Consider the following 72,089-nt stretch of genomic DNA (forward strand, 5'->3'; position numbering starts at 1 on the left):
CCTGCCTCTCTGTCTGCTTGTGATCTCTGTCTGCCAAGTAAATAAATAAGGTCTTAAAAAAAAAAAGTATGTGCTTTTACCTGCAAAGGAAAAAAGATTGACAATAAAGGGACCAGGAAGAAACTTTTGGAGGTGATTGGTTCCTGGCATTGATAGTGATGATGGCTTCAAGGATGTATTTTTATCTCAAAACACATCAACTTGTATACATTATATATTTATAGCTTTTTATATATTAATCACATGCCAACAAAGTGTCTTAAAAATATGATTGGATGTATCTTCAGTATAGAATTAGCTTAGGGATTTGTCTCAATAAAACATTTTATAGCATCGGAATCTAGTGCATTAACCTCCACATGAAAATTTGTCTTTACTTGATACTATCTTTGGCTGGTAATGACCAGCCTGTATTTGTAGACTCAGTTTTGGATTTCTGGCCTTCAATGTTGTGTTTGTCAAGCTCACTCTTCAATCAGAGCCGAATTCAAGATAATATAAAGTGTATTTAATTAGTTTACGTCTACTAAATAATTATCTAATCCTGGCTAAAACCTTGGGGAAATTCACTCTTTTCAGAAATTTGACCACAATTCCATCATTTATTCCTACCTTATGAAACCTCAGCCACTTCCATACACTTTTCAGTTATTCAAATCTCAGGGTGGAACATTATTTCCATGTTCCTGCAGCATCTCACTGCTACGTCCATGTGTATTTTCATGTGGACCCTAGAGATTATTGGCTCAATCTCAATATTTCATGGAGACTGTGACTTACCTGTTTTTGGAAGTTGACCAGTTAGTTGAAGGCAGCACCAGCCTTGTCCAATACAAATGTTTCAGTGTCTACTCTGGTCCCTTTGTATTCCATTCCCACTGCCACTTCCCTTAGCCATCATTCTTTTTCTTCTAATTCTACAACATTGTCTGTACCCACTTTCCCACTCTGATCTTTTCCAAACTCCTTTTAATGCAGTGTGTATAGTGAATCATCTGTGATTTTTTAGAACATGTTTGATACTTCTTTATGTCAATCAGATGAAATCTGAACTTTGTAATAGGACCATCAAGGCCAAATAGGATCTAATCATGGTGTAGAACGTGTTTCATAAAATATATTAAAGATTATCTAACCTCAGGGTTTGGGTTAAAGACAAACAACATTAAAAACTATCTTAATCTTTTTTAGAGATGTTTCTTCTGAATAATAAGTAAATACACTCCCATTGGAAAGGTGTGAAAAGTACTCAAATTTTAAGGATTGGGATAAAGGAAATGTTGGTTTTAAAATAGGTTATCAATCAGAAGACAATCTTAACTGTTGACAACACCGTTGTCAACACAAACCGTTACTACTCAACCAGGAAATGTGTTCAATTTGTTTATAATTCATTAGCAATATGAAGCAGATAAGTAAATAACTTAGATTTTAAGAACTTGAATTTTGGAAAATATTACAGAAATATGAAATAAGGGCTTCCTTCCATTGACATAAATACACATTCTATGGCAACAGTTTTAGGAAATGAAACAATTGTAAGTATGCATTATGCATCTGAGGAGATGAAGCTAGAATAAATAACTTAAGAATTAGGAGTATTGGTCTGCTGTGGGATGCTGTGGTTATTACCACTATTTATAGTTTGGTTCTCTAAGGCTGAGAACAATGCTGTTTCTCTCTAGCATGGGACTGATGCATACAGATATAGCTAAGCTAAGGGCCAAGAATAGAATTGAAGAGCACACCTGATACAAACCAAATATATTCCAGGTTGAAGGGTACTATGACCATTGTTTCCTTTGTCTAGGCATGGAGGGAATGTGGAGCCAAGCATTTGTACTATTTCCACTCCTTCCTTCCTAAACACATTGCAATATATAACCTCCTATTACTTTAATTATCTAAATGCCTTTCTTAAAGCATTATTAATTCTGTTGTGCCATGTTTGCAGCTAAAGAGAAGTAAAATAAAAATGCATATATTACTAAAATTTAGAAACTTCAAGCACAGGATTTTTATCAGATGTAAGAATAAAAATTCAGTAAAGGGTATTACAATTAATCAATTGTCTTCAATATGTGGAAAGATTGTTAGGCACATCAATGTAAAATGTGTCTTGTAAAACAGATTTTCATTTTGCTAGTGATGTGTAGATCGGCTCCGGTTGCCCAAGACACTGCTGTACAACTCTGTGAACTGCTAAATTGGCAGAATGAAGATAGATGGTTCTCTGAAGCCTTCCACTCCAAAGGCATGTGAATTTTTTATCTTGTTATTTTCATTCTGCACATTGTCTCCCTCAGAGCCTGGTGGACCTGCTTGTTCCGCACAGTGTAGATGACAGGGTTCAGCAGTGGGGTCACCACCGTGTTCACAAGGGCAGCCTCCCTGTTGGACTCCAGCCTGTTCGTTTGCTTTGGTTTCACATATATGAACACACAGCTGCCGTACATCAGTGAGAGAACTATGAGGTGAGAGGAGCAGGTGGAGAAAGCTTTCTGTTTCTCCTTGGCTGATGGGAGTCCCACAATTGTGACTACTATGTTGCTGTATGCAATGATGGTTATAATAAGGGATGTCAAAAGGATAAACAAAGCGAGGACAAAAGCCAACATTTCAATAGACCTGGTGTCAGAACAGGAGAGATGAATCAGGGGGCCAAGGTCACAGAAAAAGTGGGGGATAACATCGGGGCCACAGAAGGATAACTGGGAAACTGTTACTACCAGCCCAGTGATGAGAGGGAAGGCCAAAGCCAAGCAGGCAGTGACCAGGAGGAAGCAAGTCTTCAGGTTCATGATGGTCGGGTAATGCAAAGGCTTGCAAATGGCCACATACCGATCCAGAGACATCACTGCTATGAGGAGGAAACCGGTTGCTCCCACAAATACAAAGACAAATGCTTGTATGAAACAGGCCAGAAAGGAAATGGTTTGTTTGCCTACGAGAAAGATGAGCAACAACTTAGGAATAACAGCACTTATGAAACAACACTCCAAGAAGGAAAAGATGCTGAGGAAAAAGTACATAGGTGTGTGGAGCCTGGAGTCAGCACAGGTGATGGTGACTATGACCACATTACCTGCAATGGATGCCAAGTACGCCAGCAGGTGTACAAAAAAGAGGACTTTTCCCAGGTGCTGGATGGCAGGAAACCCCTCCAAGGTGAATTCTTGGACAGTTGTCCAATTCCTCATTTCCATGGGCATTTCTTTCCACAACATCACTGCTGATTTAACCTACATCAGGGAACACAAAGGTTTTAGAGGAGCATGATTAAGTTATTTGCCTATCAAAGAACGTGGAGAGGCAGATAACAATGTGGTTTAGCACCCTGGTTCTTGAATCAGAAGGACCTGAGTTCAGTACTAGTTCAATACTGAGTTCTAACTCCTGAGGGACGGGTTTCCTTTAGGGTCCTCCGTGAACTTCACTTTCACCCTTTGTAGAGTGAAGATGATAGGATCTACCTATTCATGTTTATTGAGGATTAATTACGATAAACCATGGAAATCACTTGATAGATGATGCCAATGTTTCCTAAGTGTTCTTCAAAGTCTAAGTGTAATATTATGATCAATAATATAATGCTTAATAGAGCATCATTGGTGGGCAGAGTTATTGACATTTTCATACTTACAAATATTTTATTTTTAGTAATATTAATTTGTAAGTAAACATAACAATAATGTTAATAATACCTCCCTTGAATATCCTCTGTAAAATCTGCAATACATTCTATTGTCTAAGTTGTTTCATTATGATCTGTTGAGGACTTATGCTTGTTCTATGCTGGTCACTGAAATTTAGTATTTCTATTAGTCTTCACAATAACCATGAGCCCCTTCTACAGAAGCAGAAATTGAAGCCTGGAGAGTTCCAGAGAGCTCTCTGGGACCCATAGCTGGGACTTTAGCTGGGACTTTAGGCAGAATGCCAGAATCTGGAGGATCTGCTATTTCCAAATGCAGTGACAAAATATTTTAAAATGGGATAATATCTATTGTTGATGATCTCTCAATCTTAAGTGAAAGATTAGCTTTATTTATCATAATTGTTTCTACCCTTGGTTAGATTCACTGGTGGGTTACAGACCTGTGGAAAGAGACAGGGCTGAGAGAGCAACTACTTTAGCACAAACATTTTATAGAAGAGACTGGAGACTAGAGACATTAGGGGCTGCTCAATTTAAGATAAATTGTAAATCCAGGATTTGCCTCCCCTCATCCTCACTGCAGGGTTCAAGCTGGTCATGCTGGTCTGTGATGTAGGTAGGAGTGATAGTAGTTTACAAGATCAACCCACTATTATGAAGGTTGTGCAGGGCACATGGCATTCATAAATTACTCTTGCATCAAAGCTCCATGAACATTCTTCTCTCTTCAGTCCTTTCAATCAGTAAACTTCTCTCGCGATGGTGTTTGGCTCTAGCATCTCAATGCCAGGCTAAAAGTCTGGTGTGTGGGATGTGTCTCTCTCAGTAATGCACCCTGGGCCAGGTCCTCTGAAGGGCAGCTCATGAAACCAAACTGTTCCCCCTGAGTGGCACAACAAGAAGAAGCCTCTGCTTCTGTTCCTCTTGACCCCATTAAGTCCACCGGGTCACCAGGGTCCATGAAGCCAGGCACACACATGAATCACCTCATTGGGGAGTCAGGTTTCCTCTTCTTGCAGTTACTGTCTTGGAAGACATCAAGAGGTTGCTCTAGGCTGCAAGGAAAGGAGAAGGAAATGCATATTTCACAGCCTGTTGTCCCACAGTGGGGTGAATATGCATCCCATGATGCCAGTGCTCTGAAGGCCGAAGCCCTGTTTCCATAGCTCAGAATGTTTCATAGCACAAGGCTACATTCAGCTTTGACCACTGAAACCACCGAGGGGAGAAAATCGACTAAAACAACTACATTTCACTGGCCCCAATTCTGGGCTAGAGCTGGACTCCCAGACTGCTTAGGATTCTAAGGAAAAGTCTATTTCTGCCTCCCTCAGAGGGTAGAAGCCCACCTAACATGCAACATTGCTGTCACCTCCTATATTGTCATCTTCTACCCCAGTTAGTGGGAGAAGGCATTTTCTTATAGGTTTAGCCCTAGGTGCTGCTGAGACACAGGACCTTCTGCAGCAGTGCTTTATGTCATGGGCTGCTCCAAGTTATCTTCTATTGCATTATGGTCCTCCATCGTATGCTCACCTTTCAATGTGGAGAAGCATCCTTATTTTACTGCATCAACAGTTAGAAGGTGCTGATATGAAAATTTGAGGCCTCCATAATGTTTTTGCCACAATACTGTTTGGTGATCCAGCAGAAAGGACCTAGTCAGTGAGCAGAGAATGTAGGCCTCCAAATCTTACTAGATGTTGAAGAGACAGGGGCAGTAAGTAAAGGCATGGCTGGTGCCTGGGAACTGCGAATTAGTCAATGTCGAGAACAAGAATTACTGACCTAGGGGCGCCTGGGTGGCTCAGAGGTTTGAGCCTCTGCCTTTGGCTCGGGTCATGATCTCAGGGTCTTGGGATCGGCTCTCTGCTCAGCGAGGAGCCTGCTTCCTCCTATTTCTCTGCCTGCCTCTCTGCCTACTTGTGATCTCTGACTGTCAAATAAATAAATAAAACCTTTAAAAAAAAAAAAGAATTACTGACCTCGCCCTTCCTTATATCTATCTTCCCATTGTCTCTGGTGATAGCGACTCCCAGATGTCCCCGCTGATTTTTCACAAGATTTGGAGGAAGTTATATGACAATTTCCCAAGGGTTTTTAAATCCCAAGTTCAATATTGCTACTGATTAGAGGTTAACAGTCCAGACTACAATTTTATACAGTGATATTTGCACTGAGACCAGGGCACAGTTGTTAAAAGAACAGACCTTATGGTGAAAAACAGCTGGATTACACCATGGAATTCATGAGGCTTTTGGGGGAACTCCGCCTTTCTTGGTCAATCATTCCTCATTCTTCCACCAATATTATGATTCTTTTCATTGCATATTTTAATCTGAAAAATATTTGCATTGTACTCTCCAATATCCTTGAAAAAAGAAAGTGCACATTGTCCTTTTCAGGGAAGAAAAAAATTCTAGGTGGTTTCTGTACTATCTCTAACCTGGCAGGCCCCACTCTTTTTAAATGTATCTGGAATTGGAACCCAAGATTCTTTCTAAACTTAGAAGAGTATAGATGTGAGCTAGAGGGGGGGAGAAGCTGTATCCATAGCAACCATTGTGTTGGAAAAACTGCTGCTTCTGGGTATCTCAGCTGGACTGCCATGGCAGAAGTGACCCAATTTTTTGTGACCTCTGGTTTCCCATCCAGAGTCCAATAAGGGGACAAAAGTCCCAAAGTATTTGCTGGCAGCCCTGGAGCACATGGTACCTGGAAACTTGTCCTGCATGAATCTGCCCTCACCATAATTGGTCTCACAAGGTCAAGGCAATTACTACAGAAACTTTCATGAGTATTCATGTGGGCCCCATCTACCCCAATATACAAAATCATTTTTTAAAAATTTTTTATTTCTTTTCAGCATAACAGTATCATTGTTTTTGCACCACACCCAGTGCTCCATGCAATCCGTGCCATCTCTAATACCCACCACCCCCCGGCCCTTTCAAAACCCTCAGATTGTTTTTCAGAGTCCATAGTCTCTCATGATTCACCTCCCCTTCCAATTTCCCCCAACTCCCTTCTCCTCTCCATCTCCCCTTGTCCTCCATGCTATTTGTTATGCTCCACAAATAAGTGAAACCATATGATAATTGACTCTCTCTGCTTGACTTATTTCACTCAGCAGAATCTCTTCCAGTCCCGTCCATGTTGCTACAAAAGTTGGGTATTCATCCTTTCTGATGGAGGCATAATACTCCATAGTGTATATGGACCACATCTTCCTTATCCATTTGTCCATTGAAGGGTATCTGGGTTCTTTCCACAGTTTGGTGACCGTGGCCATTGGGTACAGATGGCCCTTCTTTTCACTACATCTATATCTTTGGGGTAAATACCCAGTAGTGCAATTGCAGGGTCATAGGGAAGCTCTATTTTTAATTTCTTGAGGAATCTCCACACTGTTCTCCAAAGTGGCTGTACCAACTTGCATTCCCACCAACAGTGTAAGAGGATTCCCCTTTCTCCACATCCTCTCCAACACATGTTGTTTCCTGTCTTGCTAATTTTGGCCATTCTAACTGGTGTCTCAATGTGGTTTTAATTTGCATCTCCCTGATGGCTAGTGATGATGAATATTTTTTCCTGTGTCTGATAGCCATTTGTATGTCTTCATTGGAGAAGTGTCTGTTCATATCTTCTGCCCATTTTTTGATATGATTATCTGTTTTGTGTGTGTTGAGTTTGAGGAGTTCTTTATAGATCTTGGTTATCAACCTTTTGTCTGTACTGTCATTTGCAAATATCTTCTCCCATTCTGTGGGTTGCTTCCTTGTTTTGTTGACTGTTACCTTTGCTGTGCAGAAGCTTTTGATCTTGATGAAGTCCCAAAATCATTTTTACAATATCTGTCCATCCACACACTTCTACTTTCCAACCAGGCCAAACTTGGACCCCATAGTTATTTTCTCAGTTGGAAGTGAGGGAAAATAAAGAGTAATGGGAGAAGAGTTACAGAAGCTAGAGCAATATGAGACTATATATTTTAATCCTAAAATAAAGGCACATTTGCATGAGGTTTTCATTTTATTCAGTGCTAATTCTTGGTGCAGAAATACCTATCATACCCGAATGAGTCCCTACGGCAACATGATGGTGGGAATGTGGGAGGAAGAGGTCTGTGTTTGATGTTAAGTTTTACAAAGTGGACAAAATGGACAAAGAAATGGGCTGAACTTACTCTACATTGTATCTAGCGTAAGGGGTGGTGAGCTGATACTAAGAAATATTTCTAATTGTCCTTGGTTTATTTTCTCTTTTCTGGACAGTGCCTTCTTGGCTAATTATTTACCTACTATTTCTTTGTGTTTCTAAGTGATACCTTGATCTCATTTGTTGTGGCTATTTTACAGCATTGCTTGTATTTTGAGTGTTTAATTATCCCATCAGAGTAAGGAAAGGGACAATTCTTCAAGTTGTATTTGTGATTATCAAATTTAGAAAGATAAAGCACACTTAAATTTATGGATTCTTGTGTTTTCCATTCCGTCCTTCAGCTACTCTTGAAAAATTAGGTTACCCCTATATTCAGGATTTAGATAATAAGAGTATTTTGGTTTGTAGTGTATTTGGTTAACATTATATATTCCTAGAATGGTTCTAATTTCTAGTATTATATCCATAAGGAAGAAGGCTAAGTTAAGGCCTGAGGAAAGGTAAATCCCATCATCTACAATATTGTGGGAGAGGGCATAGGGAATGCTCATTTGAACAGAAGGTAGGGATCAGGATGGAGAGAAGCACTCATTAGGCTGAACCCAAGGCTGAGGTTGGAGTGTTGGATTATTAATAATACTTTGGCAACCACCGTCCCTTATGGATTTTCCATAAAAATAAGGCAACAATAGCATTGGGGACCCAGAACACATCAATTCTCATCTAGAATTCTCATTAATATCATACCCAATATCTATCCCTCCACATAAGCAAAAGTATAGTAGTGTTTGTTAGTAGCTTCCAACTTGGGACCGTGAGGTGAAACTGAAGGTATAGGGTAATTTATTCCATCTGGGTATCTTTGTTTTCTTTTTAAAGCATGCATGGAAAAAAGAATTTTTTTCCTTTTTAATGAACCTGCCTTTGCATGTAGAATGATTAATTAAATTGAATTATGTGTGTGGGATAGAAAGAAGTAGAAAAAGCCATCTATAAATCTCAGAAGTGCAACTCTTTTGTAAAGCTCTGTCTCTTCCACTTCTGTTACTTTCTTAGTAGGATTTCTTGTGCTTGTCTCACTTCTGAAGGATGGATGCTCCAGGTGTTCACACATGTGGTTCTAAGTGGTGTTTTTAGCACAAGATTCCTAAGTATCTTTATTTCAGGACCTTTCCAGAATGTAATGGAGAATGTTACATTTTGCAAGGTCAGTATTTTACACAAAGTATGGAAGAGCCATCAATCCCCACCCCCCGCCAAAAAAAACTCCTTTGAGGTGGCAAAGTTCATTCACATTTTTAAGTTCAGACCTCTTCTAATAACACTTTTACAGCTTATTACATGAACTAGTTTTACTTTTTTTTTTTCCAATTTATTTATTTTCAGAAAAACAGTATTCATTATTTTTTCACCACACCCAGTGCTCCATGCAAGCTGTGCCCTCTATAATACCCACCACCTGGTACCCCAACCTCCCACCCCCCCGCCACTTCAAACCCCTCAGACTGTTTTTCAGAGTCCATAGTCTCTCATGGTTCATCTCCCCTTCCAATTTACCCAAAAGCACATACCCTCCCCAATGTCCATAACCTTCCCCCCTTCTCCCAACCCCCCTCCCCCCAGCAACCCACAGTTTGTTTCGTGAGATTAAGAGTCACTTATGGTTTGTCTCCCTCCCTATCCCATCTTGTTTCATGGATTCTTCTCCTACCCACTTAAGCCCCCATGTTGCATCACCACTCCCTCATATCAGGGAGATCATATGATAGTTGTCTTTCTCCGCTTGACTTATTTCGCTAAGCATGATACGCTCTAGTTCCATCCATGTTGTCGCAAATGGCAAGATTTCGTTTCTTTTGATGGCTGCATAGTATTCCATTGTGTATATATACCACATCTTCTTGATCCATTCATCTGTTGATGGACATCTAGGTTCTTTCCATAGTTTGGCTATTGTGGACATTGCTGCTATAAACATTCGGGTGCACGTGCCCCTTTGGATCACTACGTTTGTATCTTTAGGGTAAATTCCCAGTAGTGCAATTGCTGGGTCATAGGGCAGTTCTATTTTCAACATTTTGAGGAACCTCCATGCTGTTTTCCAGAGTGGTTGCACCAGCTTGCATTCCCACCAACAGTGTAGGAGGGTTCCCCTTTCTCCGCATCCTCGCCAGCATCTGTCATTTCCTGACTTGTTGATTTTAGCCATTCTGACTGGTGTGAGGTGATATCTCATTGTGGTTTTGATTTGTATTTCCCTGATGCCGAGTGATATGGAGCACTTTTTCATGTGTCTGTTGGCCATCTGGATGTCTTCTTGGCAGAAACGTCTGTTCATGTCCTCTGCCCATTTCTTGATTGGATTATTTGTTCTTTGGGTGTTGAGTTTGTTAAGTTCTTTATAGATTTTGGACACTAGTCCTTTATCTGATATGTCGTTTGCAAATATCTTCTCCCATTCTGTCAGTTGTCTTTTGGTTTTGTTAACTGTTTCCTTTGCTGTGCAAAAGCTTTTGATTTTGATGAAATCCCAAAAGTTCATTTTTGCCCTTGTTTCCCTTGCCTTTGGCGATGTTCCTAGGAAGATGTTGCTGCGGCTGAGGTCGAAGAGGTTGCTGCCTGTGTTCTCCTCAAGGATTTTGATGGATTCCTTTCTCACATTGAGGTCCTTAATCCATTTTGAATCTATTTTTGTGTGTGGTGTAAGGAAATGGTCCAATTTCATTTTTCTGCACGTGGCTGTCCAATTTCCCCAACACCATTTATTGAAGAGGCTGTCTTTTTTCCATTGGACATTCTTTCCTGCTTTGTCGAAGATTAGTTGACCATAGAGTTGAGGGTCTATTTCTGGGCTCTCTATTCTGTTCCATTGGTCTATGTGTCTGTTTTTGTGCCAGTACCATGCTGTCTTGATGATGACAGCTTTGTAATAAAGCTTGAAGTCCGGAATTGTGATGCCACCAACTTTGGCTTTGTTTTTCAATATCCCTTTGGCTATTCGAGGTCTTTTCTGGTTCCATATAAATTTTAAAATTATTTGTTCCATTTCTTTGAAAAAGATGGATGGTACTTTGATAGGAATTGCATTAAATGTGTAGATTGCTTTAGGTAGCATAGACATTTTCACAATATTTATTCTTCCAATCCAGGAGCATGGAACATTTTTCCCTTTCTTTGTGTCTTCCTCAATTTCTTTCATGAGTACTTTATAGTTTTCTGAGTATAGATTCTTAGCCTCTTTGGTTAGGTTTATTCCTAGGTATCTTATGGTTTGGGGTGCAATTGTAAATGGGATTGACTCCTTAATTTCTCTTTCTTCTGTCTTGTTGGTGTAGAGAAGTGCAACTGATTTCTGTGCATTGATCTTATATCCTGTCACTTTACTGAATTCCTGTATAAGTTCTAGCAGTTTTGGAGTGGAGTCTTTTGGGTTTTCCACATAGAGTATCATATCATCTGCAAAGAGTGATAATAGATGCTGAAAAAGCATTTGACAAAGTACAGCATCCCTTCCTGATCAAAACCCTTCAAAGTGTAGGGATAGAGGGCACATACCTCAATATCATCAAAGCCATCTATGAAAAACCCACTGCAAATATCATTCTCAATGGAGAAAAACTGAAAGCTTTTCCACTAAGGTCAGGAACACGGCAGGGATGTCCATTATCACCACTGCTATTCAACATAGTACTAGAAGTCCTAGCCTCAGCAATCAGACAACAAAAGGAAATTAAAGGCATCCAAATCGGCAAAGTTTTACTCTTTTTTTAAAAAAGATTTTATTTATTTATTTGATAAACAGAGATCACAAGGAGACAGAGAAACAGGCAGAGAGAGAGAGATGGGGGAAATCAGGCTTACTGCTGAGCTAGAGCTTGATCCCAGGGATCATGACCTGAGCCAAAGGCAGAGGCTTTGACCCACTGATCCACCCAGGTGCCCCGAACTAGTTTTACTCTTAATGGAGGGGAACTACTTAGAGGACAAGGTGAAGGGCATGCCATGGAGAGAAATCTAATTTGTATGATCCCCTTTTAGTAAATGGGATCCTTTTGGCTGGGCTTGAAACCTCACCTCACCAATAATTGGTATTATATTGGTGGGTGTCATGAAGTCAGTGTCCAAGATTCTTAAGATTCAGTAAATCAGACTGATCTCTTTCCACACGTGTGACTCTGGGGATCTTAGGTTTTTGTAAGATATGGGTAGAGGAAGATGTTCTCTGGACTGACAACACAATCAAATTCTGTTTTCCTATCCAGCACTTATCACTGCTTGGAGACAAAGCTCCTGAGAAGAAGCCTTAGGAACCAAAGGAGATGAATTGGAGTTCTTCAGCCTCCAATATGACTGGGCTGCTCAATGTGGGGCTGAGTTATCTATCAGACTCTTCTTCCTTAGCTGGGAGGTCAGGCCACCTACAAGGCAGGGAGGGAAGGTGGCCAGTGCAGGCATAGAGGGGGAGCCCATGCTCAGACTGATCAAGAAGCATACTGCAATTGATGAGGGAACAGAAGGCTGGCTGAGGCCAAAGCAAAAGCTGCCATACAGCAACCTTCTCCCACCCCCACTCCTGGGAGGCACATATTGTGACATTCTTTAGGAATTTCCCAACTATCTTAATGTTAATACCTTGCTAAAGGCCAAAATGCCCTTGGCAGAGGCAAGGCCTCTGGTATCTGGTATCTGGTAGGTCCTCTTTAGCATATGAAAGCTCTACCAAAACCTCCCTTTTCCTTCCCCAATGCCCTGGTACATAACCTGTCATCCATACAACCCCTGGGCACTTTCTGCCCACAGGTCCTGTCCCTGTGCTTTAATAAACCATCATTTTGCACCAAAGATGTCTCGAGAATTCTTTCTTGGTCATTGGCTCTGGACCTCATCCCAGTGAAACTCACTTATATTCTAAAACTTCATCATTTGGTGTCCAACATGGGGCTGTGAGTCTCTACATTTGGACTCTGAGCTTTGGTGCAAAATTAGCGAGTACTTTCTCTCCTCTTCCTGTAGTCTTATATTAGGGGCTATTCAAGGAGTATGGTCTTATTGGAACACTTGTATGTCAATTGCTCAGGCTGTAATCCTCTAGCTTGAGGCTACTCTATGGGGAGGAAAATGTCTGTTACTATACCCTGACCAGAATAGTAATAAGATCCAGAAACTTAATGCCCTCTCTTCATTCCTGTTCTTATACATAGTTGTCTGTCTTGGACATGGGATAGCCGCCTAAGTCGGCAGGACAGCTGCCAGTTTGAAGACTCCCGTGTGAGGCTTCCTCCTGATTGGTCTGATATGATCCCCTCCATATCCCTGGTCTAGCCACTTTTGGTCACAGGACCTCCACTGGGAGCCAGCTGAAACCAGTACCCAATTGAATTAAAACACAATTGGGGACTGTTTCCTAGGGAAGTTGGCTGAAAAGACCACATGTGTTGGAATGTTGCAGAGATCATGATGGATTTCCATCTTTACTGTTTTTTGTCAGTGTTTTCTACTAACTACTTAAAGCTAGAAATTCAGTAATTTACCCTTGTAAAACTTGTCTAGTATTTTCCATGGGTTAAAATGGCAAAACAGTATGCAATCTTAAAGACAGATGATGGCATGGCTCGGCACAGCATTTTGTTCCATTCACCAGGCACCCATCAGCAGCCTAGGATGTGATGGGTTAAAGGAGGGGAGCTTGCACACCTCCAGGGCCTTTTATAGCAGGAATGCCTTCACAGGAAGGCAAGATCATGATCAATAGTGATGTCTTGTTGAGGGACACCTCTGGTCGCTTTTGACACAGGGGAACCTCTGACATATCCTGCATGGGACACCACCCAGGAGCCAGGGGGGATTTTGTAATGGACTTTCTTCACTTTTCTGGGGGCATGGCCTCAGTAGGCTTCTTCTGTTCCCAACGACTCTACCTTGGAGTGTCTTTTAACCCACTGGAAATAATTTGGATTGCAAAACTTAGGAAAGAACTGAGCTCCTGTAACTCTGCATGGCCTCAGTGGGATCCATCAGTCAGAGCTCCTCTGCAGGAAACAGACACATGGACGTAGGAAACCTTCATTGCTCATACCTAGGCCTTCATTGCTGTACACCAAGACCCTGACCTAAGGTTCTTTTGCAGAATGTGTTTGCTCAAATGGGTTAGCTATTAAACTCCCTCCTGTCATATTGGATGATAATTATGTAAATAAGTCTTCTCCTAGTAAACCCAGGTTGCTGGAGGATACACAGGTCATCCCTAGCAAGGAAGACTCTGACTTTATCTCTCTCTGTTCCTCCTAATAGATGTGGGGGCTTCTCCCTTACTCATTTCCTGTGTTAATGGCTATAACTGGAGACAACTTGGGTTAGTCTACCTCAAAACGGAGACTTTAAGGAATATTCCCAAACAGCTGCCAAAACTCCCTTTCTTTTGGGGAAATTCCCTGTCTTCTCTGGCCCAATGTGGACTGCCTGACCCCTCCCCCGCCCTTGTTGGTGGGAAAGCATGGTATCTGCTCCTCTGTTGGAGCTGATGAGCTCTAAAACCAGGAATCCTTTCTCCGCCTTCTGGCAGCACTTTTTTTCTTCTGTCTCCCCTTTCTCCTGTTTCTGCACCATTGTGGGTGCTGCCTGAATAACTGGCCTCTAGACCATGCACCAAGGCTCTTTCTCTTCACTATCAAGGAGCAAGAAGATCACCCCCTGGGCCTAACACCCCCCACTCCAGATTTCCCCATCCATGTCTCAGGTAAATACTGAAAATGGGATGGGGCCCAGGTGGAACATAACTCAGTATTTAAACTAGTTAAGTTTGTTGGTTTAATTAAGATAGACATGTTTTTGAAGTTATAGCAGTAAGTGTGAAACTTATTCTTTTTTTTTTTGTTTTGTTTTAGTTTTTAGTTTAATGCGGGTTAACATACACCGTTCTATCAGTTCTAGGTGCACAATATAGTGATTTAACACATCCATACATCACCTGGCCCTCATCATGACAGGTGCCCTCCTTTTTTTTTTTTTTTTTTTTTGTGAAACTTATTCTATCAACGTTTACTGAAGGTCAAATAACCTCGTGTTACCTGTGTTGGGTTGTTAGCTAAAGGATGACTAAACTGATGGTTAATTGTCTGTCTCAAAGTTTTTATAGGTAATTGCTGACATAGATTTCAAACTCTTTGGTAACCTGAAAGTTCATAATTTTGCTTGGATGACAAATGGAATTAAATTTGTTGGGCATCTAGGTCTTTTCCAAATAGGATAAAGTACTAAAGCATTGATTACTGGACATAGGTTTGTGCTTTTGACTTACTGCAAAGACACTAAGAATATTTAAATCTGTTGTTTAACATGTTTTTTGCTTAACTTATTAATAAATTTGTCTTTTAAAGAATTCTGCCCTAACAGTTTGCAATTGGTTAGTACTTAACTGACTAGAGATTAAGGTGTTTCTAAGACTACAAAATTCTGCTAACTATAATTAAGACTAATGGAAATAAGGGAAAGAATGCTGAATGTGGGAAAGTAGATATGTAAGAAAGATAAGGAATGGGAATTCATTTTGTTAAAGATAAAAGGTAATTTTGTTCTAAATGAACTGGTTGTTTGGAAAGAAATGGCTTGGGACAAAATCTAAATGTAAAAGAAAGTTAGTAGAAGGGTTGTTCAGGGAAGCCTTCAGAAAAAGAGGTTTAGGTGTGGTCAGGACAGACTAAGATTGAAATGAACAGGTTTTAAAGGTACATTGGTATAAGATTAAAATTGCCATCATTCAAAATGACAGTTTTCTTAAATCTGCTGTTAGGAAGAAAATGTAAATAGTTGCTTCCTCTTTGCCTGTGCACAAAAACCATTTTTCACATTTTGCCTATCAGGTTTTTACCATCTCTAATTATATGTAAGCATGTGCTTTAAAACTTTGTAAGATTTAACAAATGTTGACAAGATTTAAATTGCAAATGAAATCTCTTTAACTCATTATGCTTTTCCTTGGTTTGCTCAGTTACTCAGGAAGTACTGCTAAACAAATGATAAACCTTGGGTTACATCTGGGTAAATGCTATAACTATTCTAGAGATTCAGTGCATTTCCTAAAGTTTAAATGTTTTGATAGATCATCACTTGATATTGGAATTATTGAAGTGTTAGGTGTCAGTGGGTTGCAGGATAACTTGAGTTTCCTTGTCTACAGTATCATAGTGAACTCCCAGATCATTAACAATGTCCATTTCTGAGGTTTTTTTGTTCTAATTCTCTTGTAAAATGAGTTTTATCTTAAAGGAGATTCATAAAAAGGACTTTTCGGACAACACATGTATTCAATATCTTTAAGATCCAAACTGAAATGAGTAAGAATTTCCAGAACTAACTAAAGCTGCATTCAAACTAAACCAAAATTAGTAACATGGGACTAAATAAACTAAAAGATTATAGTGTTGTGTTTCATTTTAAACATTGCTGGTTCTCTAATGTTTACTCTTCGAGACTAAGGAATCTTTTTTCCTTAAGATAGCTGTTACTTACAGAAATGTGAAAGTAATTCATTTGTAAAGAAATCAAAGCATTCAACTTTTCTCTCTATCTGAACACTCTGAAACTCAAAAGGTCTTCACAATTATTCTTTCTTCCTTGGCAATCAATCATTTGCATAAGTTTAATAAGAATCTGTTGTCCTACGGGGGCTTAAGTGGGTAGGAGAAGAATCCATGAAACAAGATGGGATAGGGAGGGAGACAAACCATAAGTGACTCTTAATCTCACGAAACAAACTGTGGGTTGCTGGGGGGAGGGGGGTTGGGAGAAGGGGGGTAGGGTTATGGACATTGGGGAGGATATGTGCTTTTGGGTAAATTGGAAGGGGAGATGAACCATGAGAGACTATGGACTCTGAAAAACAATCTGAGGGGTTTGAAGTGGCGGGGGGGGTGGGAGATTGGGGTACCAGGTGGTGGGTATTGTGGAGGGCACAGCTTGCATGGAGCACAGGGTGTGGTGAAAAAATAATGAATACTGTTTTTCTGAAAATAAATAAATTGGGAAAAAAAAAAAGAATCTGTAACAGGACAGTTGGAAACATTGGTTATTTTTCCAAGGCTTTGACTGGAATGTCATATTTGAGAAAGACATGTATAGACTCAGATATAACCAGACAGCTAAAAGGAACTAAGGTTGATTTTATGAAACCGGGGACCGTAAAGCCCTTGGAACTGTTGGCCTGATACCTTGCTTACAGGGTTCCCAGCAGTTTCACCAGGTGAGTAAAGAATGTCACTTTCTGGCAGGTGCAGGAACCTCAGGATACTTTGGGGACCTCTTCACCCAAATTGACAGGTATTACAGGCATGTCTGATGGCAAGTATGTGACTTGGCTTCTGGCCTGAAGATGCTACAAAATGTTCAACTTAGAGATTCCTTATAAGAAGGTCCAGCAAAGCAGATTTTAAAAGATCTATATGATTACTCACTGTTCTTGCTAAGCTTATGTAAATAATTAGGCCAAGTTTTTTAAAACTGGAATTATTTTTCAAATAAATTAGCCCTTTCTGTGAATGAGGATTATTTTAGAGAGGAAAATTATGTTTCAATAACATAAATTTGTGGATGTTAAGTTCTAGATTTGATTGTCTTTAAATGTTTGTTGTTTACCTAACAACTAGATAACTTGAAGTAAACTTCAGAGGAGTTGCACAATAGCTCATTTAGATGATCTTCTTGCTTTTTATTCTGTGGGGATAATAACAGGACCCCATGGCACATGATTAAATAACTGGAAAATGGAACTGATGCCCCCAAATTGGATAACTTAACTCTCACCTTGACCAGTTCTATGTGGTTGGAATGACCTTATTCCTAAAATTCAGAGCATCCCCCACCCCACAGGGATAACCACAAACTTGTAGAGATAATGGATGACCCCACTTTCTTTAGGATTGGATTAGATAATGCATGTGGGACTCACCTTATCTCTTGATAAGTTTTCTCCCACTTGCCAGTGATCCTTTGTAATTAGGATGTTGTTAAGGCTGGGCCACTCAAAAAAGGTTTCTTAATGGTTTCATCCCTTAGTCATATTTATCCTAGAAACCACCTCTACTGAGGTACAATTGCAAACAAAGGCTTTAGACAAGCATAGAACAACCCTCCTCATAAAAGGAGCCTCAAAGCTCACTATGGGACAGTCCTTGACTATAATGACTTCACATCAGGATGAGATTTGTCTTAGAAACCAAAGGCCACCAATGGATGATAGAGGCTGACTTACTAAATATTGGACTACACTTACAGATATGCCAGAAATAATACTTAAAAGTTATCAAATTTTAAACCTAGTTAACCTGTATGTCTGAACATGACCATTGTACTTTCTCTATAGAGCAAAAACTGTTCAGAGGTTATTGATCTTGCTTACTCTAGTTGGTCAGATTTAAGATGCCCCTGTTGAAAATACAAATGACAGTTGGTTTACTGATGACAACGGTTTTCATAAAAAGAACAAGAAAAGCTGGGTATGCCATAGTGCTCACTAGCACTTTGCAATTGGCAAAGTCTTAAAAATAAATATTAATACTGACTGCAAATATGCTTTCCTAGTCCTACATGTCCATGGAGCAATTTGGAAAAAAGGAGATTATTATCAAGCCATAACTCCATAATCAAATACAGGCCTATAAATATTACTCTTAAGGCTATACACCTACCTAAGGAAATAGCTGTAATTCACTTCAAAGGACATTAAAAGGTATGACCTTAGGAACCAATAAAATCAATATAGGTTTTACACCAGGCTGCTGATTTGGGCAAAATGGCCATGGAGGTGACAAACTTCATAAAGGAAAATTGTCCCTAGGTTTGGACTCTCTTGGTCTCTACAAAGTAACAATGGACTGCTTTTTATTACACATTAAAAGATGGCCCTCCAAAACTGAATAGCCCTTGATATCTTGACTGCAGTTACAGAAACCAAAATTGGAGGACTGTCTCCTAACCCAATAGTTATATGGCTCTAACTTGTGCTCATGGCTTCTGCCAGGTGGGACAGGCCACTGTACTCTGGGTTTTGCCTGGAATCATGGATGCTTTATTAAAACCATTACCAACCTGGCCAACCTTCCAAAACCTAAAACGGTGGTGAAATCATTCTGTCTCATTGATATGACCAATTAACATCCACTTTTGTTCCCCCTTTGGAACTGGAGGATGTTTGGCACATGAAAGCTCTTAATAAGTACATGGTCAACCCTAAATGACCCTCAAAGTAGCATTTCTCTATTAAAATGCTATAGTAATACAAATGTGAAGCAGTTTTACAAAATAGAATGGCATTGAATGTTTTAACTGTCACACAAGGTAGAAGTTGCACTATCACAAAAACAAAATACTATGTTTATAGTCCAGTTTATCACAAAATATTTCTTGGGTTCTGACATACTCAAGTTAACACTTTAAACAGTTCCTCTCTCCTTTAATGATTTATTAAACTCCTAGACTGGAAAAGGATTTTTTTCTCAACTAGCAAAAAACTTACTTGAGCTTCATTTTCTTTTTGCTACACTAATCATGTCTTGCTATTTTCTCCCATGTCTTCTCACCTGGCATCGACTCCTTTGCTGCCATAACTTCCACAGATGGTCCTTTCCACTTTGGAACATCACCTGAGCAGTATCCCCTGGACTCAGATGCTGCTGCCTTTCACAACTCCAGTATACGTTTCCCAACTGGCCAATGTCGACCCACAGTAGGGACATCTCTATGCCCCTGTCAGCAGGAAGAAGTTACAGCAGCTGGGAACTTCCACCTTCAACAACCTTAAAGATTTAATTGTCAAATTGTTCAGGGGGAAATGATGAGGGAACAGAAGGCTGGCTGAGGACAAAACAAAAGCTGACACACAGCAACCTTCTCCCACCCCCACTCCTGGGTGGCACATATTGTGACATTCTTTAGGAATTTCCCAACTATCTTAATGTTAATACCCGCTAAAGACCAAAAGGAATTTGGCAATGGCAAGGCCTCTGGTATCTGGTATCTTGTAGGTCCTCTTTAGCATATGAAAGTTCTACTGAAACCTCCCTTTTCCTTTCCCAACTCCCTGGTACAAAACCTGCCACCCCTCACAACCCCTGGGCAGCAGCTCTTTCTGCCCACTGGTCCTGTCCCCATGCTTAAATAAAGCACCATTTTGCACTAAAGACGTCTCAAGAATTCTTTCTTGGTCATTGGTTCTGGACCTCATCCCACTGAACTTCACTTATATTCTAAAACTTCATCAGTATGAAAAGTTTCCAACATTTCCAAGGAGCTTCATGCAGCAGATATTCTCATTTTCCCCACCTTATTGGGACATAATTGACATATAACATGGTATAAGCTTAAGGTGTACAGAGAGATAATTTATATACCCATGTATTATGAAATGTTTATCACAGTAAGATTAACTAATACATCCTTCACTTCACATAGTTACCATTTTGTTATTTATGGTAAGAATGTTAAAAACTCTACTCTCAGCAATTTTCAAATGTGCAATACAATATTGTTAGCTATAGTCACTTTCCTACACTTTAGGTCCTCCAAACTTACTCATTTCATAACTGAAAGTTCATACCCTTGACCAATAATCTCCCCATTTTCCCCAGCTCTCAACCCTGACAACTACCATTTCACTATCTGTTCTTATGAGTTAGATGCTTTTAGATTTCACACACAAATGAGATAATACAGTATTTGTCTTTCTCTAACTTATTTGACTTAGCCATAAAATATACACCAGCAGATTTATGACAAAGATGACGGTCTAATGCAGTAGGGAGGGGACTTCCTTCAGTAAATGTAGATGGTGCTGTGTCAGTGAGTATTCAAATGGAGAAAATACAACTTCACCCTTTCTCTATGTCATACAAAAAAAAAAAGTTAAAAGAGAAGAGAAAAGAAATGCAGAAGATGCACTGTAGATCTAAATGTAAATGGCATAACAATCATCTAAAAGACAACATGGCAGAATATCTTAACGTGGTTGGGGGAAAACAAATAAATATCTTGACCAAGACTAAAGAATTTGCCATAAAAACAATGGTGTTAAGTACCTCTATTTATTAAAGACAGCATTAAGGAAATGAAAAGGCAAGTCACAGTGTTGGAGAAGCTATTTTTAATCTGACAAGTCTACAAATCAGTAAGGAGAAGGCAATGGAAAAAAACAAAACTGGTCAAAATATTTGCAGAGTTCCTACACAAAAAGATTTTACAAAAGGCTGGGACTATATTAAAATATTGAGGGTATTTAACGATGAGGGAAATATGAATTAAAGCCACACTGCACTTATATTTCACATAAATCAGCAAGGTTAAAATGTAAAATTCAGACGGTCCATGTGTCACTGAAGTGATTCAGCTTTCAGATTATTTATAAAACTAAAATAACTATACATCAACAAAATCATTTTTTTGGTTGAATCTAAATTTATATGGTAAGAATAGAAAAACCCAGCCAAGAAGTGTAAGTACATTATTGAAGTTATATATGGAGAGCATAATAATGTCATGTTTGTGAGGCCTAGTCATTAAAATTGTGTTTGCCAATTACACCCAGGATCAGTGAAGGAGAAAAATGCTGGAATAATAATGAGTGAATTTTTATTTGAAAATCTCACTGGGAATAATTGCCAAAGTGTTATCAGTAGGTGAAGAGATTAATCTCTAGGCTAACATATGGAGCAGGTAGGCAGAGAGGGAATGAAGGCTTTAGGCTTTGTCAGCCCATCTGACTCGACATTTGTACTTTGCCTCCCCTCCCGCACCCCACTGAACCACTCAGGGTGCTAGCAATAAGTCTTCTTCTAAGCACAGTGGAAACTCGTTCAAAAGGTACTTCCAATTTGACAAGCAATCCACATCTGAAACACTCTTCTTCCTCATTATGCCACTGCCAGGTGATTAACTCCCTAGTCACAGTGGTTCCCAAACACTGGCATGCATCAGTGTCAGCTGGAGAGTTTGTAAAAATACACATTACTGGGCCCTATCCCAAGAGTTTCTGACAGTGTGGGTGGTACCTATGGATTTGCATTTATAACAAGTTACCAGGTGATGTATCGCTACTGGTGTAGGGACCACACTTTGAGACCCAATGAAATATTTCACTCCTTTGACATCATTCCAATTCGCTTCCAGTAAGTGCGAATTCATCTTCATGAAGATTATCAGCGAGGGAAGGTGAAGCTAAGGAAATAAAGCTGTTTTACATCCAGGAACAAAGTGGAGTATAAGCAAATCAATGCCATGGGAAATTGTAGTTTCAGGTTAGGGGCTTATTAGAATGGAACAGTTTGTAGGAAGGAGTAGAAAGAATAAAGAGGCAGGGTGACAGGCGAGAGGGAGTTTATTTATTTATTTTTGCTTAACTTGGTGTGTCAACTGGCTCTAAAAGCCATAAGCAGAAGTGGCATCAGAGTTAGTTAGTGGTAATTGTGGTAGAATATTATCAGGGAATTCTCCAGAGCTGCATGAGACCCTTGTCATCCCTGAACACCATGAGTGAGGAACTACCACACAGAAATTCTCTCTGCACTTGGGCTTATAATAAGAAGTAACAAATTCATTTCCTAGCCTACTAGTGACTCCAGTGGGGATAAATTAGCAGATAATTAATTCTTTAGGGAGTATTTTTTCATTGTTTAGTTCAACTTGAAAATATTTTTCTGTGAAACTTACAAGCTTGTGGGAAATCATAAAATATTGCTATCATTATCTTGTTAATACTCTTAAGTAATTAATGCAGGAAAATAGCCATCAGGCATTTCCTCTCCCAAAACCTCAGTGACTCTGACCTTTGAACTCAGAATGGGACTAGCTACAATACAAAAGATACACAAGTCTTTAGCAATACAGCAACTGAGTATTGGGCTTTGACCGGTGAAGAAAGAAAGGGAGTCAGGACCAGAAGGTGTTCAAAAACTAGAGGTCCAAGATTGGATGAAGGTGAAATACAAAAATAAAGAAGGAATTAAATAACTGTAGGAACTGTAGGCTGGGGCAGCTGTGAGAGGATTCTACCCTGTGGAACACAGCAGGAGGATTGGAAAGAAGACCAGAATTTGACGTACCACCAAATCAGTGATGAGTTTACCATGTTTATTTATTCTCTGGTTCTCTAGCTTCTTGTTCCAGTCACAAAAGTGAGCAACAGAGAAGAGTAACTAAGGCCCTATGCTTCTGGCCACAAAACCCAAAAGAGGCACTTCAGGGACATGAGATGTATTGGGGAGATTATGATGAGGGGTAACCAGAGGAAAGAGATCCCATTAATTTGTTCAGTAACTCAAAGATGTACTCCCAAACTGTGCATGACAGGATCTGATCTTAATCAGCATAATCAAGACTTTGAAAACGGAATTACCAGAAAGATATCTGGCCCATCCCAGACTGCCACTGGTGGTGCACCTGTGGGACAGATCTGAATAGCTTTGCAAAGGTTTTGAAAACTGCACTGACATTGAAACTGCCTATAGAAGATGGGAGGGCATGTGCGCCCTGAGATGAATCAGGTCCATTTCTTGCCAAAATAAAGACAGCACCATTTTCAAAAGCATGTTTAAAAAGACTCAGAATCTGAAAACATGATATCCCAGTTCAAAATTACTCAGCACATGAAGAACCAGGAAAATCTTGGTTCTCTTAGGAAAAGATAGTCAAGACACTTCAACTCTCACATGAAAAGATGTTGAAATTATCTGACAAAGACTTTAAATCAATTATTTAAAAATATTATAACAAGCAATTATAAGCACTTGTAAAGTGAATAGAAACATAGGACTCCACAATGATGTTTAAAGAAGAAGCCAATGGAAATATTTGAACTGAAAAATGCAATGATTAAAGTGACACTTACTGACTAAGCTCAAAAGTGCAAGTGGAGATGATGTAAAATTGTCCATGAAAGTGAAAATAGATCAGGAAAAATTATTCCACCTGGAAAAAAAAAGAGAAAAAAAAAAGGACTTAAAACAAATGGGTAGGCCTCAGGGACCTATAGAAGAATAGAAGGTAAAACTTCTTTTTATCAGAAGTACATGCACAGAATTCAGTGATGAAAAATGTATTTCAAGAGACAATGGCTGAAAACTTCCTAAATTTAGCAAACCACACAAACCCAAAGATACAAGAAGCTGAAAAAACCTTAAACAAGATAAATCCAAAGACATTCTATCCTCAGGCCAAACATAAGTAAACAGTTGAAAACCAATGACAAAAGAAATATTCAATTCAACTAAAAAAATAAATGTGTATTACTTGTAGGAGAAGAACAATTTGAATGACTGTGGATTTCTAAGCAGAAACTACAGAAGGAAGTTGCATGATAGTTTTCTTTTCTTTTTTTTTTTAAAGATTTTATTTATTTATTTGACAGATAGAGATCACAAGTATGCAGAGAGGCAGGCAGAGAGAGAGAGAGAGGAGGAATCAGGCTCCCTGTTGAGCAGAGAGCCTGATGTGGGACTCAATCCCAGCACCCTGAGAACATGACCTGAGCTGAAGGCAGAGTCTTAACCCACTGAGCCACCGAGAAGCCCCAATAGTTTTCAATTGTAGAAAGAAAATACCTACTGTCAACTTGTAATTTTATTTTTAGCAAAACCACCTTTAGGAATGAAGGTAAATTGAAGGTGTTTTGAGATGAAGGAAAGCTAAGAGAGTTTGTTCTCACCAGAGCTGCTATAAAAGAATTGCTAAATGAAGTTCTTTATTACTGTTGGTATTGTTGTTCTTATTTTATTTTGTAACTTATTTTTATTTTTAAAATTAATTATTTTTTTTAATTTTTTATTTTATTGTTTTAGCTAAAGGAAGTACTTACAGAGAGAAGTCAATGATACCAGAAGAAAACATTACATTGGGGATAACAAGCAAGAGAAATGGTAAATATCTTAGCATGGATTCTGTTTTCGAGCTCTTGAAAAATATATTTGATGGTTGAAAGAAAAAACAGTGACATTATCTGCAGAGATTTTTTTCAATGTATCCCAGTATAATATATAAGATGATTGTAACATAAAGAGATGGAGGGTACTGGGATCCACGTGATTGAAAGATTTCCAAATTCCACTTAAATGGTAATGTGTTGATTCTATTTGTACTATGGAAAGTTAAATATGTAAACTGTAATTTTCCTAGTAACCAGCTAAAGAAATCTATACCAATAGGTATTATTTTTAAAAACCTGATGAATTAAAATAGAATAATAGCAATATTCTAAGACCTCAAATGAAGGCAGGATTTGTGGACATGAAGGAAGAATAAACAGGAAAAAACACTTAAAAACAAATTTAAAAATGATACAACTAAATCTAAAGATACCAATATTTGCATTAAGTGGAAATGACCTAATCTCACCCACCTAAAAGAGACTGGCATAAGAAATACTGCAAGGTTCCTTGTATATGTAGTATCTAAAGTACTCAAACTCTTAGAAATAGGAAGTAGGATAGTAGTTGACAGGGATAGGAGGACGGGGAAAGGGAGATCTTTGGTGGATACAGAGTTTGAGTTTTGCAAGGTGAAAAAGCTCAAGAGATCTTGAGCTTTTTAAATATATCTACACAACAATGGAGATATATTTAATACTGATGTACCATACACTAAAAAATGGTTCAGATGGTAAACTTTATATTATGTACTTATTACAACAATAAAAAGACAGAAGCTGTCAGGTTGAAAACATAGAAATGAACAAATAAAACATGACTAAACTAAATGTGGTTTGTAAGAAACTAAAGAGATACAATGATATAAGTTATAAGTAAAAGGATGGAAAATGACATAGCATGCAAATGCTAATCAAAATAATGTTAGACTAGCTATGTTAATATGAGACAAATACACTTCAGAGCAAAGATAATTATGAAGACTTAAAGAGAAGGATAACATAATGATAAAATTGTCAGTTCACAAAGGGAATTAAGATGGTAGAGGAGTAAGAGGACCCTGGGCTTGTCTTGTCCCTAAAATACAGCTAGATAGTTGTCAAATCATTTTGAACACCAAGAAGTCAATCAGAGGTCTGAGAGAACAAAAACTGGAAGTCTATATGTAGAAAGCTACCACTTTTTGGAAGGTAGAAGGTGTGGAGTTTCACTTGGGAAATAGTGATGAGGAAAGATCCTGCTTAGAGGCTACCGCAAAGTATTGAAGTGGTGGAGCAAAAAATCTGAACTTTAAAAATTTACTATATTGAGAAGAATTGTGCCTGGATTAAAGGTCCTCAGGTGGCAAAGAAGGGCAGAATCCCAGGAATGAAAGGGTGGTCTGAAGCTGTGGAGTCACAAGAAGAATTGGTGGCACCAAAGTGTGACACTATTCCCAGGCATAGTGTCTGGGAAGCTAGTAGAGTGCAGAGGATCTTGGTGTCAGCTTTCTGCTATAAACTGCAGACCTAGCAGGCATTGTAAGACCTTCCCTTGGAGGAACACTGGGGGTCTGTGCTGTAAGCATCCCTGAATGTGGAGTTTTGAAACTTGTTACACACCTGAGATAAAAAGGTTGGGGGCACTGACAGGGTGAAGGCAGGGTTCAGGTGGAAACTGGGGAAACAAATAGGGTGACTGATTACTCTCCTGTGAGGGCTCACTGGAATAGGGACATGAATCTTTCAGGTCTGAGGCTAGAGAGTAGGAAGCAGCCATTTTCATCCAGCCCATCACTGCTGAAAGACTTAGGGAGAAAACAGCACCATCTAGTGGAGGCTGGAGCTGTGTATACCACAAGGGTTCCCATCGCTCCCACCCAGTATCAGTCCTTGAGAAGCATTTCCACTGAAACAAGCCACCCACAAGTCATCCTAAGAATCAGTGCCATTGGCCCCTCCTCTAGCAGACCAGCACAAACAACTCAAACAAGTAGCTCACACCAAGTTTATTGATCAGAGTGCTGCAAAGCTTCAGCTCTAGAGGATACAGGTTTGAACTTCCTTTTCACTTTTTAAAATTTCCTTTATTTTTATTATTTTTTCATTTATTATATTTTCCATTCCTTTTTAAAATCTTATTATAAATTAAAAAATATGTGTGTGTATGTATATATACATATATATACTTTTCATATGTATTTTAAAATTTTTTGGTCTACTTTCATATTTTCTTTTTTTTAAAAAAAATTTATTTGACAGAAAGGGACACAGTGAGAGAGGAAACACAAGCAAGGAATCCAATATGGGGCTCAGTCCCAGGGCCCTGGGATCATGACCTGAGCTGAAGGCAGGCACTCAACAACTGACCAAGAGGGAATATCTTAAATTAAGTGCTTTTGCCTACCATGTAATGACAAAAAAATCAACAAAAGTAGCTAGGAAGAAATTTTTGGAGGTGGCAGATAGGTATGGTAATGGTAGCGATGATGGTTTCAAGAGGATTTACATATCTCTGAACACATCAGGTTCTATACTTTAAATATCTACAGCTTTTTGTATGACCCTCATTAATCAATTAAGTGGTTTAATTTTTATGATTGGATGTATCTTCAACACAGAATTAGTTCAGGGGATTTGTCTCAATAAAATATTTTATAGGACCACGATTTAGTGCATTAATCTCCATGTTAGGATTTGGGTTTGTCCTTCACTGATTATGTGGCTGGTAATGACGATCCTGGACTTATAGACTAAATTTTAGAATTCTGGCATTCGTTTTTGTGTTTGTCAAGTTCACTCTTCAATCATAGTCTATCTCAAAGTAATGTAAAGTGCATTTGTCTAGTTTATGTGTAATAATTTATTATCAAATGCTGGCTAACACCTTGGGAAGGCTCACATTCTTTTCATTACTTTGACCACGATTCTTTGATTTATTCTCTACGTTCCTGAACTTCGACCACTTCACAACATTCCTCCATAATTCAACTCTCAGGGCGGACAATTATTTCCATGTTCATGCAGCATCTTTTTGCTATGCATATGAGTATTGTCAAGTGGATTCTAGAGATTATATGGCTCAGTCTCCATATTTTATGGAGGTGACTTACGTGTTTTTGGAAGTTGACCAGTTAGTTGACGGCAGCACCAGGCTTGTTCAATACAAGCACCAGGCTTGTTCAGTGCAAATGATTCAGAGTCTACTCTGGTCCATTTACATTTCATTCCCACTGCCACTTCCCTAAACCATCACTCTCTTTCTTCCAATTCCTGTAACACTATCTATACGCTTTCCTACTCTGATCTTGGCTTTTCCAAACCCTTTTTCATACAATGGATAACAGCCAATCATCTGAGATTTTTTTAAGGACATGTTTGATATTTCCTTACTATCAATCAGATAAATTCTCATCTTGGTAATAGGACCATGCAGGCCAAATAGTATCTAATCATGGTGTACAATGTGTTTCATAAAATATATATGAGATTATCTAACCTCAGGGTTTGGTTAAAGAGAAACAAAATAAAAAATGGTCTTAATCATTTTAGAGAGGTTTCTTTTGAAGAATAAATAGATACATTCTAGCTGTCAAATAGTTGAAAAAAGCACAAGCTATAAGGATTGAGATAATGGAAATGTTAATTTTTTAAAATAGATGATCAAACAGAAGATAACCTTATAGTTGACAACACACTTCAGTGAAGGAAAATTTTTAATTCATTTATTTTCATTAGTAACATGAAGTAGATAAAGCATTTGAATCTTTGTAAGAAATTATAGAAGTATGAAAGAAGTGCTCCCTTCCACCGATATATACAAACATCTGTAGTAACAGCTTTAGGATAGGAACCAATCATAAACATGCATAATGCATCTGAGAGGCTGGAACTAGAGTAAATGATTTAGGAAATAGGAGCTGGTCAGCTATGGCATGGTGCAGTCATTCTCTCTCTTTAGAGAATGGTCTAAGCCTGAGAAAAATTCTGTTTCCCTCCAGCATGGGACTGACACATGCATATGTAGCTAAGCTGAGGGCCAAAAACAGCATTTCAGAGCACTCCTGAGGCAAACCATATATATTCCAAGGTGAATTGTACTATGACCATTGTTTCCCTAGGCTACGCATGAAGGGAATATGGACCAAAGTATTGGTAGTAATCCCATCATTTCCTTCATAACCAGAAAATAATAAACAACCTTCTATCATTTAATCATCTAATTGCCATTTGGTTAATCATCAATCCATTATAGCTAGAGAGAAGTGAGATAAAAAGTACTTAAGGGGCGCCTAAGTGGCTCAGTGGGTTAAAGCCTCTGCCTTGGGCTCAAGGGGTCCCAGGGTCCTGGGACTGAGTCCTGCATCGGGCTCTCTGCTCAGTGGGGAGCCTGCTTCCTCCTCTCTCTGCCTGCCTCTCTGCCTACTTGTAATCTCTGTCTGTCAAATAAATAAAATCTAAAAAAAAAAAGTGCATAAGTTATAAAATTTTGGAAATTTCAAACACATCTTTATATCTGAGGGAAGAAAAAATTCAGCAAAAGATATTTCGGTTAATCAATTGTCATGAAAATGTGGAATATTTAGAGAGAAGATAGTATGTGCATCAAGGTAAAATGTGACCTTGCAAAAGCAGATTTCCATTTTGTAAAAGGATGTGCTAGGTCACGTGAGATCTGCTAGAGACCCTGTACTACAACTGTGTGGGCTGCTATATTGGCCAGAATGAGGACACTGGGTTCTCTAAGTTCTTCTAGTCAAAGGTAATTTTTTTCATGTGATTCTTTTCATCTTGATATTTTCATTCTGTACATTGTCTCCCTCAGGGCCTGGTGGACTTGCTTGTTCCGCAGAGTATAGATGACAGGGTTGAGCAATGGGGTCACTACCGTGTTCACAAGGGCAGCCTCCCTGTTGGACTCCAGCCTGTTCGTTTGCTTTGGTTTCACATATATGAACACACAGCTGCCATACATCAGAGAGAGAACTATGAGGTGAGAGGAGCAGGTGGAAAAAGCTTTCTTTTTCTCTTTGGCTGATGGGAGTCGTATGATTGTGACTACTATGTTGCTGTATGCAATGATGGTTATGATAAGAGATGTCAAAAGGATAACCAAAGCGAGGACAAAGGCCAACATTTCAGTGGAGCTGGTATCAGAGCAGGAGAGATGAATCAGGGGGGCAAGGTCACAGAAAAAGTGAGGAATGATACAGGGACCACAGAAGGACAACTGGAAAACCTTCACTACCAGCCCAGTGATAAAGGGAAAGGCCAATGTGAAGCAGGCAGTGACCAGGAGGAAGCAAGTCTTCAGGTTCATGATGGTCGGGTAATGCAGAGGCTTGCAAATGGCCACATACCGATCCAGAGACATCACTGCTATGAGGAGGAATCCTGCTGCTCCCAGAAATACAAATACAAATGCTTGTATGAAACAGGCAGGAAAGGAAATGGTTTGCCTGCCTGAAAGAAAGATGGCCAGCAACTTAGGAATAACAGTACTTGTAAAACAACACTCAAAGAAGGAGAAAATGCTGAGGAAAAAGTACATAGGTGTGTGGAGCCGGGAGTCAGCACAGGTGATGGTGACTATGACAGCATTGCCTGCAATGGATGCCAGGTAGGCCAAAAGGTGTACCAGGAAGAGGATCTTTCCCAGGTGTTGGATGGCAGGAAACCCCTCCAAGGTGAATTCTTGGACAGTTGTCCCATTCCCCATTTCCATGGGCATCTGTTTCCACATCATCATCACTGCTGGTCTAACCTGTAATAAAGACATCAGAGAACCCAAAGATTTTAGGAGACCATGATTAAGTTATTTCAGTAGCCAAGAAGCTGGCTAGACATTAGGCAATGAATATAATAGAATTTATCTGTTCATGTTCTTGTGAGACTTAATTAAGATAAATCATGTAACTCACGTGACATATGGTGCCAAAGTTTCTTAATGTGTTTCTTAAATTCTAAGTGTAGTATTATGATCACTAGTATTATTCCTGGAGTTTAAGTAGGCAGAGTTATTAACATTTTTGTGTCATATGTTTTATTCTTTTTGTAATATTATTTGTAAGTATCATTATAGTAATGTTAGTAATATTTCCTTTGACTATCCCTTTTAAAATCTGCAATACATTCTATGGTCCATCATCGTATGTTGAGAACTTACATTTTTTTCTCTGCTTATCACCGAAATTCAGTATTTCTGTTACTCACCATAACAATCATGATCCCCTTCTAAAAGGAGAAACTAAAGCTTAGAAAGTTCTAGGGATCTTAAGTCACATAACTGGGACTTTAGCCAGAATGCCCAAATTTGAAGTAACTGCTGTTTCCAAATACAGTGACAAAATATTTTCTTTTCTTTTCTTTTCTTTTTCTTTTTACAGAAATCACAAGTAGGCAGGCGGAGAGATAGAGAGTGAGGCATAGCAGGCTCCTTGCTAAGCAGACAGCCCAATGCGGGGCTTGATCCCAGAACGCTGGGATCATGACCTGAGCCGAAAGCAGAGGCTTTAACCCACTGAGCCTCCCAGACGTCCCCCAAATATTTTAAAACAGGAACAAATGTATTTTTGATGCCCTCTCAACCTTAAGTGAAAGATTAGCTTTATTTATCTTAATTGTTTCTCTCCTTAGACAATAGCACTGATGTGTTACAGACCTGTGGAATGACATGGGGCTTAGAGAGGATCTACTTTAGTACAAGCATTTTATAGAAGGAGTTGGAGACCAGAGGCATTAGGGGCTGCTCAATAGTATGAGCTAAGTTGTAAATCTAGGATTTACCACCCACCTTCACATGGTTCACTCTGGCCTGTCACAGAAGAGTGTATGATGGTAGTTCATAGTTAATTCATAGAATTAACCCACTTATGAGGATGTGCTGGGCACCTGGCGCTCATGCACTCACTCTCACATCCAAGCTCAGTGAACATTCTTTTAGTCCTCTCCATCAGTACCTTCTCTCAGGATGGTGTTCGGCTCCTTCATATCAACTCTAGGCTGAAGGTCAGCAGTGAGGTATGTGCCCTTCTCAGTAAAGCACTGTGGGACTGGTGTTCTGGGGGCAACTCATGGAACTGAGCAGCTCACCCCTGAGTGCACAGCCTGAAGGAGCCTCTCCTTCTGTTCCTGTTGACCCCAGTAAATCCACCAAGTTAGCAGGATGACTGAGGACAGGCACTCAGCCAAGATCACCATATAGGTGTAGGGCTTCCCTCCTTTGCAGTTATTGTCTTCTAAGAAATCAAAAGCTTGCTCTGGGCTGAGGAGAAAGGGAAGAGAAGGAAACTCATTTGCACACTCTGGGGCCCCTGGCTGGGTCAGGGAAGGGGAGGGGATGCGGTGAATATGCATCACATGCTGCCAGTATTCTGGCTGCCAGTCCCTGTTTCCAAAGTGAAAAAAGGCTACATGGCACCCTGGACCACTGAAACCCCAGAAAGGAACAGAAGGACTAAAACAAGCACATTTCACTGCTCCGAATTCTGGCCTAGAGCTGGACTCCTAGACTACTTAGGGTTCTCATGAAATGTCTGGCTCTGCCTCCCCCAGTGATAGAAGCCCACCTAATATGCAATACTGCTGTCACCTCCTATAGCAGTTAATGGGAGCACACAGCTTCTTACTGGTTTAGCCCTGGGTGCTGTTGAGACAAGGATCCTTCTGTCTCAGTGCTCCATGTCATGGGCACACCTGCTCCAAACACCTTCTCTTGCATATGCCCTTTCATTATATGCTCACCTTTCCACGTGGAGAAGCATCCTTGTTTTACTGCATCAACAGTGAAGAGATGCTGACATGCAGTTCTGAGGCTCTGTGATAGTTTTACCACAAGACTGTTTGGTCACCAAGCAGGATGGACCCAGCCAGTGAGCAGAAAAAGTGAGCTTGGACCCCCAAGCCTTATCAGATGTTGAAGAGACAGGGGCAGAAAGTAAAGCCACAGCTGGTATCTTAGGGGCAGCTAATTGGTTACTGTTGAGAATGAGAATTACTGATGCAAGCTTTGTATTTATCTTCCCTTGTGTGTGGTCGCGCTGACTCCCAGATGTCCACACTGTTCTCTGCCAAGATTTTTCAAGGAAATTATATGACAAATTCTCAAGGGTTTTTAAAGTCCCAAGTTGAATATTCATCCTGATTGTAGGTAAAAGTCCAGACTACAATTTTCTACAGGTGATGTATACACTGAGACCAGAGCATAGTTGTTAAAATAACATATTTTATGGTAAAAAAAAAAAAAAACAGTGGGATCACACTCTGGCTTTCATGAGGCTTTTAGAAAGATACTGGAGAAGGCCTCCTTTTTATTAACAAATTCTTCATGCTTTCACTGACATTATAATTCTTTTCATTGCATATTTTCTTCTGAAGAATGTGTTCATTGTGCTCCCTAGTCTTTTTTTTTTCAATTTATTTATTTTCAGAAAAACATTATTCATTATTTTTTCACGACACCCAGTGCTCCATGCAAGCCGTGCCCTCTATAATACCCACCACCTGGTACCCCAACCTCCCACCCCCCCGCCACTTCAAACCCCTCAGATTGTTTTTCAGAGTCCATAGCCCCTAGTCTTTTTGAAAAAGGAAAGCATGCAGTTTTTCCTCTTCAGGGAAGAAGGGGGCATGGCATGGTAGGTGGTTTCTGTAACATCTGTAACAAGTCAGACCCCTTGCTCTTGATAAGTTTCTGGGATATGGCTCCCCAGATCTTTCTAGATGCAGAAAAGGAAGAGATGTGAGCCTGAGGGTGGAGAAGCTGTACCCATAGCAACCACTGGGTTCGGGGGTGCTTCTCCTCCTGGGTATGTCAGCTGAGCATTGGTGGCAGGAGTGCCCCATTTTTCTATGGCCTCTAGATTCCCATCAGAGCCTGAGAAGGGGACTAAACTCTTGTATTTGGTGGAGATCACGGGATATATGGTAGCTGGAAATTTGTTCTGCCTGAATCTGCCCTCAACATCACTGATCTTACAAGGTCAAGGCAAATATTATAGAAACTTTCATGAGTATTCATATGGGTTCCACCTTCCTACAAGTATACAAAATCACTTTTAGAACATGTGTCCATCTATACACCCTGTTCTCAGTTCATGGCAAACTTGGACCTCAGTTGGAGGTAAGGGAAAATAAAGAATAATGGGAGAAGAGTTATAAAAGCTAGAGCCATGTGAGACTATACATTTTCATGCTCAGATCAGGGCTCATTTTCAGGGGGTTTTAATATTATTCAGTGCCAGCTTCATGGTGCAGAAATACCTATCATATCTGAGCGAGCCCCAGCAACAGTGTGATGGTGGGAACGTGGGAGGAGAGGATCTGGTTTTGATGGGAAGTTTTACAAAGTGGACAATCAAAGAAATGGGTTGAACTAACTCTACATTGTATCTAGCATAGGGTATGGTGAGCTGATACCCAGAAATATTTCTTTTCTTTCTTTTTTTTTTTTTAAAGAGAGAGATCATAAGTAGGCAGAGAAGCAGACAGAGAGAGTGGGGGTAGCAGGCTTCCTGCTGTGAAGAGAGCCTGATTTGGGGTTCCATCCCAGGACCCTGAGATCACGACCTGAGTGGAAGGCAGAGGTTCAACCCACTGAGCCACCCAGGCGCCCTCCAAGTAATATTTCTAATTGTCTTTGGTCTACTTTCTGTTTTTTGGATAGTGCCTTTTGGCTCTCCAATACACACTATATCTTTTTGAATGGACACCTTGAGATCTCTTTTATCAAGGACATTTCAAGCATTCCTTGTGCTTTGAATGTGTAAGTATACAGTTTTAGTTAGGGAAGGAATAGTTCTAAAGGTTTTATTTATAATTATCAAAATATTCAGAGATTAAGCAAATATAAACTGTGGATTCTCCTCTTCAGAATACTATTATGTTAGCTCTTCTGGCTCCTGGCCACTCTTAAAAATAGGCTACACATATATTCAGGATTTAGATAGTAAGACTATTTTGGTTTATGGTGTGTCTGGTTAATATGATCTATTCCTAGAATGGTTCCAATTTCTAGTATTATATTCCTAAGGAAGAAGGCTAAATTGAGGCCTAAGGAAAGGTGGATCCCATCATCTATGATATTGTGGGAGAGGGCATAGGGGATGCTAATTTGAACAGAAAGTGGGGATCAGAACCCACTGAAATTCTCATGAGGCAGAATACGAGGGTGAGGGTGGAACTGTAGGAATAACAATAATACTCTGAGAGCCATGGTCCCTTTTGGAATTTCTATAAAACTAAGGCAACAACAGCAATAAGGACTCAGAATACATCAATTCTAAAATAGGGAGTTCATTAATACCATGCCCATTACTCATCCAACCATGTGAAGAGAAGCATGGTAGTGTTAGTAGCTTCCAATCTGAGTCCAAGAGGAGAAGTGAAGGCAAAGAAAGTTAACCTGTCCAGATTTCTTTGTTGCCTTTTTAAAAGAAAATTTTAATTAAGGCTATTTTGCATTTCTATGACTTTGAAATTATTAAAAAGCACTTTACAAAAATTAATTGTGCTTCACAATATTCCTATAAGCTACATATTATTATTTGTTTTACAAATGGGAAAAGATAGGCATGAAGAGACTAAACTAATTGCCCACAATCAAGCAACTAATGAATGTTACAGCTGAGAAAATAATATTCTAGTTTTTTAAATTAAATTTATTTATTTTCAGCATAACAGTATTCATTATTTTTTCACCACACCCAGTGCTCCATGCAATCTGTGCCCTCTATAATACCCATCACCTGGTACCCCAACCTCCCACCCACCCCCCGCCACTTTAAACCCCTCAGATTGTTTTTCAGAGTCCATAGTCTCTCATTGTTCAACATCCCTTCCAATTTACCCCAACTCCCTTCTCTCTAACTCCCCGTGTCCTCCATGCTTTCTGTTATGCTCCACAAATAAGTGAAACCATATGATAATTGACTCTCTCTGCTTGACTTATTTCACTCAGCATAATCTCTTCCAGTCCCGTCCATGTTGCTACAAAAGTTGGGTATTCGTCCTTTCTGATGGAGGCATAATACTCCATAGTGTATATGGACCACATCTTCCTTATCCATTCATCCGTTGAAGGGCATCTTGGTTCTTTCCACAGTTTGGCGACCGTGGCCATTGCTGCTATAAACATTGAAAATACAGAAAGGGAAATTAGAGAATCGATTCCATTTACTATAGCACCAAGAACCATAAGATACCTGGGAATAAACCTAACCAAAGAGGTAAAGGATCTGTACTCGAGGAATTACAGAACACTCATGAAAGAAATTGAAGAAGACACAAAAAGATGGAAGACCATTCCATGCTCTTGGATCAGAAGAATAAACATTGTTAAAATGTCTATACTGCCTAGAGCAATCTATACTTTTAACGCCATTCCGATCAAAACCACCGGTATTCTTCAAAGAGCTGGAGCAAATAATCCAAAAATTTGTATGGAATCAGAAGAGACCCTGAATCGCTAAGGAAATGTTGAAAAACAAAAATAAAGCTGGCGGCATCACCTTACCTGATTTCAAGATTTATTACAAAGCTGTGATCACCAAGATAGCATGGTACTGGCATAAAAACAGACACATAGACCAGTGGAACAGAGTAGAGAGCCCAGATATGGACGCTCAACTCTATGGTCAATTAATCTTCGACAAAACAGGGTATTCATCCTTTCTGATGGAGGCACAATACTCCATAGTGTATATGGACCACATTTTCCTTATCCATTCTTCCATTGAAGGGCATCTTGGTTCTTTCCACAGTTTGGCGACCGTGGCCATTGCTGCTATAAACATTGGGGTACAGATGGCCCTTGTTTTCACTACATCTGTATCTTTGGGGTAATTACCCAGGAGTGCAATGGCAGGGTCATGGGGAAGTTCTATTTTTAATTCCTTGAGAAATCTCCACACTGTTCTCCAAAGAGGCTGCACCAACCTGCATTCCCACCAACAGTGTAAGAGGGTTCCCCTTTCTCCACATCCCCTCCAACACAGGTTGTTTCCTGTTTTGTTAATTTTGGCCATTCTAACTGGTGTAAGGTGATATCTCAATGTGGTTTTAATTTGAATATCCCTGATGGCTAGTGATGATGAACATTTTTTCATGTGTCTGATAGCCATTTGTATGTCTTCATTGGAGAAGTCTCTGTTCATATCTTCCGCCCATTTTTTGATATGATTGTCTGTTTTGTGTGTGTTGAGTTTGAGAAGTTCATTATAGATCCTGGATATCAACCTTTTGTCTGTACTATCATTTGCAAATATCTTCTCCCATTCCGTGGGTTGCCTCTTTGTTTTTTTGTTTGTTTGTTTGTTTGTTTGTTTTGTTTTGTTTTTCAATTTATTTATTTTCAGAAAAACAGTATTCATTATTTTTTCACCACAGCCAGTGCTCCATGCAATCCGTGCCCTCTATAATACCCACCACCTGGTACCCCAACCTCTCACCCCCCACCACTTCAAACCCCTCAGATTGTTTTTCAGAGTCCATAGTCTCTCATGGTTCACCTCCCCTTCCAATTTACCCAAATTCCCTACTCCTCTCTAATGCCCCTTGTCCTCCATGCTATTTGTTATGCTCCACAAATAAGTGAAACCATATGATAATTGACTCTCTCTGCTTGACTGATTTCACTCAGCATAATCTCTTCCAGTCCCGGCCATGTTGCTACAAAAGTTGGGTATTCATCCTTTCTGATGGAGGCATAATACTCCATAGTGTATATGGACCACATCTTCCTTATCCATTCCTCCGTTGAAGGGCATCTTGGTTCTTTCCATAGTTTGGCGACCGTGACCATTGCTGCTATAAACATTGGGGTACAGATGACCCTTCTTTTCACGACATCTGTGTCTTTGGGATAAATACCCAGGAGTGCAATTGCAGGGTCATAGGGAAGCTCTATTTTTAATTTCTTGAGGAATCTCCACACTGTTCTCCAAAGAGGCTGCACCAACTTGCATTCCCACCAACAGTGTAAGAGGGTTCCCCTTTCTCCACATCCTCTCCAACACATGTTGTTTCCTGTTTTGTTAATTTTGGCCATTCTAACTGGTGTAAGGTGATATCTCAGTGTGGTTTTAACTTGAATCTCCCTGAGGGCTAATGATGATGAGCATTTTTTCATGTGTCTGAGAGCCATTTGTATGTCTTGATTGGAGAAGTGTCTGTTCATATCTTCTGCCCATTTTTTTGATGTGTTTGCCTGTTTCGTGTGTGTTGAGTTTGAGGAGTTCATTATAGATCCTGGATATCAACCTTTTGTCTGTACTGTCATTTGCAAATATCTTCTCCCATTCCGTGGTTGCCTCTTTGTTTTTTTGACTGTTTCCTTTGCTGTGCAGAAGCTTTTGATTTTGAAGTCCCAGAAGTTTATTTTCACTTTCGTTTCCTTTGCCTTTGGAGATGTATCTTGAAAGAAGTTGCTGTGGCTGATATCGAAGAGATTACTGCCTATGTTCTCCTCTAGGATTCTGATGGATTCCTGTCTCACATTGAGGTCTTTTATCCATTTTGAGTTTATCTTTTCTAGTTCTTTAAAAATTTTTTTTAATTACCATACAATTAAATTATTAGCCCCAGTGGTACAGGTCTGTCAATTGCCAGGTTTACACACTTCACAGCACTCACCATAGCGCATATCTTCTCCAATGTCCATAACCCAACCACCCTCTTCCTAACCCCCTCCCCGCAGCAACCCTCTGTTTTGTGAGATTAAGATTCTCTTTTGGTTTGTCTCCCTCCCAATCCCATCTTGTTTCACCTTTTTCTTCTCTACCCCACAAACCCCACCACCTTGCCCTTCAACTTCCTGTATGTCAATCTTAAGTGAAACAAGTGGCTTTAAAAAAAGAAAATTGCACTTATTTGTGTCAGAATTTTTCTGAATAATTTTAATAGATGGAATGAATATCATCTTAGACGTTGCAGATTAAAGATTTGCAAATTTGAAGATACAGAAAGTTAAACACAAAGTAATCTACCTAAAATCGAAAAGATCATCAGTAAAGTATGGGGCAACTTTAGGTAATCCACATGCATATTAAATTTCTGAAGGAGAAGTTTATGTGTAGAGGGGGATGACAAAAAAAGGTTCAAGGAAATGATGGCCAAAATTTTCTAAATTTCATGAAAACAGAACCAAAAATCTCAGTAAAACCCAAAAATTAGGAAAATGAAAATATCTACACCAAGGCACGCAATAAACTGCCTAAAACCAATGATAAATTGAACATCTTAAAAGCAGCCAGAAGGAAAAATTACAAGTTTCTTGTTGAGGAAAAAAGATAAAGATAACGTAGAATCTTCTCTGGAAAGATGTCCATTGACAGATGAATGGATAAAGAAGATGTGGTATACACACACACACACACACACACACAGGAATTTAGTTATCAAAAAAAGATGAAATCATATCATTTACAAGGACATGAATAGAACTGGAGGGTTGCTGGAGCGGAGGCATGTTGGAGGGTGGGGTAAATGGGTGATGGATATTAAGGAGGGCACTTTTGATAAGCACTGGGTATTATATATAAGTGATGAATTACCATTCTCCTAAAACTAATATTACACTGTATCTTAACTAACTGGACTTTAAATAAAAACTTAAAACTACAAAAAAAAAAAAGAAATTTCAAGATATATTTTATGCTGGGTTGTAAAATAAATCTCAAAATATGTTAAAGGACTGAAAATACAGAATACGATAGAATACGTTCTCTAGTCACAATTGAATTAAACAAATCAATTACAATGATTCATCTAGAAAATTCCTCAATACTTGGATATAAACAATACATTTCTATATCACTCTTGGATTACAGAAAATTTTACTAAGACAATCTGAAAATATTTTGGATGCAAAAATATTAACACAACAAAGCAAAATTTCTGAAATGCAACCTAAAGCCATGCTTAGAGGAAACTTCATAGCATTAATATTTATATTAGAAATAACTATAAAATTGATCATTTAGATGTTCAGTTTTAAATGGTAGGAATGTAAAAGGAAATTACAACTGAAGTATGCAAATAAGTATGAATTCATATAAATATGAATGCAAATATATATAAACCAACAGAATAGAAAACAAGCAATAAAAAAATAAAAAGTTGGTTCTTTGAAATGACTCACAAAATTGTTTAACTCATAACAAGACTGACAAGAAAAAAGAAATATCAGATATGTTATTTATCCTTCTCTGACTTATTTCACTTTGCATAATGTCCTCTAGGACCATACATGTTGTCAGAAATGTTAGGATTTCTTTCTTTCTCAAGGCTTAATAATTATATATTAATATATAAATTATATATTATATATATTAATACATTATATACATATACATACACACATACACATATTATTTTATATATAATGTGAATGTATTATATATATACATTACATACACAGTATATATGCATACATAATGTATCATGTATACGTATTATATACATGTTATATATAATGTATGCATATATACATGTTATACACACACACACACACACACACACACACACACACACACACACAATGTCCTCTTTACCCATTCATCCACTGATGGCTGTTTTCATATATTGGCCATTGTGACTAATGCTGTGATAAATATGGTAGTGCAGATATCTTTCAATATCTTGTTTTTATTTCCTTTGGATATATGCTCAGAAGTAGAATTTCTGGATCATAAGGTAGTTCTATTTTGAAATTTTTGAGGAATCTCCATATTGTTTTCCATAGTGGCCGAACCAATTTACAGAGAATGTGTTCAATTAAAAGTGACTTACAAGACTAGTGTGATAATATGGAGCATTTTGAATTCTCATACATTGCTATTGAGAACCTAAATCCAATTTGGGAACTTGTTTTGCGATTTCTTATAGTGCTAAGACTTATTCTATAATTATTTTTTTTCCAATTTATTTATTTTCAGAAAAACAGTATTCATTATTTTTTTCACCACACCCAGTGCTCCATGCAAGCTGTGCCCTCTATAATACCCACCACCTGGTACCCCAACCTCCCACCCCCTCGCCACTTCAAACCCCTCAGACTGTTTTTCAGAGTCCATAGTCTCTCATGGTTCATCTCCCCTTCCAATTTACCCAAAAGCACATACCCTCCCCAATGTCCATAACCCTACCCACCTTCTCCCAACCCCCCTCCCCCCAGCAACCCACAGTTTGTTTCGTGAGATTAAGAGTCACTTATGGTTTGTCTCCCTCCCTATCCCATCTTGTTTCATGGATTCTTCTCCTACCCACTTAAGCCCCCATGTTGCATCACCACTCCCTCATATCAGGGAGATCATATGATAGTTGTCTTTCTCCGCTTGACTTATTTCGCTAAGCATGATACGCTCTAGTTCCGTCCATGTTGTCGCAAATGGCAAGATTTCGTTTCTTTTGATGGCTGCATAGTATTCCATTGTGTATATATACCACATCTTCTTGATCCATTCATCTGTTGATGGACATCTAGGTTCTTTCCATAGTTTGGCTATTGTGGACATTGCTGCTATAAACATTCGGGTGCACGTGCCCCTTTGGATCACTACGTTTGTATCTTTAGGGTAAATTCCCAGTAGTGCAATTGCTGGGTCATAGGGCAGTTCTATTTTCAACATTTTGAGGAACCTCCATGCTGTTTTCCAGAGTGGTTGCACCAGCTTGCATTCCCACCAACAGTGTAGGAGGGTTCCCCTTTCTCCGCATCCTCGCCAGCATCTGTCATTTCCTGACTTGTTGATTTTAGCCATTCTGACTGGTGTGAGGTGATATCTCATTGTGGTTTTGATTTGTATTTCCCTGTATTTCCCTGGAGCACTTTTTCATGTGTCTGTTGGCCATCTGGATGTCTTCTTGGCAGAAACGTCTGTTCATGTCCTCTGCCCATTTCTTGATTGGATTATTTGTTCTTTGGGTGTTGAGTTTGTTAAGTTCTTTATAGATCTTGGACACTAGTCCTTTATCTGATATGTCGTTTGCAAATATCTTCTCCCATTCTGTCAGTTGTCTTTTGGTTTTGTTAACTGTTTCCTTTGCTGTGCAAAAGCTTTTGATTTTGATGAAATCCCAAAAGTTCATTTTTGCCCTTGTTTCCCTTGCCTTTGGCGATGTTCCTAGGAAGATGTTGCTGCGGCTGAGGTCGAAGAGGTTGCTGCCTGTGTTCTCCTCAAGGATTTTGATGGATTCCTTTCTCACATTGAGGTCCTTAATCCATTTTGAATCTATTTTTGTGTGTGGTGTAAGGAAATGGTCCAATTTCATTTTTCTGCACGTGGCTGTCCAATTTTCCCAACACCATTTATTGAAGAGGCTGTCTTTTTTCCATTGGACATTCTTTCCTGCTTTGTCGAAGATTAGTTGACCATAGAGTTGAGGGTCTATTTCTGGGCTCTCTATTCTGTTCCATTGGTCTATGTGTCTGTTTTTGTGCCAGTACCATGCTGTCTTGATGATGACAGCTTTGTAATAAAGCTTGAAGTCCGGAATTGTGATGCCACCAACTTTGGCTTTGTTTTTCAATATCCCTTTGGCTATTCGAGGTCTTTTCTGGTTCCATATAAATTTTAAAATTATTTGTTCCATTTCTTTGAAAAAGATGGATGGTACTTTGATAGGAATTGCATTAAATGTGTAGATTGCTTTAGGTAGCATAGACATTTTCACAATATTTATTCTTCCAATCCAGGAGCATGGAACATTTTTCCCTTTCTTTGTGTCTTCCTCAATTTCTTTCATGAGTACTTTATAGTTTTCTGAGTATAGATTCTTAGCCTCTTTGGTTAGGTTTATTCCTAGGTATCTTATGGTTTGGGGTGCAATTGTAAATGGGATTGACTCCTTAATTTCTCTTTCTTCTGTCTTGTTGTTGGTGTAGAGAAATGCAACTGATTTCTGTGCATTGATCTTATATCCTGACACTTTACTGAATTCCTGTATAAGTTCTAGCAGTTTGGGAGTGGAGTCTTTTGGGTTTTCCACATAGAGTATCATATCATCTGCGAAGAGTGATAATTTGACTTCTTCTTTGCCGATTTGGATGCCTTTAATTTCCTTTTGTTGTCTGATTGCTGAGGCTAGGACTTCTAGTACTATGTTGAATAGCAGTGGTGATAATGGACATCCCTGCCGTGTTCCTGACCTTAGTGGAAAAGCTTTCAGTTTTTCTCCATTGAGAATGATATTTGCAGTGGGTTTTTCATAGATGGCTTTGATGATATTGAGGTATGTGCCCTCTATCCCTACACTTTGAAGGGTTTTGATCAGGAAGGGATGCTGTACTTTGTCAAATACTTTTTCAGCATCTATTGAGAGTATCATATGGTTCTTGTTCTTTCTTTTATTGATGTGTTGTATCACATTGACTGATTTGCGGATGTTGAACCAACCTTGCAGCCCTGGAATAAATCCCACTTGGTCGTGGTGAATAATCCTTTTAATGTACTGTTGAATCCTATTGGCTAGTATTTTGGTGAGAATTTTTGCATCTGTGTTCATCAAGGATATTGGTCTATAGCTCTCTTTTTTGATGGGATCCTTGTCTGGTTTTGGGATCAAGGTGATGCTGGCCTCATAAAATGAGTTTGGGAGTTTTCCTTCCATTTCTATTTTTTGGAACAGTTTCAGGAGAATAGGAATTAGTTCCTCTTTAAATGTTTGGTAGAATTCCCCCGGGAAGCCATCTGGCCCTGGGCTTTTGTTTGTTTGGAGATTTTTAATGACTGTTTCAATCTCCTTACTGGTTATGGGTCTGTTCAGGCTTTCTATTTCTTCCTGGTTCAATTTTGGTAGTTTATATGTTTCTAGGAATGCATCCATTTCTTCCAGATTGTCAAATTTGTTGGCGTAGAGTTGCTCATAGTATGTTCTTATAATAGTTTGTATTTCTTTGGTGTTAGTTGTGATCTCTCCTCTTTCATTCATGATTTTATTTATTTGGGTCCTTTCTCTTTTCTTTTTGATAAGTCTGGCGAAGGGTTTATCAATTTTATTAATTCTTTCAAAGAACCAGCTCCTAGTTTGGTTGATTTGTTCTATTGTTTTTTTGGTTTCTATTTCATTGATTTCTGCTCTGATCTTTATGATTTCTCTTCTCCTGCTGGGCTTAGGGTTTCTTTCTTGTTCTTTCTCCAGCTCCTTTAGGTGTAGGGTTAGGTTGTGTACCTGAGACCTTTCTTGTTTCTTGAGAAAAGCTTGTACCGCTATATATTTTCCTCTCAGGACTGCCTTTGTTGTGTCCCACAGATTTTGAACCGTTGTATTTTCATTATCATTTGTTTCCATGATTTTTTTCAATTCTTCTTTAATTTCCCGGTTGACCCATTCATTCTTTAGAAGGATGCTGTTTAGTCTCCATGTATTTGTGTTCTTTCCAAACTTCCTCTTGTGGTTGAGTTCTAGCTTCAGAGCATTGTGGTCTGAAAATATGCAGGGAATGATCCCAATCTTTTGATACCGGTTGAGTCCTGATTTAGGACCGAGGATGTGATCTATTCTGGAGAATGTTCCATGTGCACTAGAGAAGAATGTGTATTCTGTTGCTTTGGGATGAAATGTTCTGAATATATCTGTGATGTCCATCTCATCCAGTGTATCATTTAAGGCCTTTATTTCCCTGTTGATCTTTTGCTTGGATGATCTGTCCATTTCAGTGAGGGGAGTGTTAAAGTCCCCTACTATTATTGTATTATTGTTGATGTGTTTCTTTGATTTTGTTATTAATTGGTTTATATAGTTGGCTGCGCCCACGTTGGGGGCATAGATATTTAAAATTGTTAGATCTTCTTGTTGGACAGACCCTTTGAGTATGATATAGTGTCCTTCCTCATCTCTTATTATAGTCTTTGGCTTAAAATCTAATTGATCTGATATAAGGATTGCCACTCCTGCTTTTTTCTGATGTCCATTAGCATGGTAAATTCTTTTCCACCCCCTCACTTTAAGTCTGGAGGTGTCTTCGGGTTTAAAATGAGTTTCTTGGAGGCAACATATAGATGGGTTTTGTTTTTTTATCCATTCTGATACCCTGTGTCTTTTGATTGGGGCATTTAGCCCATTAACATTCAGGGTAACTATTGAGAGATATGATTTTAGTGCCATTGTATTGCCTGTAAGGTGACTGTTACTGTATATTGTCTCTGTTCCTTTCTGATCTACCACTTGTAGGCTCTCTCTTTGCTTAGAGGACCCCTTTCAGTATTTCCTGTAGCGCTGGTTTGGTGTTTGCAAATTCTTTCAGTTTTTGTTTGTCCTGGAAGCTTTTAATCTCTCCTTCTATTTTCAATGATAGCCTAGCTGGATATAGTATTCTTGGCTGCATGTTTTTCTCGTTTAGTGCTCTGAAAATGTCATGCCAGCTCTTTCTGGCCTGCCAGGTCTCTGTGGATAAGTCAGCTGCCAATCTAATACTTTTACCATTGTATGTTACAGACTTCTTTTCCCGGGCTGCTTTCAGGATTTTCTCTTTGTCACTAAGGCTTGTAAATTTTACTATTAGGTGACGGGGTGTGGGCCTACTCTTATTGATTTTGAGGGGTGCTCTCTGAACCTCCTGAATTTTGATACTCGTTCCCTTTGCCATATTGGGGAAATTCTCCCCAATAATTCTCTCCAGTATACCTTCTGCTCCCCTCTCTCTTTCTTCTTCTTCTGGAATCCCAATTATTCTAATGTTGTTTCGTCTTATGGTGTCATTTATCTCTCGAATTCTCCCCTCATGGTCCAGTAGCTGTTTGTCCCTCTTTTGCTCAGCTTCTTTATTCTCTGTCATTTGGTCTTCTATATCGCTAATTCTTTCTTCTGCCTCATTTATCCTAGCAGTGAGAGCCTCCATTTTTAATTGAACTTCATTAATAGCTTTTTTGATTTCAACTTGGTTGGATTTTAGTTCTTTTATTTCTCCAGAAAGGGCTTTTATATCTCTGGAGAGGGTTTCTCTAATATCTTCCATGCCTTTTTCAAGCCCGGCTATAACCTTGAGAATTGTCATTTTGAACTCTAGATCTGACATATTACCAATGTCTGTATTGATTAGGTCCCTAGCCTTCAGTACTGCCTCTTGTTCTTTTTTTTGTTGTGAATTTTTCCGTCTTGTCATTTTGTCCAGCTAAGAGTATATGAAGGAGCAAGTAAAATACTAAAAGGGTGGCAACAATCCCAGGAAAATATGGTTTAACCAAATCAGAAGAGATCCCAAATCGTGAGGGGGGATTTCTCCCCCCTGACGATTGGGTGAGGGATCTCCTCTGATTGGGATCTCCTTTGATTGGGATCTCCCAATCTCTTCTGATTGGGATCTCCCAATCTCTTCTGATTGGGATCTCTTCTGATTTGGGGATAAAAAGAGGTTCAAAAAGAAAGAAAGAAAAAAAGAATTAAAAAAAAGAGATTGAATTAAAAATTCAATCAAGAATTTAAAAAAGAATTAAGAAAAAAAAGATTGAAGAGATTAGGATCTCTTCTGATTTGGGGATAAAAAAAGGTTCAAAAAGAAAGAAAGAAAAAAAAGAAAAAAAAAGAATTAAAAAAAGAAAATGAATAAAGAAAAGTATAAAAAAGAAAAATATATATATTAGATAATCTAGTTAAAAAACATTAAAAGAGAAAAGGGTAAAAGTTATAAAAAATTTTAGCAGAAGAAGAGAAAAAAAATGAAAAAGAAAAAAATTAAATTAACTGCAAGACTGAAAAATCACAGGCAGAAAGCCATGAGTTCCGTGGTTTGTTTTCTCCTCCTCTGGAATTCTGCTGCTCTCTCCTTGGTATTGAAACTGCACTCCTTGGTAGGTGAACTTGGTCTTGCCTGGATTTCTTGTTGATCTTCTGGGGGAGGGGCCTGGTGTAGTGATTCTCAAGTGTCTTTGCCCCAGACGGAATTACACCGCCCTTACCAGCGGCCGGGCTGAGTGATCTGCTCGGCTTTGCTTTCAGGAGCTTTTGTTCCCTGAGCGCTTTCCGTAGAGTTCCGGAGGACGGGAATACAAATGGCGGCCTCCTGGTCTCCGGCCCGGAGGAGCCGAGAGCCTGGGGTCCCGCTCCCCTGTGCGCCCTCAGCGAACAGCTCCCAGTAACTCGCGTCTGCCCAACCTCCGGCTGCGCTCCGAGCTCACCGAGCTTGCGACCGGTTCAAGGCAACTCCAAGCTGCGAGCTTACTGTCGGCTCTGTCTCTGCAGCCGGCTTTCCCATTCCAATATCCGCAAGCTCTGCGACACTCGGACACCCCCGATCCTTCTGTGACCCCGCAGGACCTGAGGTCACGCCGACCCCGTGTGGGCTTCGCCCCGGTTTAGCCTCCGGAGCGATGTCCCTCAGCGGAACAGACTTTTAAAAGTCCTGATTTTGTGCTCCGTTGCTCCGCCGCTTGACGGGAGCCGGCCCCTCCCCCCGGGTTCTATCTTCCCGTCGCTTTGGATTCACTTCTCCGCCAGTCCTACCTTTCAGAAAGTGGTTGTTTTTCTGTTTCTAGAATTGCTGTTCTTCTTCTCCTCGATCTGCCGATGGATTTGCAGGTGTTTGCAATCTTTAGATAAGCTCTCTAGCTGATCTCCTGCTAGCTGAGGTAGTCTCAGCCTGCAACTTCTCCGCCATCTTTACTCCTCCCTCACTTATTTTATAATTAATTCAATACTTTTACTCCAAGCCATATACTCAAGAGAAATGAATGCTGTCTTCAAAAAGACTTGTAGAAGAATATTCATAATGTATTCATAGTAGCCCTTAATTGGAAAGGACATAAATGTCCTTCAGTGAGAGAATGGAAAACGGTGATATACATAGATAACGACCTACTACAAAACAATACAAAAGAATTAATCATTGGTTCATGTGACAGCACGGATAACTCTGAGGAATCTGAGGAAAACTAAAGCCAGACATATGCTGTGTTCCATTTAAATGAATTTCAGGGGCGCATGGATGGCTCAGTGGGTTAAACATAAATGAATTTCAAGAGGTGGCAAAAGTAAATTTCGATGACAGAAATAAAAGTAGTTCTTTAGTTGTTTTCTCTTGGTGTGGGCTACTGACTAGGACGGGGCACAAGGACACTTGTGATGAGATGGGAATTTCTATAGTTTGGGTAGTGGTTACATAGACATTTACATATGCAGAAAATTATCAACTTGTAATTAAAATTTATGCATTTTACAGTGTATAAATTATACCTCATTAAAGAAAATACCAGGTTAAAAAGGAAAAAAAGCAAGCGAGGGCAATTGTACAACATTCTTTCTGATGCCTAAGCTTGTCTTTTTTGACATATGTAATTCAGGACCTTATAAATTTTGCAAATCTAGGGCACTCATGGCAAATAAACCTTTGAGGACTTGTACAAAGGACTGCATAGGCTTCTGAGGATGGTGATAGTATGCTACAACATGCAGTAAAATGGTTATTCAGGTATGTTTCTGCTGAAATTTCTCATTTCGAGTCCCACATCGGGCTACTTGCTCAGCAGGGAACCTGCTTCTCCTTCTGCTTCTGCCTGCCATTCTGTCTGCCTGTGCTCATTCTCTCTCTCTGACAAATAAATAAAATCTTAAAAAATAAATAAAATCTTAATTTCCAAATATGAACAATTAAATGTCCTCTGGGACTCTGTTGTGGTTTAAGTTTGTGTTCCCTTTTTTTGGTACTCCTCTAATGAATCTTGACTATTCCAGAGGTCTGTCCTTTTGGGTCCTGTGTGTCCTCATGAGGGATGGTAAATAACTCTGTGGTAAATATACCATCAGGGCACTTGAATATATTCTCATTTATGACTTCATTGATCTTCACCTACTCTGAAAGGTGGGAAGCAACTAGTTGCTAAGAAAGTGACTAGCAACAGAGTCCAAAGGAAAGTAACGTTTGTTGTTTCTACTTCCTGACTCTCTTCTGTTTTTGGATGCACAATCCACCAGATTTGATGTTCATGATGGACTGTGTCATTGTATCCCATAGAATGGATATAAATTTGTTCAGGAATTTTAAATGGTTACATCAGCATATTCTTGTGCATATTTATAGCAGTTTCTATTGTCTTGGTCTAGGATTTATCATTCCAGTTGCCATAGGGGGAAACTATGACTGTTAATCTTCCAGAGTTTAGAAATCTCTGTCTTCCATGAAAAAAATTAGCTTTAAGAATCTCCTATTAATTTAAGACATAGGCATTCATTGATTTCTTTAAAAGTTCCCTAATAAGTACATCTCACCTCCTCCTTCCATTAGCTTTAAAGAAAGATCCTGGTTTGTGGGAAGAAAAAAGCAGCACATTGTCAAAGAAGCTGTTTCCTGTGAGCTGTTTCTTGGTGAGTACTTGGCCATGGGAATAATTTGCAATCTAATAAGTCAAATATTTAAAGCAGAGACTAGTAATGTTTAAGTTTGTATTGTGGATCATGCATAGTTAATGTAATAGTTTTAGCTAAGTCAAACAATTAAGTAAAATACAATTCAATTATGGTGACTTACTAGAGCACTGATTTCCAACATATGCTTGAATCCTTTCCCAAAGATTACATGACAATTCATTCAGCTTCCAGCTAGGCACTGGCATTTTTTTTTAAAAAAAAATTTATTTCTTTTCAGCGTAACAGTATTCATTGTTTTTGCACCACACTCAGTGCTCCATGCAATCCGTGCCCTCCCTAATACCCGCCACCTGGCTCCCCCAACCTCCAACCCCCCGCCACTTCAAAACCCTCAGATTGTTTTTCAGAGTCCATAGTCTCTCATGATTCACCTCCCCTTCCAATTTCCCTCAACTCCCTTCTCCTCTCTTACTCCCCATGTCCTCCATGTTATTTGTTATGCTCCACAAGTAAGTGAAACCATATGATAATTGACTCTCTCTGCTTGACTTATTTCATTCAGCAGAATCTCTTCCAGTCCTGTCCATGTTGCTACAAAAGTTGGGTATTCGTCCTTTCTGATGGAGGCATAATACTCCATAGTGTATATGGACCACATCTTCCTTATCCATTCGTCCGTTGAAGGGCATCTTGGTTCTTTCCACAGTTTGGCGACCGTTTTGCTATAAACATTGGGGTACAGATGGCCCTTTTTTCCCACTACATCTGTATCTTTGGGGTAGGCACTGGCATTTTTTTAAAAAACAAATGTTCCTCGGGTGCCTGGGTGGCTCAGTTGGTTAAGCATCTGCCTTCAGCTCAGTCATGATCCCAGGGTGCAGGGACTGATCCCCGCTTGGGCTCCCTGCTCAGCAGGGATTCTTCTTCTCTCTCTCCCCCATGCTCTCTCTCACATAAATAAATCTTAAAAGGAAGAAAAAAAATGAATGTTCCTATTGTGATTGCAATGGGAATATATTTATAATTCCACTACACTGAAACTTTCCAGTGTAACAAAAATATTCCCAGAAAACAACGTTCAAAGGTGATATGACTAATAGCAGAAGGAATATCGACTGTTCTGCCAGGTGTGTAGAGTGAGAGGGAAACTGATGCACATTTCAAAGTTTTCTCACTGATTCTGAACAACCAAGTCATATAACCATCCCTCACTCGCATTTTCAGACATGGTTTCTTTAAACCCAAGGACTGGGTAGTTATGAGATACTGTGATAAACTAGATAACCTGCTCAGTCTTAAAGTTTTGGGCAAAGAACTCAGGATGAGCCAAATGAGGAAAATAACTGGTTTGAAACATGCTAATAGGAAAACAGCTCCCTCCCCCACACTTTCTTTATCCAGAGGGCTAAAGCCAGTGCATTGGAGGCCTTTATATATTGCATATACTACCTGAAGTATAGAAATTAACATTGTGACTCCATAAAAATATTCTCTGTGGGATGAAAGCCTTCACTGTTATCTGTTGGGTTTATATGTTATTTGAAAATATTTTCTATTTTATAGTGTTTACCTTGTGGACTATTAATCAAATATATTATTATACAGAAAATTTAAGTTGCACATTCAAAATTATTTTCAAAAATGAACAATAAATGTTCAATTTTTACAATTTAATAATTGCAAATTTCAAAATAATTAGTAATATAATGTTTAAATTATATAAAGTGATTCCTCATTCAGAATTGTAGCTACAGGTAGTATTTATTGCTTTTTAATAGTGGCCATCGATTAAATTTTTATTCTTTGGTGGTGGCATTTTCTATTTGAAAGATCCAGCAGAGTTGATGATAGAGAAATGGAGATCACTATGGAGGTGAGGAATGAGACAACAATTCAAGAATTCATTCTGGAAGGGTTTCCTGCCATCCAGGCCCTAGGGAATATCTTCTTCCTGATCCATCTGCTGGCATACCTGGCCTCTATCACAGGAAATGTGGTGATCATCACCATCACTTGGGTTGACCATCGCCTTCAGACACCAATGTATATTTTACTCAGCACGTTCTCCTTCTCTGAATGCTGTTTTATCACCTCAGTTATTCCTAAACTACTGTCCATCTTTCTTTTGGGAAGGCAACCAATTTCCTTTACTGCTTGTCTCATACAAGCCTTTTCTTTTTTCTTTTTTGGGTCAATAATTTTCTTCCTCATGGCAGTGATGTCTCTGGATCGATATGTGGCCATTTGCAAGCCTCTGCATTACCCGACCATCATGAACCCGAAGACTTGCTTCCTCCTGGTCATTGCCTGCTTGGCTTTGTCCTTCCCTCTCATCACCGGGCTAGTAGTTAAGGTTTCCCAGTTGTCCTTCTGTGGCCCCCATGTCATCCCCCACTTTTTCTGTGACCTTGGCCCTCTGATTCATCTCTCCTGTTCTGACACCAGACCTACTGAAATGTTGACCTTAGTCCTTGCTTTGTTTGTCCTTATAACATCTCTTATCATAACCACCATTGCATACAGCAACATAGTAGTCACAGTCCTGCGACTCCCATCAGCCAAGGAGAAACAGAAAGCTTTCTCCACCTGCTCCTCTCACCTCATGGTTCTCTTTCTGATGTATGGCAGCTCTGTGTTTATATACGTGAAACCAAAGCAAACGAACAGGCTGGACTCCAACAGGGAGGCTGCCCTTGTGAACACAGTGGTGACCCCGTTGCTCAACCCTGTCATCTACACTCTGCGGAACAAGCAGGTCCATCGGGCTCTGAGGGAGGCTCTATTGAGGTTGAGGTTACAGAAACAGAGCTTTGGAGGATAAGTGGATCTTCTTGGTCTTCTAGTTCAATTTCCCACAATTGCAGAAATATTTTCTATAGAATTCTACATATTAGGATCTACAGGATCAGGATTCTACAAGATCAGGTGATCCTGCTTATGCTAATTTTCATCTGACTGGTACAATATTACTTTACAACACAATACTTTTCACTATTTGAAAATTCCTCTTAGTTCTTTATATCATGCTGAAATATATCTTCCTTGATTTTTCTACTCAGTGGTCTTTCATTTCAGTTCATACAACATTTATGGAGAGCCCAGTATACATAAATCACATAATACAAAGTCTTTAGGAATAAAAAAGTTGTCAATCAGATAATAATAATTACTCTTCATGGTACATGCTTATGCTTGAGTTTTCTGATACTAAGAAAGGATAGAAACCATTAACCATTTTATGTATTCAGGGTTTGAAATTTTAGAAGCAAATTGTTCTGAAATTATATAAAGTCATAATATTATAACCTAATTAAAATTAATGGTATTTCGTTAATTGGATCTTTTATGTAAATGAACCAACAGTAAGCTGGTTCTCTCTTTGGGTCTATTGGTTTTAGAGGTGTAAATAGCTCAGTGTAACTCCAGGTGGTTAGGATGTATCTAATATTATCAACAAAATTGTTTTTAACTCTTTATTAAAATAGAAATAAAGTGGAAAATTTAAAAAAGATTTTATTTATTTATTTGAGAAAGAGAGACAGAAATAGTGAGAGAGAGCATGAGTCAGAAGGGGAGGGAGAAGTAGGCTCTCCGCCAAGTAGGGATCCCAATGCGGGACTTGATCCCTGAATGCTGGGATCATGACCTGAGCTGAAGGCAGATGCTTAGCTGACTGAGCCACCCAGGCATCCCAGAACTTTTAGATTTGTTCCGGTTTATTATCCTGTAATTGATGTTGCCAAGCCTTGACCCCAATAAGTTGCTGAAAGGTAGGTGACCCCACTACCAGATTTTCTCCCTACATGGAAGAGATGTTTTCTCCTAATGTGACTTTGGGTGTGGGAGCTGCTGCTGTCTGTCAAGTTAAGCTAAATTACGGTTGACCCTGTATGCAGCAAAAGCTAACAAAACTCATAATTAGGAAAGTTTAAAAGGAAAATGAGTGTAATTGGTAATTTTTAAATAAGGGATTAAAATTGGGTCAGTTATTGTGTTTGTAGGTTCATGGAGGAAGCAGCTTCCACCTGAAGACAACTGGCCCTAATGGAAAATGGTTCCTGTCACATCCCACATGGCATTTGCATACTATGCATTTGATTTTCACTATGTCTGATTTGAGCACATATACTCCTTCCTGCTTGATTTGAGAATTACCTATATTCAAGGCATAATCTGATTAGGAAGAATTTTAGACTGTCAAAAAATATTGGCAGATTTAGATTTTTTTTTTTTTTTTTTTGCCTGGGAATGGTTTGATTATAAAGTGTCCTTGGGATTATGCTCTTCCAAGGACAGCTGTGTCTTTGTCCCTTCTTTCTCCAAAGAAGTATTTACTTTTTTTTTTAAGATTTTATTTATTTATTTGACAGACAGAGATCACAAGTAGGCAGAGAGGCAGGCAGAGAGAGAGTGGAGGAAGCAGGCTCCATGTGGAGCAGAGAGCCCGATGCAGGACTCAATCCCAGGACTCTGGGATAATGACCTGAGCCGAAGGCAGAGGCTTTAACCCACTGAGCCACCCAGGTGCCCCAAAAGAAGTAATTTCTGAGCCCAATCTAAAAGCAGGAATTCCCGTGGTTTCTGGTTTCTATGCATTAGATGAAATAGCCACCTCTGCCAATTTTCACAGCCTGGCCTCATGAACCAGACTAGTGGAGGAGATGAACCTCACCTATCAACCCAGTGAGATTCTGGGTACTTCTTGAACCTTTGTGCTCATACATACCACTATGTTTGTTTCTAGTATGCCCAGGAGACTAAAGTATGCCAAACCCTGTTGGTCCCTGTGACAGGTAGGATAGAAACTAGTCTTTCTAGCAGAAGCTAGAAAAGTGGGGAATGCTAGATGCGTGGTCCAATTCCTTCTCTCCTCAGTGAGAAGCTGAGAGAGTGAATCTTCTACTCACTATTCATTTAGTTGGGTAGAGGGCCTGTGGGAAATGGCTACACTCTCATTCAGACCACACCCTTTTAAAACTGTTGCTTTACTGTCTGTCATCCTCAAAGGCCTAATGAAAGCTGGGGGCCATTGGATCTCAGAGACAGGCAGGTTAGTTGGAGACTTGGTTCTGTCTCTGGAGCAAGCCAGGGGGAGAAGGAGCTACAGAAAGTGGCCACTGGTTTATTCAGACTCCTAGGAAAGTAGTGACTTCCTGTCTCTCAGCTCCCAGACGCAGGCTAGTTATAAGCCCGACCGTCAAGGTAGCAGCTGGTCAAGTTGAAACTTTAGATGTATAGTCTAATCTCTTCTACAGAGAAACTGAGAGCTGGCCATTTTTGCCTGCTTGCTCTATGTTGACCCAGGTGGAAGAGCTGAGGAAAGTTTTTGCATGCTGCTTTAATGCCAGTCTCTGATTTTAGTCTATGATGGGCCTCTCAGCTCCTAGAAACAGGCAAGTTAGGATCCAATCCTTTGGTTGTCCACCCTATAAGTTGAGGCCCTAGATGTGTGGTGTAAGCCCTTTCCTCTTCTGGGAAAAGCTGGGGGTTAGGGGTTCTCACCTGATTATAAAGTGCTATATGGGGTGGAGTTTATTGTGAGAGTGTCTCAGCTTTTCCCACCTATTTTGATGTGGCTATTTTCTCAGTTGCCTGGTACTGTAGGAGTGTCTCAGCTAATTTCTGAATATCTTTCAGAGGGAATTGATCGGCACGTAGCTGTATATTCAGGTGTCTGTGGGAAGAGGGGGGAGAATCAGAGGTCCTCTATCCTGCCATCTTTCTGGTGTCCCATTTCTAGTTTTTAGCTGTTACAAATAAAGCTTCTCTTGGGACGTCTGGGTGGCTCAGTTGGTTGGACGACTGCCTTCGGCTCAGGGCGTGATCCTGGAGTTCCGGGATCGAGTCCCACATCAGGCTCCCAGCTCCATGGGGAGTCTGCTTCACTCTCTGACCTTCTCCCCTCTCATGCTCTCTCTCACTGTCTCTCTCTCTCAAATAAATAAGTAAAATCTTTAAAAAAAAATAAAAAAATAAAAAAATAAAGCTTCTCTGAACATTCATGTACAGGTGTTTTTATGAAAATAAGATTTCATTTTCCTTGCATAAGTGCCTAAGAACACAACAGCTGGGTTGTATGGTAATCGCACATTTTGTTTTATAAGAATCTGAAAAACTCTTTTCCAGAGTGATTATACCATTTTACATTCCCATTAGCAATGCATGAGTGACCCAGTGTCTTTGCATTTTCATGAGCCTTTAGCATTACTATTTTCGTTTCACTATAATTAGAAATTAAATATCCATATTTTGAAAAAACAGGGAATGTACTACTTTTTATGAAACACCCTCACTCAACCCTCCCAAACTATCCTTTTCTTCTTTAATTGAAATTTTTATTGACATAACTGTAGATTCACATGCAGTTATAAGAAATAGGAAGATTCGTGTACACTGCTCATTTTCCTGCAATGATAACATTTTGCAAAATTATAGTTTAATATCACAATTGGGATATTGACTAATACAATCCACCAGTCTTTTTCAGATTTCTCCAATATTACTTATATTCATGTGTGGGTGTGTGGGTTGTGTGTGTGTGTGTACCTCCTGTACAATTTTATGACTTTGTCTTGGTTCATGTATCTACCATCACAATCAAGATACTGGACATTTCCAACACCACAAACATCCCTCCTGTTGCCTTTTAAAAGCTATAATTTACCTTCCTACTACTAAGCAATGTCTTCAATTTCTTTTCTTTTCTTTCATTTTTTTAAGCTCTGTGCTTAATGTGGGGCTTGAACTCACTACCTGGAGATCAAGACCCACATGCTTTACCAACGAGCTAGCCAGGCATCCCACATCCTCAGTTTCTAAAATGTTCTCATTTCAAAGCTGTTATACAAATGGAATCATATGATATGTAACCTTTTGAATCTTTTTCTTAACTCTACATGATTACCTTGAGATTCATCTGAACTTTTGTACACGCCAATATTGCATTCCTTTTTATTGCTGAATAGTAGGCAATGGTATGGATGGTATGATGTGTCTATTCACCTGTTAAAGGACATATGGGCTGATTTCAGGTTTTGGCTTTTACCAGTAAAGCTGCCATGAACATTCATGTTTGTGTACAGATTTTCTGTGAACACAGGTTTTCATTTCTTTGGGATAAGCAACAAAATGTGCAATTGCTGGGCTGTATGATAGTTGCATGTTTAGTTTTAAAGAAACTGTCAAATAATTTTTGAGAGTGCTTGTACCAATTTATATTCCCACTAGCAGTGTATAGGTGGACCAGTTTCTCTGCATCCTCAAAAATATTTGGTCTTATCACTATGTTTTCAGCCACTCTGTAAAGTGTGTACTAGCATTTTGTTGTTGTTTTAATTTGTATTTCCCTGATGACTGATGATGTTGAATGTCTTTCACTTGCTTAAATGGCATTTGTATACCTTTTAGGTAAAAGGTTTATGTCCTTTGCCCATATTCTTATTGGTTTACTATTATTATTAATATTTTTACTGTTGAGTTTTAAGAGGTCTTTATATATTCCAGATATAAGTCTTTTGTCAGAAATGTGGATTGCAAATATTTTCCCCCAGTCTGTAGCTTGTCTTTTTATCCTCTTTTCATATACTTTCGCAGAACAAAAGTTTTTAAAATTTTGATGTGGTCTAATTTCCAATTTTTCCTTTTATGGATCATACTTTTGGTGTCAAATCTAAGAAGTCTTTTCCTAAACCAGATCCTGCAGATTTCCTTTTTTTTTTTTTCTAGATTTTGTTAATAGTTTTGTGTTTTATGTTTGTCTGGGACCCATTTTGAGTTAGTTTTTGTTGTTTGGTTTGTTTTGTAAGACTTAGATTGAGGTTTTCTTTCATTCTCCTTCTCTCTCTCCCTCTCTTTATTTTTGTATGTGGGTGTCCAATTGCTCTAGCACCATTTCTTTGGAGTTACTGCAGGTGGTAATGTATTTTTAATTTAGGTTTCCACAGGTTTATAGTTAGTATATAAAAATGTGATTTTGGGGGTGTTGAATTTGTAACCTTTGACCATACTGAAATCACTTATTAACTTAGGACTACTTTTGTAGTTTGTTTGGGGTTTTCTAAATTTTTATATCATCTGCCAATAGGGATGGTTTTATATCTTCCTTTCCAATCTGCATGCATTTTATTTCTTTTTCTTGCCTTATTGCAGAGGCTAAACTTCCAGAGTTGTCTTTTTCTTTATCTTAGAGGGGAAACACTCAGTCATTTGGCATTAAGTATGATTTTATCTCTAAGAAAACTTACCTCTGAGTCTTTTGTAGATACACTTTATCAAGTTGAGGTAGTTCCCCTATACTCCTAGCTTACTGAGAGTTCATTTTTATTTTTTATCATGAATGGGTAGGGGAGATAAAATCCCTGCTCAACCACTAGAAGGAGGTATGATTTTTCTGTTGGTGTTTGTCTGGAGTAATGTTGGTATTGACAAAAATTCTGTTACTAGGTGATTCTTCTCCTAGTTTCTTGGTCAAGGGAAACAGTCTCCCCCTGCCCCCATTTTGGAGCTATTTTTAAAAATCTGGTGATTCTGAGTTGGACCCTCCCACAGCACCCTTTCTGGGGTATTTGAAGGGCGATAAGGGCCAGATGGCTCAACAGGCAAATTCTACCAAACATTTAGGGAAGAGTTAATACCTATTCTTCTCAAAATATTCCACAAAAAAGAAGGAAAACATATAAATTCATTCCATGAGGCCAACATTACCCTGACACCAAAACTAGACAAAGACTCCATTAAAAAAGAGAACTATAGGCCAATATCCTCTATGAACATAGATGTAAAAATACTGTGTCAGCTAACTGAGCATCATAAAAAAAATTCTTAATAAGATACTGCAAACTAAATCCAATAGTACTTTAAAAGAAGCATTCACCATGATCAAGTGGCAATTATTCCGGGGCTGAAAGGGTGGCACAATATTCAAAAATCAATCAACGTGATGCATCAAATTAGTAAAAGAAAGGATAAGAATTCTATGATCCTCTGAATAGATGCAGAAAAAGCATTGGCAACATACAACATCCATTTATAATAAAAACTCTCAAGATGTTGGTTTAGAAGGGAATATACATCAGCATTAGAAAGGTCATATATAAAAAAACCAACAGCTAATATAATTCTCAATGAAGAAAAAATAACAGATTTTCCTCTATGGTCAGGAACAAGACAAGCATGCCCATTCTCACTACTGTTACTTAACATAGTACTGGAAGTCCTCAGCAATCAGACAACAAAAAGAAATAAAAGGCATCCAATTGACAAGAAAGCCAAACTGTCACTATTTGCAAGTGACATGATATTCTATACAGAAAACCCAAAGACCCCCCACCCCCCAAATTGTTAGAACTGATAGACAAATTCAGTTAAGTCACAGAATACAAAATCAATGTACAGAAATCTGTGGCATTTCTAGACACCAATAATAAGCAGCAGAAAGAGATATCAAGGAATCAATCCCATTTACAGCTTTGTCAAAAACAATACGATACCTAGGAATAATCCTAACCAAAGAAGTGAAAGACATGTACTCTGAAAACTACAAAACACTGATGAAAGAAATTGAAGAAGATACAAAGAAATGGAAAGACATTCCATGCTCATGAATCCGAAGAACAAATATTCTTAAAATGTCTATATTACCCAAAGCAATCTACCCATTAAATGCAATCCCTATCAAAATACCAACAGCATTTTTCACAGAGCTAGAACAAATAATCCTAAAATTTGCATGGAAACACAAAAGACCCCAAATGGCCAAAGCAATCATGAAAATGCAAAGCAAAGCCAGAGCCATCACAATTCCAGACTTTGAAACCTATTACAAAGCTGTAGTGATTAAAACAGTGTGGTACTGGCACAGAAGTAGAGACCTAGATGAAGGGAACAGAATAGAAAAACCCAGAAAAGAACCCACAGCTATACGGTCGATCAATCTTCAACAAAACAGGAAAGAATATCCAAAGGGAAAAGACAGTCCCTTCAACAAAAGATGTTGGAAAGATTGGGCAGCAACATGAAAAGAATGAAACTGGACCACTTTATTTCACCATACACAAAAATAAATTCAAAATGGTTGAAAAACCTAAATATGAGACAAAAAGACAACACAATCCCAGGAGAACATAGGCAGTACCCTGTTAGACATTGACCATACAATTTCTTTCTAGATATGTCTCTGTGGCAAGGGAAAAAAAAGCAAAAACAAAAAAAACTATTACAACCACAGCAAAACAAAACAACAAACAAACAAAAAACAGAGGAAGAAATCCTAGGTATTGGCGAACCAAGAAGGCACTATGCAAGAAAGAGAAACTATAGGCGAAGGATAATTTGAAGCAAATCTTGGAGCCAGCTCACCACTGCTTATGCTAGATGCAGTGTAGACTTACTTTAGTCCATCTCTTTGACTTTCCACTTTGTAAGTCTTTCCATCAAACTATGTGGAGTCCCTCTCCTCCCACCTTCTCACCATGAACTTGGCACTGGGACTCACTCAGGTGTGACACTCAGGTATTTCTGCACCATGCAGCTAGCACTGAATAAAATTAAAACCCCATGCAAACGAGCCTTTAGCTGAACATTAAAATGTATAGTCTCACATTGCTGTTTCTTCTGTAACTCATCTACCATTATTCTTTATTTTCCCTCACTTCAACTGAGAATATGACCATGAGTTCCAGGTTTGGCCTGGACTGAAAGCACAGTGGTAGAAGGACAAATGTTATAAAAAAATGATTTAGTCTATTTGTGTGAATGTAGGACTCATATAAATGCTTTTGAAAGTTTCTATAATATTTGTGTTGACTCTGATGTAACATCAATTCTGATGAGGGAAGATTCAGGCAGAACAAATTTTCAGCTACCACATGCTTCAGGGTTGCCTACAATACACTTTGGAGTTTACTCCCCCTCTCTGGTTTTCAATGGAAGCCAGACCACGGAATAGTGGCTCACTCCTGCCATAGAAGCTCAGCAGAGATACCGAAGAGAAGAAGAACTTCTTCAAGTCAGTGGTTGCTATGGACACAGATTCTCCACATCTCTTCCTTTTCTGCATCTAGAAAAAACCTCTTATTTTATTTTATTTTATTTTTTCAATGTTCCAAGATTAATTTTTTATGCACCACACCTAGTGCACTATGTGCCCTCCTTAATGCCATTGACAAGGCTCACCCTCGGCCCACTCCCCTCCCTTGGAAAACCCTCAGTTTGTTTCTCAGAGTCCACAGTCTCCTCCTCTGATTTCCCCCAATTTTACTTTTCCTTTCCTTTTCCTAATGTCCTCCCTTATACTCCACAAGTAAAACCATATGATAATTGACTTTCTCTGCTTGACTTATTTCATTCAGCGTAATCTCCTCCAGTCCTGTCCATGTTCATACAAAAGTTGAGTATTCATCCTTTCTGATGGAGGCATAATACTCTATTGTATGTATGGGCCATATCTTCTTTACCCATTCTTCTATTGAAGGGAATCTTTATTCTTTCCAGTTTGACAATTGTGGCCATTGCTGCTATGAACATTGGTATACAGATGGCCCTTCTTCTCACTTCATCTGTACCTTTGGGGTAAATTCCCAGTAGTGCAATTGCAGGGTCATAGGGTAGCTCTATTTTCAATTTCTTTTTTTTTCTCAATTTATTTATTTTCAGAAAAACAGTATTCATTATTTTTTCACCACACCCAGTCCTCCATGCAATCCGTGCCCTCTATAATACCCACCAGCTGGTACCCCAACCTCCCACCCCCCTGCCACTTCAAACCCCTCAGATTGTTTTTCAGAGTCCATAGTCTCTCATGGTTCACCTCCCCTTCCAATTTACCCCAACTCCCTTCTCCTCTCTAACACCCCTTGTCCTCTATGGTATTTGTTATGCTCCACAAATAAGTGAAACCATATGATAATTGACTCTCTCTGCTAAGGAACATTCCACCCTAAAACAACAGAATACTCATTCTTCTCAAGTGCACATGGAACCTTCTCCAGAATAGACCACATACTGGGTCACAAATCAGGACTCAACCGATACCAAAAGACTGAGATTATTCCCTGCATATTCTCAGATCACAATGCTTTGAAACTGGAGCTCAATCACAAGGAAAAGTTCAGAAGGAACTCAAACACCTGGAAGCTAAAGACCACCTTGCTTAAGAATGCTTGGATCAACCAGGAGATCAAAGAAGAACTGAAACAATTCATGGAAACCAATGAGAATGAAGACACTTCGGTCCAAAACCTATGGGATATGGCAAAGGTGGTCCTAAGGGGAAAATACATAGGCATCCAAGCCTTCCTCAAAAAAAACTGAAAAATCTAGAACACAACAGCTGTCTCTGCACCTTAAAGAACTGGAGAATCAACAACAAATCAAACCAACTCCACACATAAGAAGGGAAATCATCAAGATTAGAGCTGAGATCAATGAGGTAGAAACCAGAGATACAGTAGAATGTATCAATGAAACTAGAAGCTGGTTTTTTGAAAGAATCAATAAGATCGATAAGCCACTGGCTACACTAATCCAAAAGAAAAGAGAGAAAGCCCAAATCCATAAAATTATGAATGAAAAGGGAGAGATCACAACTAACACCAAGGAAGTAGAAACAATCATCAGAAGTTATTATCAACAGTTATATGCCAATAAGCTTAGCAACCCAGATGAAATGGATGCATTCCTGGAAAAATATAAACTACCAACATTGAACCAGGAAGAAATTGACAACCTGAATAGACCGATACCTAATAACGAGATTGAAGCAGTGATTAAAAACCTCCCAAAAAACAAGAGCCCAGGACCTGACGGATTCCCTGTGGAGTTCTACCAAACCTTCAAAGAAGAAATAACACCTATTCTCCTGAAGCTGTTTCAAAAAATTGAAGCAGAAGGAAAACTTCCAGACTCTTTCTATGAAGCCAGCATTACCCTGATCCCCAAACCAGGCAAATAACCTACCAAAAAGGAGCATTTTAGACCAATATCACTGATGAATATGGATGCTAAGATTCTCAACAAGATCCTAGCCAATAGGATCCAACAGCACATTAAAAAGATTATCCACCATGATCAGGTGGGATTCATCCCTGGGCTACAAGGATGGTTCAACATTCGCAAATCAATCAATGTGATACAACAAATTAATATGAGAAGAGAGAAGAACCAAATGGTCCTCTCAATTGATGCAGAAAAAGCATTTGACAATATCCAGCATCCGTTCCTGATTAAAACGCTTCAAAGTATAGGGATAGAGGGAACATTCCTGAACCTCATCAAATCTATCTATGAAAGACCCACAGCAAATATCATCCTCAATGGGAAAAAGCTTGCAGCCTTCCCATTGAGATCAGGAACAAGACAAGGATGCCCACTTTCACCACTCTTGTTCAACATAGTATTAGAAGTCCTAGCAACAGCAATCAGACAACAAAGAGAAATAAAAGGTATCCAAATTGGTAATGAAGAAGTCAAACTCTCTCTCTTCGCAGATGACATGATTCTTTATATGGAAAACCCAAAAGACTCCACCCCCAAACTACTAGAACTTCTACAGCAATTCAGCAACGTGGCAGGATACAAAGTCATAGTGCAGAAATCAGTGGCTTTCTTATTTTCAATTTCTTAAGGAATCTCCACACTGTTTTCCAAAGTGGCTGCACCAACTTGCATTCCCACCAACAGTGTAAGAGGGTTCCCCTTTCTCCACATCCTCTCCAACACTTGTTGTTTACTGTCTTGTTAATTTTGGCCATTCTAACTGGTGTAAGGTGGTATCTCAATGTGCATTTGAATTGAATCTCCCTGCTGGCTAATGATGATGAACATTTTTTAATGTGTCTGTTAGCCATTTGCATATCTTCTTTGGAGAAGTGTCTGTTCATGTTTTCTGTCCATTTCTTGACATGATTATCTGTTTTTTGAGTATCGAGTTTGAGTTCTTTATAGATTTTGGATATCAGCCCTTTGTCTGTACTGTCATTTGCAAATATCTTCTCCCATTCCGTGGGTTGCCTCTTTGTTTTTTTCACTGTTTCCTTTGCTGCAAAGATTTATTTACCTTATTTAGAGAGAAAGAGTGTGCATGCATGCAAGCAGAGGGAAGAACAGAGGGAGAGAGAAGCAGATTCCCTGCTGAACACAGAACCAAATTCAGTTCTATCTCAGAACCCTGACATCCTGACCTGAGCTGAAATCAAGAGTCAATCAATGGACTCACCCACCAGGCACCCTCAGGGTATTTTATTTTAAGGAGGAAAGACCTGGGGCACTTGGGTGGTTCAGTGGGTTAAGCTTCTGCCTTTGGCTTGGGTCATGGTCTCATGGTCTCATGGGATTGAGCTCTACATCAGGCTCTCTACTTGGTGGGGAGCCTGCTTTGCCCCCTCTCTCTCTGCCTGCCTCTCTGCCTACTTGTGAGCTCTCTCTCTCTATGTCAAATAAATAAATAAAATCTTTAAAAAAAATACAGAGGAAAGACCTGAAGAAAGGGATTATTCCACCTTGATGGAGAAAGTCCTTAATGAGCGCCTGGAAATCAAAGATATTTTGGACTGAAAGACATTTTTTTGTGAAAGACATTCCTCGTATGGAAGCCCATGAAAACTGATCTGAGGCTGGATTCACAGAAGAAACTTCATAGTCTTACTATGTATACAAAATGCAAAGAAGATGTGAATTTCTGGGGCAGTTAACTAGGTAGTAGAAAAAAACTCCATGTCTTAGATGAATCACCCCAGAAGCAGACCCAGAGGCAAGAATTTGGAGACATTTAATTTATTGGAGAGTTGGTGCCAGGGTAGACCAATAGGCAGGACAGAAAATTGTAGTTAAATGAATTGTGCATTACCAAGCCAGTTACCCTTCTGGGAACTTGAAGCCCAGTCTCAGTGTGGAATTCTGAGTGTAGTGTAGAATACTCTTCACAGCTTTTCAAACCCAGAAGAAGATGGGGTGTATATATAGCAATTCTGCCCCAGTTGGGTTTTACAGTATAGCTGAGGTTCAAGGGGGTGAAGTCTGGAACCAATGACCAAGAAAGAATTTTTGAGACATCTTTGGTGCAAAATGGCAGTTTATTAAAGCACAGGGACAAGGCCCCTGAGCAGAAAGAGCTGCTGCACAAGGATTTTGAGGGGTGGCTGATTATATACCGTGGGGTTGGGGGAAGCAAGGAAAAAGGGAGGTTTCCAAAGAACTCTCATATGCTAAAGAGGACCTGCAAGATACCAGAGGTGTTCGCATTGCCAAGTTAAAGCTGTTTTTCCTCTAGAAGGGCATTAACAATAAGATAGTTGGGAGCTTCCTACAGAAACATTATACTCTGCCCACTTTAAGTGTCTTTCAATGGCTGCAGGTTATAAGGACATTTAATTATATCTAAATTTCCTTCTGGAAGCTAGGTTATTGATAGGAATGCTTTTTTCTTGTAGATTGCTAAGACATCTGTAAACTGAGGGAGACTCAGGTCTTGCAGGATTGTGATCTCTACAAGCTAATTATTTGTTTTTCCTTTAGGGCAGCTGGGAGTTCCTGAGGAATGTCACATATATCCCGTGGAGGGTGGGTGTTGCAGAGTGTCAGCTTCTGCTTTGTCCTCAGCTTGCCTTTTTTTTTTTTTTCTTTTTCAATTTATTTATTTTCAGAAAAACATTATTCATTATTTTTTCACCACACCCAGTGCTCCATGCAAGCCGTGCCCTCTATAATACCCACCACCTGGTACCCCAACCTCCCACCCCCCCGCCACTTCAAACCCCTCAGATTGTTTTTCAGAGTCCATAGTCTCTCATGGTTCACCTCCCCTTCCAATTTACCCAAATTCCCTACTCCTCTCTAACGCCCCTTGTCCTCCATGCTATTTGTTATGCTCCACAAATAAGTGAAACCATATGATAATTGACTCTCTCTGCTTGACTTATTTCACTCAGCATAATCTCTTCCAGTCCCGGCCATGTTGCTACAAAAGTTGGGTATTCATCCTTTCTGATGGAGGCATAATACTCCATAGTGTATATGGACCACATCTTCCTTATCCATTCCTCTGTTGAAGGGCATCTTGGTTCTTTCCATAGTTTGGCGACTGTGGCCATTGCTGCTATAAACATTGGGGTACAGATGGCCCTTCTTTTCACGACATCTGTGTCTTTGGGGTAAATACCCAGGAGTGCAATTGCAGGGTCATAGGGAATCTCTATTTTTAATTTCTTGAGGAATCGCCACACTGTTCTCCAAATAAAGCTGGCGGCATCACCTTACCTGATTTCAAGCTTTATTACAAAGCTGTGATCACCAAGACAGCATGGTACTGGCATAAAAACAGACACATAGACCAGTGGAACAGAGTAGAGAGCCCAGATATGTGCCCTCAACTCTATGGTCAATTAATCTTTGACAAAACAGGAAAAAATATACAGTGGAAAAAAGACAGTCTCTTCAATAAATGGTGCTGGGAAAACTGGACAGCTATATATAGAAGAATGAAACTCGACCATTCTCTTACACCGTACACAAAGATCAACTCAAAATGGATAAAAGACCTCAACGTGAGACAGGAATCCATCAGAATCCTAGAGGAGAATATAGGCAGTAATCTCTTTGATATCAGCCACAGCAACTTCTTTCAAGATACGTCTCCAAAGGCAAAGGAAACAAAAGCGAAAATAGACTTCTGGGACTTCATCAAAATCAAAAGCTTCTGCACAGCAAAGGAAACAGTCAAAAAAACAAAGAGGCAACCCACAGAATGGGAGAAGATATTTGCAAATGACAGTACAGACAAAAGGTTGATATCCAGGATCTATAATGAACTCCTCAAACTCAACCCACACGAAACAGGCAAACATATCAAAAAGTGGGCAGAAGATATGAACAGACACTTCTCCAATCAAGACATACAAATGGCTATCAGACACATGAAAAAATGCTCATCATCATTAGCCCTCAGGGAGATTCAAATTAAAACCACATTGAGATATCACCTTACACCAGTTAGAATGGCCAAAATTAACAAAACAGGAAACAACATGTGTTGGAGAGGATGTGGAGAAAGGGGAACCCTCTTACACTGTTGGTGGGAATGCAAGTTGATGCAGCCTCTTTGGAGATCAGCTTGCCTTTTGTTCCCTCATCACACCCATCATTCACTGAGGATTCCTTCTGGGAGCATAACTTTTCAAGCACTTATTGCTTGCCTCGTGCATCAAAAAATGTGCTCCCAGGCCCAGAAAATACTGCTCTAGCACAGTTTACAGGAATTTGCAGTAAACACTCTATAGGTTGCCGGTCAAGTTCAATACCAAAGTAATATTGGTGGGGTCTAGCAGTGTCTTTCTTAATCCAAGTACACTAATTAGATTTACTTTTATATCATCTTAAGTTCACCCTGTCCTATTACTTATTCTTCACTGTAGTGGTTCATCATTTTTAAAGTAAAAAACCTGACTCACAGCAGAGGGGTAAGTGGGTGAGCTGTAGGCCCTGCTGTGGCCATTGGTCCCAGTGATGTAAGAAAACATGGTAGGTTTCATCAACTATAGACAAGGAAGAATTCTTGAGACATCAAGAGGTGGTTTTCTTAAATCATGGGCATGGACCTATGGGCACAAAGAGCTCCACTGGGGTCAGGAGTGGCCCATTATATACTTTAAAGTTGGAAGAGGGTTAGAGATAGTGTAAGTCTCTAAGGAATTTGAAAAGCAAGGTTTCTAGGACCTTGAGGGGGCTATTATTGGGAAAAAATAATTTACTACTGTCTAATAAAACCTTAGTCATGATGTGGAAAATCAGACCAGCAAGAGACCAAGTGACACTTGGAGAAGTAGGAGAACTTGGATTTATTTTACACCTACAGACCTATATGAGCTCGTGTTTGAAGTTCTGGGCCCTGGACAATGGGGTTATAGGACTTTTATAAGGAAATAGAGCAGTCAGGTTCCAAGGGCTATACTGACTGCTGGTAGGTGGTTTTAAACTGGAGGAATGGAGGCTGCTTTAGGCAGAAACAGTAGTGCAGGGAGCCTGAGGAGGGAGGCCTTTTTACAGAAGCAGAAATGGCTGGTTATCTCTTGCTTTCAGTAGGGCTTCTAGCTTATTGTTAGCAACCTTCCGTCTTCTGGGGCCTCCTGGTCTGGGCTTTCTCTGCATAGTTTTCCTCTTCAATGAGACCCTTCAGATGTATATTTGTGGTCCATATGCTTGGGGTATGATTGTCAACATGGATCTTTGGAGGTAGAGAAAAAGGAAGTTTCCAAAGTAATTTTTATGTGTTAAAGTAGACTTACAGGATACTGGGCATTGGGCTAGATTCCCTTTTGCCCTTAGCAAAGTACTAACATTGAGGCAGTTGAGTTCCTAGAGGAACATCACTCTGCCCTTTTCAAGGATTTATCAGTGGGCTACAGGTAGTCAGGAAATTTAATTTTTCTTTTGCTATTTTTCCCCCCCATTATGAAGTCCAAATAAATATTCCATTATCTTCCTTATGTTCATTCATTTAGCATGTTTTTCTTCACCCTTTGCCAAATGATTGCTAGTTTCATTTGCTTGCCCTCTAAGGTAACATAGACCTTCATACCTGAGTGGTCTTAGCCTCTCGTTACTGAGCCCTTAACAGATCATGGCCATGACTGCTGTTAATTTCCAAAGTTGTTACCATGGAAACAGTAAGAAGTATCATGGTGTTAATGAGGGATCAGAAGGCAAGCTGAGGACAGAGCACAGGCTGACACCCTGGACTTCCCCCAGCCCCAGCCCAGGTAGAATATTATTATAAGTAAAATAAGCCAAACATGGTAAGGCAAATGCTGCATGATCTCATTTATATGTGGAATCTAATCATTGGGGAGGGTATGTGCTTTTGGGTAATCAAACACAGAGAAGCAGAGAGTAGAATGGTGGTTGTCAAGGGCTGGAAGGAAGGGGAAATAGGAAGGTATTGATCAAATTTCAGTTATGCGTAATGAATGGGTTCTGGAGATCTATATAACATATGGCCTAGGGTCAACAATATTTTATTGCCTATTTAAAATTTTGCTAATAGGGTGCATACATTAAGTGCTTTTACCTATCATGTTAGGGCAAAAAAATCCACAACAAAGATTACAGGAAGAAATAGTTGAAGGTGATAGATAAGTTAATGGCATTGATAGTGATGATGGCTTCAAGGGTGTATACTTCACTCCAAATATTCAAGTTGTATGCACTAAATATGTATATGTCAATCATACTTCATTGAATTTTTTTGAAGCTTTTATTTATTTATTTGACAGAGATCACAAGTAGGCAGAGAGGAAGGCAGAGAGAGGGGGAATCAGGCTCCCAGCTGAGCAGAGAGCCGGGTACAGGGCTTGATCCCAGGACCCTGAAATCATGACCTAAGCTGAAGGCAGAGGCTTTAACCCACTGAACCACCCAGGCGCCCCCATACTTCATTGAAGTATTTTAAAATCATGTACCTTTAACATTCAATTAACTTAAGGGATTTATCTCAATAAATGTTTTAAAGTACCAGAATCTAGTGCATTAATCTCCACATTGGGGTTTGTTCTTCACCGGGTACTGTCTAAGGCTGGGAACTATCAGCCTGGATTTATAGACTCAGTTTTAGATTTCTGGTTTTCATTTTTCTATTGGTCAATTCACACAACCAGTATAATCTTTCTCAATATAAATGCATTTAATTAGTTTAAGTATGATAAATTATCCAATGGTTACTAAAATATTGGGAGGTTCACATTCTTTTCAGTAGTTTGACCATAATTCCCTGATTTATTCCTACATTACTGAACCTCAACCACTTCCATACACTCTTCAGTTGTTCAACTCTCAGAGCAGAACATTATTTCCATGTTCCTGCAGCATCTTGATGCTATGTCCATAAGTACTTTCAAGGGGACCCTAGAGATCATCTGGTTCAATGTCCATATTTTATGGAGAAGGTGACTTGTGTGTTCTTGGAAGTTGATCAGTTAGTTGAAGGCAACATAAAGCTTGTCCAGTGCAAATGATTCAGAGTCTACTGTGGTCCCTTTGTGTTCCATTCCCACTGCCACATCCCTAAACCATTCTTCCTTCCAATTCCTGTAACAGGGTCTGTAGCCACTTTCCTACTCTGATCTTGGCTTTTCCAAATTTGTTAATGCAATGTGTACAGCTAATCATCTGTGATTTTTTTAGGTCATGTTGATACTTCTTCAATGTCAGTTAGGTGAAATCTGGACTTTATAATAGGACCATGAAGACAAGAAGGATCTTTTTTTTTTCCAATTTATTTATTTTCAGAAAAACAGTATTCATTATTTTTTCACCACACCCAGTGCTCCATGCAAGCCGTGCCCTCTATAATACCCACCACCTGGTACCCCAACCTCCCACCCCTCCACCACTTCACTCCCCTCAGATTGTTTTTCAGAGTCCATAGTCTCTCATGGAGACAAGAAGGATCTAATTATGTTTCACAAAATGTATTTGAGACTACCTAACCTCAGGTTTTGGCTAAAAGCCAACAAAATAAAAAACTGTGTTAAACGTTTAAAAATTTTTTCTTCAGTGTTTATTTATATTCCAGTTAGTTAACATACAATGTAATATTATTTTCAGTTGTACAATTTAGTGACTCAGCACTTACAGACAACACCCTGTGCTCATCTCAATAAGTGACTCTTAATCTCCATCACCTTTTTCACGCACCCCCAACCTCCTCCCTGGTAACCATCAGTTTGGTCCTTATAGTCAAGACTCTGTGTCTTGGGTTGCCTTTATCTTTTCTGCTATGATCATTTGTTTTGTTTCTAAATTCTACATATTAGGAAATCACATGGTATATTCTCTGACTTATTTGGTGTGGTATAGTACTTTCCAGCTTTATCCGTGTCATTGCAAATGGCATGATTTCATTCTTTTTTATAGCTGAGTAAATTTCCTTTATTTATAAATACCACATCTTCTTTATCCATTCATCAGTCAATGTACAATTGGCTCTTTCCATAACTGGCTGTTGTAGGTAATGCTGCTATAAACATCAGGGTGCATGTGTCTTCAAATTACTATTTTGTATTCTTTGGGTAATTACCTAGTTGTGCAATTGCTGGATGGTAGGGTAGATGCTCTGGTTTGCATCCCACCAACAATGTAAGAAGGTTCAATTCTCTCCACATCTCCCCAATGCCATGTGTTTCTTCTGTTGTTAACTTTTTTTTTAACTAACATCTTTTGTTTGTTTTTTATTCAATTTTTTAATTTTGATTCAATTTAGGTAACATACATATATTATATTATTAGTTTCAGGGGTAGAATTTAGTGATTCATCAGTTGCATATAACACCCATTTTATACTAGTTATATCAAGTGCTTCTTCAATGCTTATCACTCAATTACCTCATCCCCCTACCCACCACTCCTCCATCAATCTTCAGTTGTTTCCTATAGTTAAGGGTCTTTTATGGTTGCCCTCCCTCTCTGTTTTTATCTTATTTTATTTTCCTTCCCTTCCCTTATGTTCATCTGTTTTGTTTCTTAAATTCCACATATGAGTGAAATCATATGGTATTTATCTTTCTCTGACTTATTTCACTTAGCAAAATAACCTTCTACTTCTATCCACATCATCGCAAACTGTAAGGTTTCACTTTTTTAAAGAAAGTATTTTTTTAAAGATTTTATTTCTTTATTTGAGAGAGAGAACATGAGCTGAGGGGAGGGGCAGAAGCTGGCTCCCTGCCAATCAGGGAGCCCAATGTGGAGCTCAATCCCAGGACCTTGGGATCATGACCTGAGCCAAAAGCAGCTATTTAACTGACTGAGCCACCCAAGTACCCTCAAGAATTCTTTTTTTGATGGCTGCATATATATATATATATATATATATATATATATATATATACACATACACATACCATGTCTTCTTTATCCACTTATCTATTGATGGACATCTGGGCTCTTTCCATATTTTGGCTATTGTGGACATTGCTGCTGTAAGCATTTGGGTGCATGTGCCACTTTGAATCACTGCTTTTGTATACTTTGGATAAATACCTCGTAGTGCAATTGCTGGGTCATAGGGTAGCTCCATTCGTAACTTTTTGAGGAACCTCCATACTGTTTTCCACAGTGACTGCACCAGTTTGCATTCCCACTAACAATGTCAGAGGGTTCCCCTTATTACACATCCTCGTTAACATCTGTTGTTTCCTGACTTGTTAATTTTTGCCATTCTGACTGGCATGAGGTGGTATCACATTGTGGTTTTGATTTGTATTTCCCTGATGCCGAGTGATGTGGAACATTTTTTCATGTGTCTGTTGGCCATTTAAATGTCTTCTTTGGAGATATGTGTTCATGTCTTCTACCCATTTCCTGACTGGATTATTTGTTTCTTTTTGTGTGTGCGTATGTGTGTGTTGAGTTTGATAAGTTCTTTATAGATTTTGGATACTAGCCCTTTATCTGGTAAGAAATTTGCAAATATCTTTTCCCATTTCATAGGCTGCCTTTTAGTTTTGTAGACTGTTTCCTTTGCTATGCAAAGGCTTTTTCTCTTGATGAGGTCCAAATAGTTCATTTTTGCTTTTGTTTCCCTTGTCTTTGAAGATGTATCTAGAAAGAAGTTGCTACAGCCAAGGTCAACGAGGTTGCTGCCAGTGTTATCGTCTAGGATTTTGATAAATTCTTGTCTCATATTTAGGTCTTTCATCCTTTTAAGTTTATTTATGTGTATGGTATAAGAAAATGGTACAGTTTCATTCTTCTGCATGTGGCTGTCCAATTTTCCCAACACCATTTGTTGAAGAGACTTTTTTGGCCCCCTTTGGCTGTTCTTTCCTGCTTTGTCAAAGATAAGTTTGGGTCCATTTCTGGGTTCTATATTCTGTTCCCTTGATCTGTGTGTTTGTTTTTGTTCTAGTACCATTCTGTCTTGATTATTACAGCTATGTAATATAGTTTGAAGTCCAGAATTGTGATGCCTCCAGCTTTGGTTTTCTTTTTCAATATTCCCTTGGCTATTTTGGATCTTTTCTGGTTCCATACAGATTTTAAGGTTATTTGTTCAAGCTCTGTGGAAAATGGTGGTGGTATTTTGATAGGGATTGCACTGGATGT

General features: G+C 39.2%; 3 protein-coding genes across 3 annotated transcripts; 1 reads left to right on the plus strand and 2 right to left on the minus strand.

Moving 5' to 3' along the window:
* Window positions 1-2,267: 2,267 nt before the first annotated feature.
* Window positions 2,268-3,227, minus strand: LOC122898964 (olfactory receptor 6C74-like). Its single transcript, XM_044236621.1, has one exon. It carries the CDS (start codon window positions 3,225-3,227, stop codon window positions 2,268-2,270), a length of 960 nt encoding a protein of 319 aa, XP_044092556.1.
* A 26,260-nt stretch (window positions 3,228-29,487) lies between these two features.
* Window positions 29,488-30,450, minus strand: LOC122898965 (olfactory receptor 6C74-like). Its single transcript, XM_044236622.1, has one exon. The coding sequence runs from the start codon at window positions 30,448-30,450 to the stop codon at window positions 29,488-29,490; it is 963 nt and encodes a 320-aa protein (XP_044092557.1).
* A 20,412-nt stretch (window positions 30,451-50,862) lies between these two features.
* LOC122898966 (olfactory receptor 6M1-like) lies at window positions 50,863-51,819 on the plus strand. The gene has a single exon (XM_044236623.1). It carries the CDS (start codon window positions 50,866-50,868, stop codon window positions 51,817-51,819), a length of 954 nt encoding a protein of 317 aa, XP_044092558.1. The 5' UTR covers window positions 50,863-50,865.
* Window positions 51,820-72,089: the final 20,270 nt, after the last annotated feature.

Source organism: Neovison vison, chromosome 2 (genome assembly GCF_020171115.1).
Source record: "Neovison vison isolate M4711 chromosome 2, ASM_NN_V1, whole genome shotgun sequence".
NCBI classification, from domain to species: Eukaryota; Metazoa; Chordata; class Mammalia; order Carnivora; family Mustelidae; genus Neogale; species Neogale vison.

Excerpts from the sequence above, each read along its gene's own strand:
- LOC122898964 (XM_044236621.1), bottom strand. The coding sequence starts at position 3,227 with ATGTTGTGGAAAGAAATGCCCATGGAAATGAGGAATTGGACAACTGTC.
- LOC122898965 (XM_044236622.1), bottom strand. The coding sequence starts at position 30,450 with ATGATGATGTGGAAACAGATGCCCATGGAAATGGGGAATGGGACAACT.
- LOC122898966 (XM_044236623.1), top strand. The coding sequence starts at position 50,866 with ATGGAGGTGAGGAATGAGACAACAATTCAAGAATTCATTCTGGAAGGG.